We start from the raw sequence: 72,089 nt of genomic DNA on the forward strand, positions 1-72,089 counted from the left end.
TCAAAAGCTCGCTCATATGAAAAAGGAGCACACTTAGAATCAATAAAACAGAGGAGTCCAACAAGAAACAACAAGAGTTCCAAAAGGAATACGGAATAAGACCAATGCCCAAGAGTCACCAAGATATCAAGACAATAAGAAACGCGAGAGCATGATCTAGATAAGATTTTATAATTCATGTACCATAGTCTAGTTTAATTTTGTATTTCCTTTAAAGTAAGGTGTAATAAGGAGGTCAGCAAGCAGTAAAAAACAGCACGAAGCAGCAGTAACATCACAGTCCCACGGTAGTCCCAGCTACCCAAAACTTCCCGAACTACATTGACCTGATTCCTTTATAGCCAAGGATATGTAGGAAACCTTTGAAGCAGAGGTTCGGTCAAATCTTTCTAAAAATGCTTCCCACGGAGTATTCGAACGGGCAAAAATCGCTCGTGTCCGCTCACTTTATCTTTGTACGAAAACTCTTCGAGTTTCCGCACAAAGAGGGGCAGCTGTGAGCACGTGATTTTTGCCTTACGAAAAACTGCTCCAAAATAAATCAAAATAAATTTCTTTTACTGTGTAATTTCTGAATTTGCGTGGTGTTAAATATTTGTTTATGTCCGTAAAATGTTTGCTTTGTTATAATTAAACAAAATTAAAATAAAAATACATGTTTCATGCATATCTAGGATTTAAGTATGCATTTAATTAAGTTAATTTAAATAAAATTACAAAAATATGCGTTTGTTCTAATTTTAATGTTTCACTATGTGATTAATATTTTTGTCTATGTGTTAAATTGTTAAAGGTTGATTAATATTTTGAAGGAGTAATTTTTTTTATTTTAATAATTGAAGAATTAAATTGGAAATTAAAAAGGATGGAATTAAATGGGCAAAAACGGATATGGGCCAAAATTTCTAAACAAAATCAGGCCCAATCCAAATGACCATGTCCGGTCCAATTCAAAGCAGAAGCAAACGACGTCGTTTGTTCACCCCTCATCAAGGGTCGTTGGATCAAATCCAACCAACGGCCAAGATCTCATCACCCTAACCCAAGACCCTTACCCGACCCACTGCCCCGGTTCAACCCGTCCCCCTAACTTAAACCAAACGACACCGTTTGGTTAAGTGAATAGATCTCAGCCATCCATCCTGCCTAATCCAACGGTCCATACCCACCCACTATTCCCCTATATAAACCCATAATCCTTTACCCGGCCCCCTAACTAAACACCCCCCCTCTCCGCTCCTGTTCATCATCGTTCCAAACAGACCCCTAACCCTAGCCGCCCCTATTCCCCTTCGCCTGAAACCCGGCGGCATCAACGCCGCCGGTCACCAACTTAACACCCTAGGACCTCCTGAACCTCCCCTACACGAATCCGACCTTAGTTTCCTTCGAATCAGGCCCCAACTCTTCGAATCTTAAATCGAGGTTGGCCTGAAAACTTGATCTAAACCAATCAGCCCCAAATTAACACCATGGCTTCCCCTAACAACCCTTGTTATGGATCTGAAGTTAGTTTGGTTCGAATCAGCTTCTGAACTTCTCGAATCTTCTTTTGAAGATTCGGACCAAACAAGGACGAACTCAGATCCGTTTCAAACTAACACCAAATGACCCCTAGGCTACCCTCACCATTGTGTCATGTTTGGTTCTTCTCGAATCTGACCAGAAATGGTTAAATCCCAAATCGAGTTTTTAAGAACCCTAAAAATACCAAACTTCCGGATTCTGTTCAGATTATGATGAAGATTGAGGTTTAATCGACCTTAGTCGAAGTATTTTCAGTGGAAAATACTTCGACTAAGGTCAGTTTGATTTCAAACAAAAAATCCGAAATCCAAGTTGAGTTCGAGTCGGAATAAAATTAAAATTCAGAGGTATTTTTCTATTTATTTTGTGTATTCTACGTGTATTGTTGTCTGTATTAATAGCTTGTTAATTTTTCATATTTGTTTTGATCAATTCTGTCATTTCTGTCTCCTACCTATTTACTTGACCCGAATGTGAATTGTTTCTATTGGTTGTGATTGTTTACAATGTGTGTAATCGACTCGATTAAGTTCGTCGATTAGTTATATTACGAATTTTTCATTTCTGAAAATGTTGACTGAAACAGTCTGATTCTATTGTTTGGACTAATTATTGACAAATGTTGTAAATAGTCAATTGATTAGTATTCGTCAATTAAATCATGTTTGTTTATGAATTAGTGAATTCAAATGTATGCTGTATTGTTGTTTTCTAAACGGGACATTGTCAGTATATTGACAATGCTCCTGTATTTGTTTGCTTTTAATTCAGTTTTGAATTCCAGTTGAAATAATCCTGCATGTTCTGTATAATGTTAAGGTTGTTTTTATTCAGTTGAGAATTCCCTGTTTAAATTCAGTTTTTGTCAATCAGTTATTAGAAATGTAATATACTGTCTCAAAATCATAGGATTGGTTATAGCTGTAAATCAGAAAGATAGTTAAGTCTATACAGATTGTAGAATCTGTTTTACAGTGGGTTCTGATTTTTCAAGTAATAACAGTAGGTCAGGGGCATTTCTGAGAATGAAACAGTAAAAACAGGGTGTTAGTGCTAGTGTATTATAATGTAATGTTAATGGCTATATTTAAGTAATAAAGGGGGAACAAGGGATAATGGGGCTGCTGAAAATCATGTTAGGATCACATAAAGTATTAAAAAGAAGTTTCAATGGAAACTTTCTGGTTGTTAAAGGGATAAAGGGTCCCTCCAATACTAACTGGTATAGAACCAGCCCTGTATAAATACAGGAGCTGGACAGACCTTAAGGGGCAGTAGTCTTTATCAGTTTTTAAGACAAAGAGAGACCTTAAGGCAGACTGGAAGAGAGATTTTTAGAGGAGAAAAAATCTGAAAAGGGCAGATTTTGAGAGAAAAACAGAAATCTGAGAAGATAGAAAGAAAGGAAACAGAAAACAAAACACTCACATACACACTCTCACACAGATACAGCAGCAGAAACAGAAAAAAATCAGAAAAATAGGAATTTGAAACTGAAAAGAAACTGAAATCTGAAATGTTGTTCTTTTGTTGAATCTGTTCAACCTTACTTGGTTCCATTGATTCAATTAACATCTGAAGTGTCCAGTTTAAAAATAACTGTACTGTGCATCTGTTTTCTTCGGATCTTATTATTGCTCAAATCTGTGGGAATACTGGTATTTCGCTATTTTTGTTACTGCTGAAACTTACTTCTTCTACCTCCATTTCCAGGTACATGTCTTTTAAATTTTAAGTTGGAAAGAGATTCGACATGACTCATCAACGAAGTTTGAATTGAAATGCTATTTTCCAATTGTCCAAGTTCATTAGTTTTAATTTCACCTTTATGTTAGTTAATCAGTAGTGAATTCAATTTTGATAGCATGAGTTAAATTGTCTTATTTTGAAATTCATATAAAGCTTTGTAATAATGTTGGCCATTTCGAAATCTCATTGGTATAGGTATATGTGAATTTTCAAAACAGGGAGTAAGGTATAAAAATGGGCCATTGATTACATCCCATAATACCATTAGTTAAATGTGAAGATGAAGAAGTTACATTAGTAGAATATCTTGTAACAAATATGATTTTGTTTAGATTGATATAAGTTATTATATGGTATGATGACAGGTATAATCATATGAGTAAAGTAAGTTGGTATAGCTCGTCATGATGTTAAAACGTTATGAATGTTTACGCCAAACAGTTAGGTTGCATGTAAGGTAACTTTGTTGAATTAACTTGTATAATAATTCCCTTCCTATAAATTTGATGCTTATCTACCTTCATAAAACAAAGTGACCAAATAATTAGGCCTATTAGATTAAAAGCAAATATATGATAATGAAAGAGATGTACAAGCATAAATTGCCACACTTTACATCAATGATAATTAGAAATTAGAATTTGCATTAAGTAAATAATGAAAATTCTCGAAAAATATTTCCTTCCTTTATGAACCATTTATTTTCAGTATCATATGCAATTTATTCTTTGGCACATATATATATATATGTCATATTTGTTTAAAAATAGTATTAATCATATTTTTATTCTGTTCTTTGAATTTGAAAAGTTGGAATGAATATAACCTATATGCGGAAATCATAATCGACGAATAACCTTTAATAGATTGCAAATTCTTTTCAAAGAATTTATAGGCTTCTAAATAGGAGTTTTCTCATGATTTTTACATAAAAGAAATATATAGATATAATAAACAATTTGTGGAAAATCCCTAATATCATTACGAATATTTTGCACAATTAGGGATACGTTCGCGTACCCTGATTATATTTTTAAAAGCAAAAATTCGGATTATGCGTACGCGCAATTTCGAACGAATATTTAATAAAAGGATTTTTCCAAAAGGCGTTAAATCAATTTCATAAAAACCCGAGATGTACGGTTCATTATTCAAGAAAAACAAATATTCTTGATCCAACACAATTTCGAAAAATGATTGCTTAATAAATATATTATAAAAAGTTATTGTGTACACGTACGCGTGACACAAGTCCGCAATTTTTTTTAACACGAATATACGTACGCGTAATTCGATTCAAAGAAGGGTCATCAATAAGCGGTAGTAAAAACATGTAACATCAATGTATTTAATAAAATCAAGGTAATTAAGCCAATAATAAAAACAGTTAAGCGACCGTGCTAGAACCACGGAATCCGGAAATGCCTAACACCTTCTTCCGGATTAACAGAATTCCTTACTCAGGATTTCTGATTCGCAGAATAATAAACAGAGTCATATTCTCCTCGATTCAGGGATTATAATTGGTGACTTGGGACGCCTTAAAATTCCCAGGTGGCGACTCTAAAACAAATAAACAAATCCCATTTCGACTGTCCTTCAATTGGAGAAAACTCCCCACGCGCCCCGCGGGCGCGGCAAAAAGGAGGTGCGACACACATATGTAGCTCCAAATTGATCTCTTCACGGACTGAGAAAGGTTCATTTTGAATTGTGCTTATCCTGCACATTTATCAATGTGATTTTAATTTAAAAAAACTATGACTCATTTTGACTCAAGAAAAATGACCATTTTTTCAAAATTTTCACAAAAATATCCAGCTTTACCAATACGGCCTTTCAACACTCCAAAAACGAAGATTTTAAGGCTGTGTCGGCGAACCAGCCAAAACCTTTAAAAATGACTAAAGTGGTTGTTCTTGCAAAAACAGCCTTCCACCGCCCTTTTGAGGGACATTCGGCTATTTTTGACAAGAATGGCATCACCTTACTTATTTGCAATCAACATAAAAAATTTATTCTTTTTGGGTTATTTTTGCAAAAAAGGAAGTTGGACCCGATAGGGGTTGCCTACGTATCTCACATCTGGTGAGAATCAAACTGGCATAGTTCGGGAAGATCATGAATAAAGTAAATAAACTAACTTTTTTTTGGAATTTTTTATTTTATTTTTTCGAAAGAAAGACTTATAAAAAGGAAAGGGAATATTTTTGGGTTTTGATTTTTCTTCAGTATTTTTGCAAAGAAAAACTTCTAAAGAAGAAAGATTTTTTTTTGAATTTTTTTTTCTGGAATTTTGAAAGAAAAACTTCTAAAGAAGAAAGAAAATATTTTTGGAATTTTATTTTGAATTTATGAAAGAAATGCTTCTAAGAAAAGAAAATATTTTTGAATTTTTAATTTTCTTTTCAATTTTGAAAGAAGAATGAAAATATTTTTTGGATTTTTGGAAGAAATTAAAAGAAAATATTTTTGTATATTTTTTAAAAAACAATTAAGGTCTAAAAGAAAGGCTTTCTAAAGCAAGTAACGGAAAATATTTTTGGATTTTTTGAAAATTGAGGTCTCAAAAAAAAGACTTTTCTAGAGAGGAAATAAAGGAAAATATTTTGAATTTTTTGAAAATTATGGGCCGGAACCGATGAGGTTTGCTAACGTATCTCACATCCGGTGAGAATCAGACCCGCGTAGTTCGCCCTTTTTTGACGGAACAGAAATTGACTTATTTTGAAATGACTTTTCCTCTTTTTTCAAAATTTTGGTAGAGTTTCAGGATAATTCAAATAACTACTTCTCACTCTTGATTTTTTCTCTTTGATTTTCTTTTTTTTTTTGATTCCCTTTTTTTTATTTTCTTTCCCTATTCTAGAAGCCAGTCAACATGCAAGTCGAAACAGACAGATACGCAAGTAGCATGTAAGATGCATCAGGATGGTCTTTTAATTTGGGTACACCTGTCCTAAACGGACCCAACCCCTCTGTTGAGTCCCCAAAGTCAAATGCACGTGATGCAAACAAGCGTTCCTACTAGAGATCCGGCATGAGGCTATGTTATTCTAGGTTTAAAACCTAGGTGTATTGTTCTAGACCTGGCTTACCCGAGCAGACAGCTCGAGCCGAGGGGGGGCAGCGTACCGGGAATATAGAAGCTTCACCGGCTTTGCAACTTGTCCGAACCTCATTCTAAAATTGGGATATGACTCTAATAGAAAAGAAGTCACATGAAGTGCACACTTCTCAGATGATTTAGAAGACTCAGAGAGAAGAGGGTTTTCGTACCAGTTTATATACAGTTCAAGCAATATTAAAGCGGTAAAAAGCGGCATTTAGTACATTAGGCTCAAACACGCAAAAAATTAGATAATAGATAAAGGCCAAGTATAACAGTAATTCTAAGCTTGAATTCTGAACCCTGAACCAGAGATTCTGGGTTCTGTCCCCAACAGAGTCTCCAGAGCTGTCACACCTCCTTTTTACACCCCGAGGGGATATAAAGGGGGTTTTCCAATTAAAGTGACATTATTCGAAATGGGATTATTTATTCATTTATTCAGAGTCGCCACTTGGGGATAATTTATGGTGTCCCAAGTCACCGGTTTATTTTAAAATCCCAAATCGAGGAAAATTCGACTTTCTTTTTGAAGTGTGCGAACTAAAAATTCTGAATAAGGAATTCTGTTAACCTGAGGGAAGGTGTTAGGCACCCTCGGATTCCGTGGTTCTAGCATGGTCGCTTAAACTATCATAATTGGCCTATTATCTGATTTTAATACATGTTTTAGCCTATGGTTCAATTTTAACTTTATAACTGCTTTTATTTAATTATTGTTTTTAAAGAAAGATTCAATGTCATCTAAAACACGTCTTGAACCATGTCACATAAATGCACCCGCGGTCCACGACACATTTTATCCAACGTTATTGAGATTTGGATTTGGGTCACATAAATGCACACCCGAGTTTAGGAAAGTAATTTTTAAATAGCGCCCCTAAAGCAACTATGCTCTTTCAAGTTTGCAGGGACATGGAAAATTCAACTAAATGGCACACCTCAATTTCTAAAGGACTAAAATTAATTAAGCGAGGGCTATGGGTTTGGGGAATTTATTTGGCATGGCACGCCACAATTTTACAAGAGCTAACTAGTTTTATGAGTGTCATGGTCTTAGACATTTTATTTGGCATGGCACACCTCAAACCTTTTCTATGCAAATTTGTACTCAACTAAAGAATGATATGAACCCACAAAAATCACAAACGGGCAAAAGGACATCTTAAAGTGCAAATAGCCAAGCTAATTCAAATCCGTAGAAAGTAAAACTAAACGAACCCATTTTTCCATTTAAACATTTGCCAAACGAATCCAACAGATCAAGACCCAAAAACTTATCGATAACACATAAATGAGATTAAGCCATGGGAATTTTAAATAATGTAGTCAGATATGTAATATGCATGTGAAGCTAGCAAGAAAATGCTAACATAAAGATATCATCTGAATTGTTCTCAAACACACACACCCCATTTATCATTCTTGACAAAGTAAGGCCCAAAACTATGTGCAGTGAATCAAATGGGCCCATTTGACTTGATAAAATCCCTTAGAGCTTTCTCCTTCAGAACTTTTACAAATTAAACGAATATATGATGAAATAATACTTAACTCACAAGCACATGCTAAAAAGAGAAACACTGCAAATGCAATGATATGGATTTAACCGGTAAAAATTATCTAGCTGATCAATTTGTTAATTAGCATATGAAACCAATTTGTGATAATACCATGAAACGACTGAACCTTGCTCAAACTAACAGGAACCAAAAATGAAAGAATTAATTAAAGGAATAAAAGGGACCTTATGTGAAGCTTTTCAAACGTGTATTGATATGAAACTCAAATATACATCAAAGTTGAACCTCGATTGTCAAACTCGACCGGATAAAATGGATAGCAACACGACCTCGGGTCGGCGACGCAACCTCGAAAGGGTAATCGAAAATCGAATCGCCGGAAAATTGCCAGACCGGCCAAATCTGGTGGTTGCTGGTTTTAATGGAGAAATATGGATATGTTTTGGGTAGTTTTATTGCTGATTTTTGGGTGAAAAACATGGAGCTTTTGAGGCTCTTTCATGGTGAATTTTGGGGCTCTTTTAATGGAGATTCAAGGGTTGTATTGAGGTAGTTTTCATGGGAGATGGTGGTGCGATGGGTGGAAATTTTGTGGTGTTAAAGCTGGAGAAGGGAGCTGAGAGTTTCTAAATTTTTCCTATAGAGACGAGAGCTCCAACTGAGGAAGAAGGTTGTCCGTTTTTGCCTTTTTGTTTTCCAGATTCGTTCCTTTTTTTATTTTGTATTTTCATGAATCAAGCAAAATTAAACATGCATAAACAAATGCCAACAATTAACAAAATGCTACAAAAATTTGTAAATAATGTGAAAATTTATTTTTCTTGAATTTGTGGGAGTAATTCATATAGGGCAAAAATCGCGTGCTCACAGAATCGACGGTAATAGCCCGCAAAACCAAGGAAGTTGCGAATCACTATAGCTGAGGACGGTGTGGGCCAACTCTGAACCACCTCTATCTTCTTTGGATCAACCATAATACCCTCACTGGACACCACGTGCCCCAAGAAAACCATTGAACTAAGCCAAAACACACACTTGGAGAAATTTGCATAAAGCTTCTCCTCCCTCAATCTCTGCAACACAACTCTCAAATGCTCCACGTGCTCCTCCTGACTACGCGAGTATACCAGAATATCATCAATGAATACAATAACGAACGAGTTAAGATAAGGCTGAAATACGTTATTCATCAAATGCATGAACGTCGTTGAGGCATTGGTCAGTCCAAAAGACATTACTAGGAACTCATAATGACCATATCGGGTCCTAAAAATCGTCTTAAGAATGTCCGAGTACCTAATCTTCAACTAGTGATACCTTGAACGGAGATCAATCTCGGAGAACACTCTCGCTCCCTGAAGTTGGTCGAATAAATCATAAATACGAGGCAAAGAATACTTGTTCTTGATTGTGACCTTGTTCAACTGCCCGTAATCAATGCACATCCTCATAGTGCCTTCCTTCTTCTTCAAAAATAGAGCAGGCGCACCCCATAGAGACACATTGGGCCGAATAAACCCCTTATCCATGAGTTCCTGAAGCTACTCCTTCAACTCCGTCAGTGCCATACGATATGGTAGAATAGAAATGGGCTGAGTGCCCGACACAAAATCAATATCCCTGTCTAATGGCATGCCCGACAGGTCTGTAGGAAACACATCCGGAAAGTCCCACGCTACCGGGTTTAAATCAATGGTAGGAGTCTCTACACTAACATCTCTCACGAAGGCCAGATAAGAAGGACAACCCTTCCCAACCATCCGCTGGGCCATCAAAAATGAAATCACTCTACTGGGAACATAATCAGGCGAACCTCGCCACTCAATCCGTGGCAACCCCGGCATAGCCAATGTCACTATCTTAGCATGACAATCCAAGATAGCACGACACGGAGTTTACCAATCCATGCCCAATATTACATCAAAATCAACCATATTAAGTAACAAGAGATCCACTCGGGTATCTAAACCCCCAATAGTCACCACACACGGCCGATATACATGGTCTACAACAATAATATCACCTACCGAAGTAGATACATGAATAGATGAAACAAGAGACTCGTGGGACGTATCCAAATAGTGAGAAAAATATGATGACACATATTAAAAAGTGGAACTAGGATCAAATAATATAGAGGCATCTTTGTGGTAGACTTAGACAATACCTATAATCACGACATCTGAAGAAATAGCATCTGGTCTGGCTGGGAGGGCATAGAAACGGGCCTGACTACCACCTGATCGACCTATCCCTCTAGGGCGACACCTAGCTGACTGACCTCCACCTTGAGCTGACTGAGCGGGTGGGGAAGTAACTGGTGCTAAATTCGAAGGCTAACTCATCTGTTGAGATGAACCTCCCGTAATATGGGGACAAAACCTCTTAATATGACCCAAATCTCCACACTCGAAGCATCCTCTCTCGGAAAATAGAGGTGGGACTGAAGGGAGCCCCTAGAACCGAGATGCCCACTAGAAGAACCAGGCATAGATGAGCCCTGAACTGATGGTGCCTGAGTCGGACTCTAAGATGGAAGGGCACTGAGAGATGAGTGACCCTGATGTGAACTGTAAGAACTGTGGCCATATGATCCACCACGGTGACCCGAATGGGCCGACTAACCATGTCTGAATGGATGACCTCTGACATGCTGAAACTGAACTCCAGAAGGAACACCACCAAAACTACCAGATCCACGAGGCCTCTTGGCATCCCTCTCCTGGCGGTGAATTGACTATATCACTCTGGCAATGTCAACCACCTCCTCAAAAGAAGTGCCAGATACTCTCTCTGTCTCTGGTAAGACAAATTTGTAGCTGATAAGTAAGGCCATCCACGAACCTCCTAATCCTTTCCCTATCCGTGGGAACTAGCTAGATAGCATGACGGGCCAATTTGTAGAATCTCATCTCATATTGCGTAACGTCATATCCCCGTGACGCAGCTGCTCAAACTGCCTGCGTAGCTCTTCTCTGTGAAAGTGCGGTACATACTTCTCTAGAAAGAAAATGGAGAACTGATGCCAGGTAAGGGGCGATGCACCAACAGGCCTACGCCTATCATAAGCCTCCCACCAAGTGAAGGCAGCTCCAGAAAACTGAGAAGTAGTAAATAAGACCCCACTTGTCTCCAGAATACCCATTGTACGTAACATCCTCTGACACTTGTCCAAGAAACTCTAGGCATTCTCGCCCTCTACACCACTAAAAGTCGGAGGTTGAAGTATACCAAACCTCTCCAATCGACATTGCTCGTCATCAGGCATAACTGGAACCACATAATCCTAGGAAGGTGCAACCAGCTGGGCTAGTGGTGCCTCCGATATTTGCAGTCACTGAACAACTTGCTCGGGTGTACGAGCGGCGGGAGTCTGAGTGCCTCCCCCGGCCTAAGAAGTAGCTGCTATGGTAGAAACTGCGACCGCCTAAGCAAGGTTAGTGCACATGGTCAAGATCTGAGCCAAGATCTCCTAAAGACACGGAATAAGAATAGGCACAGTCTATGTCTGAGCTGGTACTGCTGGAGCATCTCCTGGTGGAGCCTGATCATGAACTGGGGCGGCTGGTGGATCTGAAGGTGATGCCCTAGCTGTTGTACGGGCTACACCCTTGCCCCTACATGGCCTTGACCGCGTCATCGGCCTCTAGTAGCCCCAACTGGTGGCCATCCGTCCTGACCGGTAGCATGTGTCCTCACCATCTGTGAGGGAATAGAATAACAGAAGTTTAGTTACCAGAATCAATGGATTCGCACGACAGGAATTCAAAAATGTGAAATTTTTCCTAAAGGTTCTGCAGCCTCTTGAAGATAAGTACAGACGTCTCAGTACCGATCCGCGAGAATCTACTAAACCTGCTCATGACTCGTGAGACCTATGTAACCTAGGATCTGATACCAACTTGTCACGACCCCAAACATACCCGGTCATGATGGCGCCTATCGTGAAATTAGGCCAGCCGACACATTTCCAATTTAATCCACATTTCATTTAAAAACTTAAGTAAAACCATTTTTTAGCTGAAATCCGATAAATATATAAAGTTTAAATCAACAAAGCGAAAAAATACAAGCCTGACCTCGGGTGTCACTAAGTCATGAGCGATGCTACAATAGTTCTGAAACAAAACAAGACCAAAATAGTCTGGAAATAACAACAAGTACTAATATGAAGATAGAGAAGGAGAAAAAGCGGAACTGCGGTCACTAGGCAGCTACCTCGCTATCTTCGTGAAGTCCGCGACTGGAATGGTCAACAACCGCTACCATGTCCTGAGATACCTAGATCTGCACACAAGGTGCAGGGGGTAACGTAAGTACACCAACTCAGTAAGTAACAAGTCCAAACAATAGACTGACAGGTAGTGACGAACCAAACCTCAACAGATAATACAATTAAATTGTACAGGAAAGTAGGCATGCTTGCAGTTCAAGTAAATACTCAACAGTAAATAAATATAGTATGAACAGTACGGGGTATGAAGCTCAGGAACCTCTAAGTACCAATGCACAAATAGCATGATCAATGTTCTGTATACCTCCACTCACAAGTGCTCAACCACTCGGTATTGTATATGGCCATCCGGCCCAGGGAAGATTCATCCCGGAATATATACACATCACTGACCGTAGCCATCTAGTACTGAGGAAGGCCATTCCAGCCCTATGGAGAAGATCCATCTCCAGGTATAAATACTTCGAACAAGATCCATGTCCAGGGAAAATTCATCCCTCAATGTCATCAACTGTGCTCACTGGGGGTGTAAAGACTCCGGAAGGGCTCCTTTCAGCCCAAGCGCTATAACAAGCCAACGAAGGCATAATCAATATCTCGCTGTGACGTGTAGCCCGATCTCATACTGTCACTCAATATCAGGCTCTCGGCCTCACTCAGTCATTACTCTCCAGTCTCACTCACACTGGATCAGAATGTTATGATACTAGCCCGAACAATGATATGATGTGTCACATAACAATAATCAAGACTAAGGCATGATATAATATGCATGAACAGGACAGAGTACAGAATATCAATGAAGATAATGATATGACAGCAAGAAAATGACCTCTTGGGCTTCAACAGTATTGGCGTGAAGCCTTAACATGATAATTAGCATGATTTATAGCCCATTAACTTAATCACATAACTACAACATGGATATCAGCAAGAAAGAGTCACTAAGCGGTGCCATGGAATGATCCAGGCCGCAATTCTCACGGTGCATGCCCACACGTCCATCACTTGGCATTTGCGTCACCTCAATAATAATCATAGAACATATAGTTCGGGGTTTCGAACCCTCAGAACCAAGTTTGGAAGCGTTACTTACCTCAAGCCAAGCCAAATTCTAGCCGGCGATGCCCTTGCCTCTCGGTTTGGCCTCCAAATGCCTCGAATCTAACCAAAATCAGTATATTATCATCAATATACGCTAAAGGAATGAAACCCATACGAAAATTATCAAATTAACTCAAAAATCGCAAAATTGGCCAAACCCGACCCCCGGTCCCACATCTCGAAATTCGATAAAATTACATCACAAGAATCATTATCCTCCCACAAGTCTATACATACCAAGAACATCAAAATCGGACCTCAGATGGCCCCTCAAATCCTCAATCAAAGCTATCCAATTACAAGCCCTAATTCCTCAATTTTAGCCTTTAAATCCTACTAATTTCAGGTCTAATTAGTTAGAAATCACCATAGAATCGAGTATTGAGTTTAAAAACCTTACCTCCAAGTATTTCCCTTCAAATCCCTCTTCAATCCCTCTCAAAAAGCTTCAAAGTAGTCTAAAAAATGGTGGAACAAAGCTGAAATTCGCGAAGGCAGGTTTATATTATTTCTGCCCAGGCATTTCCGCACCTGCGGACAAATTATCGCATCTGCGGTCCGCACCTGCAGACAAATCTCCGTTTCTGCGAATTTTCACTTAAAACCCCTTACCCGCACTTACGGCCAATCCACCACACGTGTGGGCTCGCAGGTGCGTCTCATCTTCCGCTTCTGCGTTGCCCAACCGCATCTGCGACCTTTCCTCGCTTTTGCGATCATCGCACCTGCGGTCCCCTAACCACAGGTGCGGTTATGACAGTACCAACAACTTCAGCTGTATTTTCCAATTTCCAAACTTTCCGATAACCATCTGAAATCATCCCGAGGCCCCCGAGACCTCATCCAAAAATACGAATAAGTCACATATCACTATTCAACCTTATTCCAACATTTGGAACACTCAAAACAACATCAAAACACCAAATTACCCTCGGATTCAAGCCTAAGGATTCTAAAACTCCCGAATTCCGCAAACAATCAAAACATCTATCAAACCTCACCCGAATAACCTGAAATTTTGCACGCACATCACAAATTACACAACGGACCTACTCTAATTTCCGGAATTCCATTCTGACCCCGATATCAAAATTTCCACCGCCGACCGGAAAATGCCAAAATTCCAATTTCACCAATTCAAGCCTAAATCTACCACGAACCTCCAAAATACATTCCGATCACGCTCCTAAGTCTCAAATCACCTAACAAAGCTATCCGAAACATCACAATTCACATCTAAGACCTTCTACACATAAGTCAACATCCAGTTGACTTTTCCAACTTAAGCTTACTCAAAAGAGACTAAGTGTCTCATTCCTCTACAAAACCACTCCGAACCCGAACCAACAAACATGATACCACATAATACAACTGAACAACACATAAAGAAGCAGAAATGGGGGAAACAGAATGGTAACTCAGGAAACAACCGGTCAGGCCGTTACACAAAATTTGATTTTCAAAGGCATAAATTCAAAAATTCAATTCTCTAGCAAATTAAAGTGTTGGTTTAGAAAAATTCAGAATATTCCAAAACCTAGAACACAACGACCTAAAATTGGATATGAACATGAAGAAAAATGCTCAATAACATATTAAAAAACTCTGCGTAAAAGAGAACATAATCACTTACCTAAAGTTTGTTTTGAGATGTTGGCTTCAAAAGACCCGAGAATATTGACTTGGTGACACGAATGTACAAATATGTGATAATAGTGGGCGACAAGTTATAAATATAGCAACATAAATAGAATTGCCAATACACTCATTATACTGTCCATGACTATTCCAAATTCCCGAACATTATCAACCAAAATCAATATCATTAAGTAATCAAACACATAACCCTAGTACTAAACCGAACTTGCTAAACATATGCGAACATATGGTAAAAGAAACTAAGAGATAAGAGGTTAAGAAGTAGAAACTAAAAATAAAATAAGAAAGGTAAATTACCATTATATCAAGGATTACTTGAAGAGATAAAGATCGGCAAGGGATTGCACCCCGGTCAACAGTAGCAACGGGTTGAAACCAAACTAAATGCAAAATAAAAAATGGCAGTTATATTAGTGACTAATTATTTGATGAACCACACCCCTTTAAATATATTTGATGGTTTTATTTATTTAGAAGGGATACAACACTTGTACTTACTCTATAAAAGAACACAACATTTGGAGGAGGCACTTTAAATTAGATTTTCTTCTCTTTATTAAAATCATTTTAATATGATATTTAGATATTTAGGTAATTTAGAAGGGTAATTTAGTAATTTAACTTTTAACTTTTAGAATTTTTACTTTTATAATAATATAAATTATTTAATTATTTTTCTAATATTTAGGACTCCAAAATCAACTAAATCTTAGGCATTAATGTTCCCTTATTTAAACTTTATAAAGTATCTATAATTCAATCAATCATTATTTGTGGATTACTTTTTCACAATAAGTCAAACCATATTAACGTGCATACTACTAAAACAAGTACTATTAACTTAAAGAGGCTTAGTCTACAGCAAACATAGGAGATATATTAAAAATAAAGGTAGATCCAATATTTAAAGTTTATGGGTTTCTATAGCAAATGGTTATATACTCATTGACAAATATAAGAAGTAAAAAAAATCAAGAAAATTAATTTAATAATTAATTTTATACTAGATAAAATAATCATTTAATTATTTTTCTAACTTTTAAGACTTTAAAATTAACTAAAACTTTACTTATTTTATTTTTTTTCTTTTTGAAATATGTAAAAAGTTTAAATACATAGAATTAACTGGCATATAATATATTAATTAAATCAAAACTAACGTGAGTATTTTACCATTCAAAGCAATCTAAACTTCCATTGTGATATCCTTCAGCAAACTTAAAAACGGAAAAAGAAAAAAAGTAAGAAAAAGAATTTGAATTGGATATTACTATTGTTTCAATTGTCGTCTCTCTTTTATTAATTCAAGGGTCCAACAAAAATAATTTTACCAACTAAATTATTAAATGTTTTTATAATAAAATAACAATAAGCACTAATGTTTTACCTAAAAAATTTATAACAATTATTTTATTTTACCATTCAATTAAAATATCCCTATGATATTAAACCTACAATATGAAGTTTCTTATTTGTTTTTCATATTTTTTTTATTTGAGTTCTAATAGGAATAAGAAGGAGTTCATATTAGGTACTTGAACAAATATAAATTATTTTTCTTCATAAAAAACAAATATAATTTATTTTTAATGCGTTATTGCATGATTTGAGTACAAGTCAATATACTATATATTCAACTTGCACGAGCTACTAAACCAAATGTACAACTCATATATATTGAAGTTATGATATGACATTAGAATACTGTTTCGTGATATAGTATTTTCTTTATTAAGTTGGGGGCTAACTATGATCAATATTAATTCTTTCCAAGAATTTGTGATTGTTAAAATTTTATTCTATGACTCAATTACATAGTTTTACCTTTTAAAGATAAATTTTATACTAGACAAAATAATCATTTTAATTATTTCTCTCATATTTAAAAATAATTAAATAATTATTTAATTATTTTCCTAATATTTAGGACTCCAAAGTCAACTAATTTTGGGCATTAATATTCCCTTATTTAAACTGTATAAAGTATCTATAATTCAATCAATTATTATTTTGTTTGGTTACGTATTCACAATAAGTCAAACCATATTAACGTGCATACAACTAAAACAAATACTTTTATAACTTAAAGAGGCTTAGTCTACAACAAACATAGGAGATATATTAAAAACAAAGGCGGATCCAGGATTTCAAGTTTATGGGTTTTTATAGAAAATAGTTAGATATTCTTTGACAAATACAAGAAGTAAAAAAAAGCAAGAAAGTTAATTTAATAATTAATTTTATCCTAGATAATATAGTCATTTAATTATTTTAACTTTTAAGATTTTAAAATTAACTAAAATTTTACTTATTTTTTTTCTTTTTGAACTATGTAAAAAGTCTAAATACATAGAATTAACTGGCATATAATATATTAATTAAATCAAAACTAACGTGAGTATTTTACCATTAAGCAAACTAAACTTCCATTGTGATATCCTTCAACAAACTTAAAAACTGAAAAAGAAAAAAAGCAAGAAAAAGAATTTGAATTGGAAATTACCATTGTTTCAATTGTCGTTTCTCTTTTATTAATTCAAGGGTCTAAGAAAAATAATTTTACCAACTAAATTATTGAATGTTTATAATAAAATAACAATAAGCACTAAAATTTTACCTAAATTTTTTATAACAATTATTTTATTTTTCAATTCAATTAAAATTTTCGTATGATAATTAAATCTACAGTATGAAGTCTCTTTTTTGTTTTTCATTTTTTTTTTTTTTGAGTTCTAATAGGAATAAGAAGGAGTTCATATTCTGTACTTGTACAAATATAATTTATTTTTCTTCATTAAAAAAAACAAATACAATATATTTCTTATGCATTATTGCATGATATTTGAGTACAAGTCAATGTACTATATATTCAACTTGCATGAGCTACTAAACCAAATGTACAACTCATATATATTGAAGTTATGATACGGCATTAGAATACAGTTTCGTGATATAGTATTTTCTTTATTAAGTTGGCGGCTATATATGATCAATATTAATTCTTTTCAAGAATTTGTGATTGTTAATTTATTCTATGACTCAATTACATAGTTTTACCTTTTAAAAATAAATTTTATACTAAACAAAATAATCATTTTAATTATTTCTCTCATATTTAAGAATAATTATTTAATTATTTTCCTAATATTTAGGACTCCAAAGTCAACTAAATTTTGGGTATTAATTTTCCCTTATTTAAACTGTATAAACTATCTATAATTCAATCAATCATTAAGTTGTTGGATTACTTTTTCACAATAAGTCAAACCATATTAACGTGCTTACAATTAAAACAAATACTTTTATAACTTCAAGAGGCTTAGTCTACAACAAACATAGGAGATATATTAAAAACAAAGACGGATCCAGAATTTGATGTTTATGGATTTTTCTAGTAATTACAAGTTAATATACAATAAAAACTTGGTTCAAAGTCAAATATTTATAAAAACTTAGTAAATTTCTTATACAAATACATAGTTTGCGTAAAACTATTCGGTTCCCATAAATCCATAAACTATACTCACTATTTTATAACTCAAACATGACTATCAATATAACATGGCGATCATTACATCTTATAAAGAAAATTAAGGAATTTCACCAATATAACTCTGCAGAGCTGTAGCTTTTAACCCAATATATTATTACTATCTTTACTTTCTAATCATTACCATATCACTAGATAATTATAACCAACATCTTTATAAGTATTAAAAACATCGCATGGCTCAAATTGAGCTATCATTACCCATCTTTTTCAAGAACACATTTGTTTATACTTATATTCCAAGTATAATGTTGTCCTAATCTCAAAAAAATAACCAGTGAAAGCTCATACAGTAATGGCTTCTTGCTCGCCGCCGTTAATGAATCCCGGACTGCTTCGCTTCTTCTTTTGTTCTGTTTCTTTAGGCCTTATGTTTCTTATCCTCCTCCTCCTCCTCCTTCTTCTTCTTTTTTTTTTTTTTCTTTCTAATCCCTAGGTTACTAAAACATAGCAACCACAAATGAATGGGCTTGGCCTACTCCTTATTTAATAATTAGCCAAAGTTGACTATTTAAGCCTAGTTAAAAAGTTAGTTACTAACCACTTATTAGTATAATATATCTTATATATTATAATAAAATTCCTTCACTAGTTTAATGTTCAACCCGATAGCTACAAATTAAATTAATTCTCTAATCTTCTAACTAATAAGTGTATAAATATTTTGGATTATTACACCAACTTCTCCTCAAGACTTTTGTATCGCACCGTTCTTTTTCTCTTTTTTAGCCACACATAATAAGAGGACTACTCTTTCTTGAAATGCAAGTTACAATTTTTTTTAATACGACTTAAAGTTATGTAGGATTTATTTTTGCTATTTCCAATGGAGTACACTATTTTTCCTTTATTCTATCCTCCCGATCGAGCGGCAAAAGTTAACAGACAAGTTCATGTTTCTCAAATTAATTATACTGCTACTCCCTCCGTTTCAATTTATGTGAACCCATTTGACTGGGCACGAAGTTTAAGAAAAGAGAGAAGACTTTTGATCTTATGGTGTAAAATGAGGCACATATATTTTGTGTGGCTATTGTGAGCACGTGATTTTCGCCCTATATGAGAATCACTCCCAAAAATTCAAAATAAAATAATTTTCCTTTGTGTACAATGTTTGTATTTTTGTGGTATTTTTGTATAATTATTTGTATTTTTGTCTGTGAATGTTTATTTGTTTAAATTAATAAAAATATAAAATATGTCGCATTTTCATTTAGTATTTATTTGAGTTTGTTTTACAAAATGAGAAAATCAGAAGAAAAAATAATAATAATGTACATTACATTTTTAGCATTTAACGTCTAAATTGTGAGATTTTATCGTTAATTGCTATTTAAATGTGCGATAATAGTTATTTGGAATTAATTAGTATTTTTTATAGGTTAATTTAGTTTATAAGTTATTTTAGAATTTTAGTTTTATTAATTAGGAAGTAAAAGAAAAGAGAGCAAGAATATAAAAGAAAATCAGAATTATGCCTCTTCTTCAATTTTGAACCACAGGCCCAAAAAGACCCAATCTTCCCAAACGACCCAGTCCATTTCGAACTGGGTCGACCCAGTCCATAACCGAAAAGACCCAAACCCCTTTTTCATTTTTTTCTTTCATTTCACAAAACAAAACAAATAAACAAAAACCCTAAACCTAAAACACTACCCCATCCGCCACCCCCATCCCCTTTTCTTCTTTCTTCTTCTTCAAGCTCCAAACAAGCCATCAATGGCTGCCCTAGCCAACCATGGCTGCTCACCTTCACACACGCGCACAACACCTCCATCGACCACCCTTCGCTAGTCGTCGAACAACCCATCGTCAACGAGCAACCACGAACAATCCCAGCTCGCCGCTGCGACTCCTACTTCTTCTACTTCACCATTGTTGCTTCTGCTGCGTCCAAACAGACCCCGTCACTGCTGCGTCGTCTTCTTCGTCTCTGTCGAGCTCGAGCCTAAGCTCCCATGGCTGCTGGTTGTTGTGTCTTCTGCTTCACGTCCAGCTGAGCTGCGACGTTGCTGCGTCTTCACGTTCATCGCCTTCAACCAAGCGACCACAGTCCTTCAACACCAAGCTCCACCACGACAATGCCCAGTCGACCTCCAGGCGACGCAGCAGCAGCAACCGCTGTTTCTCCGGGGTGCTGCTACCTTCTGCTCCGTCCATCTTCTTGTGACGGGCTGCCACTGCCTCGTTTTCGAACGATACCAAACGACTATCTTCTTTGGTCGTCCGTTCGTGGTCGTCTTCGGCGTCAAGATATTTTGGCGCGATAATTGTTTCCGGGCAGATTTGTTTTCGTTCGAGTTCGTCCTCGCTTCGGTCCGGTTAGTTGGCTTGAGTTTCATTTTGTCCGTATTTTTGTTTTGATATTCTCGGATTTAAAAATCGATAAATGTTTGATTCTTGTTTTGTTCGTGTTTATCGCTTAATTAATTAGTTTTTCAGTTTATTTCATGTGTTTTTATTTATTTTTGTAAAAGAAATTGTTAGTTTTATTTTAATGTTGTTAGATTCAAATTAAAATTGTTAGTTTAATTTGTAAAAGAAATTGTTAGTTTAATTTTAACGTTTGTTAGATTCGAATTGAAATTTAATTAATTATTTTTCAGTTCATTTCATGTGTTTTTATTTGTTTTTGTAAAAGAAATTGTTAGTTTAATTTTTAATGTTGTTAGAATCAAATTGAAATTTAATTAATTATTTTTCAGTTTGTTTCATGTTAATTTTATTGTTAGCTTAATTTTAATATTGTTAGAGTCAAATTGAAATTGTTAGTTTAATTTTAATGTAAAAAAATTGTTAGTTTAATTTTAGTTTAATTTGTAAAAGAAATTATTAGTTTAATTTTAATGTTGTTAGATTCAAATTGAATTTGTTAGTTTATTTTTAATGTAAAAGAAATTGTTAGTTTAATTTTAGTTTAAATTTTTAAAAAAGAAATGGTTAATTTAATTTTAATGTTGTTAGATTTAAGTTGAAATTCAAATAATTATTTCTTCTTCGGTTTGTTTTTATTCGTTTTAAAAGAATTTAGTTGTAATAAAGAAATATGTTAGTTTAATCGCTTGAATCATCCATCTTTGTTGATTAGTTTAGATTAAATTCGTGTTCATCTTTTGTTTGAAGTTCGTTCTTAATCCGGTGATTTAATGTGTATGTTTTAATTCTTGATTTAATTTGAATATTCATCTTGGTTGTAGTGTTGTTGGATTTAGTTTAAAGTTCAAATGATTATTGAATTTAGAAATTCAAATCTACTTATTTGTTATGTTCAATTTGTTAATATTATTGAATCTGAAAATATATGTGTTGTTAAAAATATCGTTAAGTCAAAATAATTCCGATTGTTGATTTGTTGTTCATCGTTTAAGTTTGAATTTATTGATTGAACTGGATTAGAGATTGGTTATAGCTAGTAATTTAATTTTAGGTTTTTAGATAATTCTGAAGTTTGAACAGATTTTGAATTAGGGCGTAACAGTAGTTTTAGGAATAAAACGGGAATTAACCAATTACGGATTATTTAATTATGGTGGGGGACAAGACATAATAATAAAAGAAAAAAAGGAAAAGGTTGATAATGATGTCTTCTTTTCAAAAAGAGGGAACATGGGGGGCCCACGTTGACTACTTTTACTAAAGTAAAAGTGTAGCTAATAATAAAAAGTTAAAGGGTGCACATAGTATAAAATATTGGGTTAAAAACGTAAAAGAGGTAAAAAGAAAAAGTAGTCTTGCTTGAGGTATAAGAGGACTCATTTGACACTTAAAAAAGGGGGGGGAGAATTTTGGGACAGATAAAAATTTCAGAACTAAAGAGGAGATAAGAACATACTTTTAATCATGAAGAAGAGGATTTTTAAAATATCCGAATACTATTTCCGTGTATTCCTGAGTGTGATCTCTGCCTACTGTTTGCTTCCGGGATTTTCAATTGGCTTCTTGAGTTAACTGTTGGTCCTTTGTTATTGTTTTATTGAGTGGTTGCTGGAATTTCTGTTTGGTTTTCAAGTCTACTGCTGGATTTTTCTGACTGCCGGTTGTTTGTTGTTGTTGCGCTGTTTCTACTGCTGCTGATCCTATTCTTCCTTTCCTTGTATTCAAATACCAGATACACGACTGTAATACTAGCTATTGCAAGTTGAAAAATGTGAAGCATGAATACATGAAGAATGGAACTTTGAAGTTTTAATTTCGCTTTTTTCTTCGTTTCTTTTACTGATTGTATTTAGGCTATTTCATGTATTACTGTTTAATAATTGGAATAAGAGAAAAATAACATAAGTTGGTCTTTAGTGAATCAGCTTGGCAAGATGGGTTAATTCACTAGCTATGAAAGTTTTAACATGGTCAACTGTAGGTCAATCATGAAGGGATAGTTAAATTTAGTTAAAGCCAAACAAGACTAGATAATGTTTAAGTTTAATAATCTTTCTAATACGCTATAGTAATTGTGGTTAAATCTAGTTTCAAATGGTTATGAATAATTAATTCCAATAGTTGTTTTTTTATATATAACAATGCGAGCTTCAATCTAGCTATATTTGATTTCTTTTGAATATTAGTTGTCGAATTTCTTATTTTATTTATAATTTCGATTTTTTTCTTTAAAATTCTTTCATTTAATATTGGTCCTAATCTAGCAATTAGTATGTTACATGTTCTTAATTTTTCTAACTCCTAATTAATTAAGATTTTCTTTCTTTATTTTAGAAACTAAACTTAATAGAAAAAATGTAGTCATTCTAAGATTATCTAAAAAAAAATAATGAGACGAGTCTCGCCAAATAAAAATGCAAATTGCGGGGCCCTCACAAAAATGTATGTGTTAATTACTTAGAACTCGGGATAGTCCGCTTAGTGAACTCCACGGCCTTACTCAAAATAACAACACGCTAGTTTCTTTAGGACGCGTCTTAATTAATCTTATTTTCTTAAACTCAGGTGCACATTTATGTGACCCAAATCCAAATCTCAGCGGAGTCGAAATGTGTCTCTAATCACGGGTACATTGATTGTGACGTGGTTCGAGATGCGTGTCCATGACGTTGCAAATTCCTTTTAAAAAATAAGAATGAGATGAGCCTCGCTGAATAAAAAATACAAAATTGCGGGGCTCTCAGTAAATATTTGCTTTAAAATTGCTTAGACTTCGAGATTGACCGTTTAGCAAAATTTCACGGCCCTACCCAAAGTAAATGATACGCTAGTCGCTTTATGCGCGCCTTTAATAATTTAATTTTCTTAAACTCGGGTGCACATTTATGTGACCCAAATCCAAATCTCAACGGAGTCAAAGTGTGTCGACGACCACGGGTACATTGATTGTGATGCGGTTCGAGATACATTTTCACAATGTTGCAATTCCCTGTAAAATAATAATAATAATAATAATGAAAGCGGTAAAGAGTTAAAACTTGCACATGAGCTCATAATTGTATAAAATCAGATAAACAAGCCGAATATGACAGTTGAGCGACCGTGCTAGAACCACGGAACTCGGGAATGCCTAATACCTTCTCCCGGGTTAACAGAATTCCTTATCCGGATTTTTGGTTCGCAGACTGTAATATGGAGTCATTCTTTTCCTCGATTCGGGATTAAATTGGTGACTTGGGACACCCTAAATCTCCCAAGTGGCGACTCTGAAATAAACAAACAAATCCCGTTTCGATTGTCCTTTAATTGGAAAAACTCCTTCATCCCTCGCGGGGGCGGAAAAAGGAGGTGTGACAGCTCTGGCGACTCCACTGGGGACGATAACCCAGAACCACTGGTTCAGGGTTAGAAATTCGAGCTTAGATAAATTGTTATATTTGGTTTTATCTGATTTTGTTACATGTTTGGGCTCAATGTGCTAAATGATGCTTTTACCGCTTTGATATTATTTGAACTATATATAAACTGTGCCGAAACCCTTCTCTTCTTACCTCCGGGGAGGAGCTCGCTGGTCGAGACTCCCTATTCTGTTAGTGTCAATACCTGAAATAAGAAAGAGGCCGGACAAGTTACAAAGCCGGATGATCCCGCGGGTCCCCGGTACGTAGCCCCCTCCTCGACTCGAGTTGTCCGCTCGGGTACACAGTCTAGAACAAATACCTAGATTATGAACCTAGAATAACTCAGCTTCATGCCGAATCCCTAGTAGGAGCGCTTATCTGCATCATGTTGCATTTGACTTAAGGGACTCAACACAGGGGTTGGGTCCGTCTAGGACTAGCAACCTGAAATGAAAAGACCATCCTGCTGCATCCTGTTTGCTTTATGCATTTATTTGCTTTAGACTTGCATGCTGACCGGCTTTGGAAAATCAGGAATATTGGAAAATTGTGGGGGAAAAAAGCGAAGTAACAGTGTAGAGAATTAATTGCCTATTTTAGAAAGAGAAAAAAAAACAATAGTTTGTATTGCCATGAAAAATGAAAAAAAAAAGTCTTGTTTTTAAAATGTTTTTTTTTATTTATTTATTTGTCTACAAAAATGCCAATAAATAAAAATAAAAAGAGTCGGGCGGTGAATGTGGTTTTATTATTTGTTACAAATATATATATAAATCCAAAAAGTATTTTTCTTTATTTCCTTTCTAGAAAAGTTTTTTTTAAGCCCCCAATTTTCAAAAAAAAAATCCAAAAATATTTTCCACTATTGATTTCTTTAGAAAGTCTTTTTAATTATTTTTTTAAATATAAAAAATAAAATAAAAATATTTTCTTTTAATTTCTTCCAAAAAAAAATCAAAAAAAAAAAATATTTTTATTCTTCTTTCAAAAAATTGAAAAGAAAGTTCAAAATTCCAAAAATAATTTTTTTGGAAGCATTTCTTTCATAAATTGAAAGTAAAATTCCAAAAAAAAAATATTTTCTTTCTTCTTTAGAAGTTTTTCTTTCAAAATTCAATTTTTTTTTAGAAATCCTTCTTTGCAAAAATGCTCTTTTTCTTCTTTATAAGTTTTTCCTTCAAAAAAATAAAATAATAAATAATAATAATGAAAAAAAAAGTTAGTTTATTTACTTTATTCATGATCACCCGAACTACGCCAGTTTGATTCTCACAGGGTGTGAGATACGTAGGCAACCCTCATCGGGTCCAACTTCCCATTTTGCAAAAACAACCAGAAAAGAAAAAATGACAAAATGTTGTCACTTTTATAAAAGAGTCAGGCAATGCCATGTTGCAAAAATAGCCGAACATTCCCTAAAGGGGCGCTGGAAGGCTGACTTTGCATAAGCAGCCACCTTTGGTCATTCTTTTACCTTTCGGCTGGTTAAATCCCTACAGCCTTAAAATCTTCATCCCTGAAGAGTCAAAAGGCCGTATTTGAAGAATCAGTTTTTCTTTTCCTCAAAATTAGGAAAAAATAGGAAAATTAGTTTATGAGTCAAATAAAGATTTTGCTTTTTGTCTAAATCCCCTTAATAAATGTGCAGAATGAGCACGAGTAGGAATTCATCTGAGGCCATTGTAAATGGGATCCCATTGGGCTTACGCATGTGGTGGAACAACTTAGAAGAATCAGGGCGAGATACAGTCAAGATGTACTTAGGAAACTTAGTTGGGTTACTGGACATTGTTCCGAGAGGGGACATTATAAGGGCGCTAATTTCATTCTGGGACCCAGCACACAATGTATTTCATTTCTCAGACTTTGAGCTCACACCGACACTGAAAGAACTGGCATGGTACATCGGGAGTCCCAAAGTCCCTATGAGAGAGCAATATCTTATTGCACCAAGGACCGTGACCATACACAAATTTTTAGACACCGTGAAGATCCGCAGAGTTATACACAACCCAGAATTATCAGAAGGTTTTTGTAGTTTGGCATTCCTGTACGACCAATACGGTCATTTTGAAGGGTTCAACAATCCCGAGGGAAAGATCTGCAGCGGGGAAAACCAGCTGAAATGGGAAAGACATAGGTGTATTACTTTCATGGTAGCCTTTCTGGGCCTTCTGGTATTCCCGAGAAAAGACGCGAAAATTAACATACAAGTTGATGGGGTCGTCAGCACTCTGCTCAAGCAAAACAACAGCACTCTGGCACTAATGATAATAGCAGACATCTTCCGCGCTCTCACTGTTTGCAAAACCGGAGGAGGTTTCTTTGAGGGTTGCAATGTACTACTGCAAATGTGGATGATAGAACACCTATGTCATCGCCCTCAGTTTCTGAAATATGAGTCGTCACAAAAGACTTGTATAGAAGAGTTTTCCACAAGGGTCAACGGGTTTAGCCTGCCAGAAGGGGTCGCTGAATGGGTCACTCTATTGCGTTCCGTCTCAGCAAACCAGATAGAATGGGCATTTGGGTGGCTACCCATAGATGAAATCATACACATGTCAGCCGCCGAATCTCATTTGTTGTTGATGGGTCTCCAAAGTATCCAGCCCTACGTGCTATACAGAGTGTTGAGACAGTTGGGGCGATACCAAATAGTCCCAAAGGAAGAGGATCTCAGTGGCCAGGTAGTCGAAATCGGGCCTGGTGGGCAGTTCCCTGAAGCAGTCGTTCGGAGAATCTGGAATGAATGTCAAACCCTAAAAGTAGATACTCGTGTACAAGATCGGGCCAAAGGCGAAGTGTCGCCAAAATACCTCACATGGTACAGAAGAGAGCTTGAGCACCAGAGACCAACTAAGAGAGCTCACGTCCAAGACTTCGTAGAATCATCGCAAGAACAATGGGGTTGGCTAGCAAAAGAGAAGGAATATCGGGTCGAGATTGGCAAGTTAAAACAGCAAATTGAGGGGCTAAAATACCAAAGCAGCTTGCAAATTGATGCTGATACAGGAGAGAAAAGCAAGTTGATTCAAGAGAACAAGGCCCTGAGAGCCCGAATCCGCCAAGACAGAAAGAATGTCGGTGACCAACAGAAAAGTCGGTCCATTGAGAGGTTGATAGCAGAGTTGAGGAGTTAGGTCAGCAAAAGCCGAGAGGATTTGGAGAGATCCGAGGCTTGCATAGTGAGAATGCGGGTCAAATGGGCAAAAGGTACAATGACACGGAGAAAACATCTACAACAAGTCATAAGGGATTCTGAAATAAGTATTGGACTATTAAGAGAAACAAACTCCACTCTTCAGGAGAGGGTCTTTAAACAAATCCGAGATGCCCAAGCAGACAGAAGGCGTTGTTATGATGTGATGGACAGAATGGAAGAACAAATGGAGAGGTTTCAGGATCGACTCGCCGACAATGCTCAAGTACTGGGACTAAAGAACCGGCGAATAGAGCAACTGTTAGGGGAAAGGGATAACATCCGGGGTAGGATTGATAAGATTGGGCACTACATCTACATGAGATGCCTAGCATGTGAGCAAATACCTCGGGATACCCTTCTTGCCTCCATCATGGGCTACGTCTACCGGATCATGGATGAGTTGAAAAGCTTACAAAGGGATCTTACACCAAAGCCCGCGGAAAGGCCGAACGATGCCTCGCGGGCACCAAAATTCAAGGCTTTAATGTATCCCTAGTTCAAGTTTGCACTTGTTTGTTTTTTTAGAGTCTGTTGTCTACCCCTATGTTCTCCTCAAACATTGTTAATAGTGTGGAGTCTGTATTTCGTTTGTTTTCTTTCAAATAACAGTTTGTAAGAGCATATTTGGGTAATAGAATGTAAATTTGGGTCTTTATTTTATGGATGCATGAACTACGCTTGGTCTGATTCGTGCGGGGTCACGATACATAGGCAATCTCTATAGGATTCGACCGTAATTAAAAAAAGGAAAAAGAGAGAGAGAAGAAGAAAAGAAAGGTCCCTGAAACACTCGAAAAAGGCACAAATAAAATAAGCCGGGATGATGCATGCGGTCGGAGCAAAAGCATGTTAGAAATGATTAACTGCCTAAGAACATTGCATCCCCCCAACGTGCAAATACAATATCTGTTAAGACTCTAACACTGACAAGTTTGTTGTTTTTCCAATCAATACCAGTTAGTTGTTAAAGCGTACTGGCGCCGTACCATTATCAAACAAGATCAAAAGGGCCCATACCAGAAAGCATGACTGGTTCAGACAACAATGTTGAGTCGGAAAAGACGGCAAATCAGATGCTGAAGGAAGCCATGGAAAAAATGGAAAAGATGAGGCTGGAAATGAATGAAATGCAGATAGCCTTAGCTAGAGCCCAAAAGGGACAGGAACTACCTATTACTCCTACTCTCCAACCAGGACACACGTCAGAATACCCCTCTCCCGGTCCTTCAACGAGTTTCCCAAGCCATCACTACTATCAGGGAAGAGAGGCCTATGATCCCCAAGCTCCACCACCCAATCAGAATCCTCCTCCACCAAATGTTCCCGTCTTTGTGGCGCCTCCCCCAGCCCCATTGCACAGATCATCTAGTGAGTCGTTGTTTCAGGCTCACAACACACAATATTACCCCCCTGAACTCACATTCAAAGCACCCGAGCCACATACCTATAATCCCCACTTTGAGGTCTCGGCGGAGATTGAAAAGCCGGCTAAGAGCCCAGAGCAGGACGAGGTGATGCATAAATTTAAAAGCCTGGAGTAGTCCTTCAGGAACATGCACGGGTTAGGCAACCAGGTCAGCGTGGCTTACAAGGATCTATGCCCTTTCCCTGACGTCCAATTACCAGCAGGGTTCAATATGCCCAAATTCGATTTATACGAAGGGCATGGCGATCCTATGGCACATCTACGTGGCTTTTGTAGCAAAATGAGGGGAGCGGGGGGCAAAGATGAGCTAATGATAGCTTACTTTGGCCAGAGTTTGAGCGGGTCGGCACTAGAGTGGTATACAAGACAAGATCCGAGCAGGTGGTACACCTGGGATGATATGGCACAGGCTTTCGCAGGACACTTCCAATACAACCTTGAGATAGTCCCAGACCGTCTCACATTGCTAAAGCTTGAAAAGAAACCCGGAGAGAGCTTCCGGGAATTTGGGTTCCGATGGAGAGAACAGGCAGCCAGAGTTGATCCTCCAATGAGAGAGGGAGAAATGGTAGATTACTTTCTACAAACTCTAGAGCCGACTTACTTCGGTCACTTGGTAACGTCAGTTGGCAAATCCTTCAATGAAGTGGTGAAAATGGGAGGTATAATAGAGGAGGGACTTAAGTCCAATAAGATCCTGAGTTACTCGGCCATTAAAGCAACAACTCAGGCCATTCAGAGCGGCACGGGAGGTGCGCTCGGAAAGAAAAGGAGAGAGGAGGTCACGACATTAGAGGTAGGCAATTGGTCCAGATCTAGAGGTCCTTCCCCTCATTACCAACCCAGACCCCATCATCTAAACTACCCACACATTCTAAATTACCCTCCACAACCCTACTACCCACCACAAGAACAACATTTTTCCGTCCATCACGCCCAAACTTACACCCAGCCTCCGGCTCGTCCGCAATGGCGTGCACCGGCTCCCCAACATACATATCTACCTCCACAAAACACATATCCACCTACACAAAACACATATCCACCTCCACAAAACACATATCCACCACCGAGGGCCTACAGGAATCCTTTAGGGCCAAGCTTCCGCGGAAATCAGGCTTTCAGGAACGAAAGGATGCAGAAGCCAAGAACATTCACTCCGTTGGGAGAAACCTATACTACTCTGTTTCACAAGTTGAACCAGATATGCCTACTAAGTCTTGTTGAAACCAAATTGCCAAATCCCCTTCCCAGAAATCTGGACCATTCAGTAAGCTGCAAATATTGTTCGGGTGCTCCCGGGCATGATACTGAGAAATGTTGGAAGTTGAAGACTGCCATACAAGATCTTATTGACACAAATAGGATCGAGGTTCAAGCACCAGAGGCACCCAACATCAATGAAAATCCGTTACCGGTGCACCATGAAGCCCATATGATCGAACTAGTGCACGAAGGAGGGAAACCAAAAACACCCTCACAAACGGTAATGATGATTCGCGCCAGTTCTAATGAAGAATCGACCAGTGAAAAGGCAGTGGTACAGTCGGGAAAGGTATATGACAGGCCATTTGTGGTAGCAGGGAAAGGATTATCTATTACTATGAAGAAGCCAGAGTCAGTCAGAGCAGTGTTGCAGGGAGTAGCAAACAAACCAATATTGGTAGTAAAAGGGGTCCACGTGGAACCAGTTGTTATCAAGCTGGTCATATAGTTGCCGATAACAAGTGAGAAAGTTGTGTCGTGGAGCTACAGTCAAGTGACAGTGACGCATAAGGGGAAGGAGGTTGTGGAAGACGTATGCGAGGCACAGAGGTTAACTCGATCGGGAAGGTGTTTTGCTCCCGCAGAATTGAGAAGGGTCAATCCTAAAACAATAAAGAAACCAGTGACAGAGGAAGAAGCAGAGGAATTTTTGAAGAAGATGAAGGCGCAGGATTACTCAATTATAGAGCAATTGAGAAAGACCCCAGCCCAGATTTCGTTTCTATCCTTATTAATCCATTCAAACGATCATTGTCAGGCCTTAATGAAGATTCTGAATGAGGCCTATGTCCCGGACAAGCTCTCAGTGAACCATTTGGAGAAAGTAGTGCACAAGATCTTTGAAGTAAACCGAGTGACATTCTCTGATGATGAGTCACCGGTAGAGGGTACTGAACACAACAGAGCACTCTACCTGACGGTAAAATGCGAAGAATCGGTGGTCACTCGAGCACTAATTGATAATGGGTCAAGTGCCAATATCTATCCTTTGGCCACTCTAAACAAGCTAAAGGTTGCTGATGATAGGATCCACAAAAACAGTGTCTGCGTCCGAGGTTTTGATAGGGGTGGCACTGACACAGTGGGTGATATCGTACTGGAATTAACCATTGGTCCGGTCGAGTTCACCATGGAATTTCAAGTAATAGATGTGGCGGTGTCGTACAATCTTTTGTTGGGACGACCCTGGATCCATGAAGCTAAAGCAGTGCCTTCTACACTACATCAAATGGTCAAGTTTGAATGGGATAGACAAGAGATTGTGGTACATGGGGATGACGGCACACATGCCGTCAGTGATGTTATTGTGCCCTTCATAGAAACCGACGATGATAAGGGCCCATGGGTTTATCAGGTTTTCGACGCAGTCTCAGTAGACAAAATTCCTGAGGGTGGGGGCCTTCCACTTCCCAGAATCACAGCTGAAACCTTCATGATAGCCTCAGAAATGTTGAATAATGGGTTTGTACCAGGGAAATGTCTGGGGGTTGATCTGCAAGGAATGATCCAGCCAGTTTCTTTTCCCAAGAACCTGGAAACTTTTGGGTTGGGATTCAAGTCTACCGCAGCGGATGTGAAACGGTCCCGCAAATTGAAGAAAAGAGTATGGGTCCTTCCTAAGCTAGTCTCACGCCTGTCCAGATCATTTGTCAAAGCAGGGTGTAGAGAGTTGCTGGTCCCGGAAGTTCTTGGACCTCTGATAGGGCCAGACGGAGATTTGAATGAAAGCTTTGGAAGAGTGTTTGCCGACGTCAACATGATAGAAACTGGAGAGGGTTCCAGTAAGGCAGACGTACAGTTTGTGGGTCCTAAAGTCAAGGTCAACAATTGGATAGGTACTCCTCCTCCTACTTGGAGGGAGTCCTGGTAGTTGGCTCTGATTTTCCTTTTCTGTTTTCTGGATTATTCTAGGGTTGTAATCCAGATTTCTTTTTATTGTGTTCAATACAGTGTGAAACCTTGTTATCCCATAATTCAATAAAACAAAAAGTTTCTTCTTTATTTCTTATCTTATATTTTATTATTTTTAATTTTGTTTCATTCATTTGTTTTTCTGAACAGTTCTTTTCATACTGGTTCTAATGATATGGCATGCACAACGGATCTTCAACCTAGTCTAAAATATCAATCTGATTCCGAGCTAACCATACAAGAGGTCGATTATGATAATGAATCGGAATACGATGAGGATGAAGCATTCGAAGAGATAAACAGGGAGTTAAGCCAGTTTGAAGAAAAATGCAAACCCAACTTAAATGACACAGAAGCCATCAATTTAGGGGATGCCGGCGATATCATAGAGACTAAAATAAGCATCCACATTGCACCAAACATCAGGGAGGAATTAATCAAAACACTTATTGAGTTCAAAGATATTTTTGCATGGTCATATGATGACATGCCGGGGTTAAGCACAGATTTAGTGGTTCATAAATTGCCCACTGACCCAGCATGCCCTCCCGTCAAGCAAAAATTGAGGAAGTTCAAAACGGATATGAGTGTGAAGATTAAAGAAGAAGTAACCAAGCAGCTGCAAGCAAAGGTTATTCGTGTCACTCGATATCCTGATTGGTTGGCTAATGTGGTGCCGGTACCAAATAAAGATGGAAAGATCAGGGTGTGTGTCGATTACCGCAATCTGAACAAGGCAAGCCCTAAAGACAACTTTCCTTTATCCAACATCCATATCTTGATCGACAATTGTGCCAGACGTGAAATCCGATCTTTTGTGGATTGCTATACTGGGTATCATCAGATTCTGATGGATGAGGAAGATGCGGAAAATACAGCCTTCATTACGCCGTGGGGAACTTATTACTACCGAGTAATGCCATTTGGTTTGAAGAAAGCTGGGGCAATGTACATGAGAGCAATGATCACTGTGTTTCATGACATGATCCACAAAGAAATTGAAGTGTACGTAGACGATGTGATCATAAAGTCCAAGCATCAGGAAGACCACGTAGAAGACCTAAGGAAGTTCTTTCAAAGGCTTCGAAGGTATGATATTAAGCTCAACCCGGCCAAATGTGCATTTGGTGTTCCATCGGGGAAGCTTTTGGGGTTCATTGTCAGTCGACGAGGTATTGAACTGGATCCGTCAAAGATCAAATCTATCCAAGAGTTGCCACCGCCGAAGAACAAGACAGAAGTAATGAGTCTATTGGGAAGGTTGAATTACATCAGCAGATTTATTGCTCAACTCACGGCAACCTGTGAACCCATTTTTCGGCTGTTGAAGAAGGATGCTGCAGTAGGATGGATGGCGGAATGCCATGAGGCATTCGACCAGATCAAAGAATATTTATCAAATCCACCTGTATTGGTTCCCCCTGAGCCGGGAAGGCCATTAATTCTTTATCTAACAGTCTTGGAGAATTCGTTTGGTTGCGTGTTGGGGCAACACGACATTACAGGAAGAAAAGAGCAAGCCATCTATTATCTCAGCAAGAAGTTTACAGTATATGAGGTTAAGTACACTCAACTCGAGAAGACATGTTGCGCCCTAACCTGGGTGGCCCAGAAATTGAAGCATTATTTATCCTTATATACTACTTATCTCATTTCTCGCTTGGATCCGCTAAAGTATATTTTCCAAAAACCTATGCCCACAGGAAGGTTAGCAAAATGGCAAATATTACTCACGGAGTTTGACATTGTCTATGTGACGAGGACAGCCATGAAGGCCCAAGCGTTGGCAGATCACTTGGCTGAGAATCCTGTTGATGAAGAATACGGGCCATTGAGGACGTATTTTCCTGATGAGGAAGTAATGCATATAGATGAGTTGGAGTTACCTGAGGAACCTGGTTGGAAGCTTTTCTTTGATGGAGCCGCAAATGCGAAGGGAGTTGGAATAGGAGCAGTGCTTATTTCTGAAACAGGACGTCATTATCCTGTTACAGCTCAACTGCGTTTCTATTGTACCAACAACATGGTTGAGTATGAAACATGCATTTTGGGTTTGCGATTAGCTGCAGACATGGATGTCCAGGACGTCTTGGTCTTGGGGGACTCGGACCTCCTGGTGCATCAAATTCAGGGTGAATGGGAAATACGAGATTTGAAGCTCATACCATATTGACAATGTTTGCATGATATGAGCAAGCGATTTCGATCAGTGGAGTTCAGACACATCCCAAGAGTTCACAATGAGGTTGCCGATGCATTGGCCACTTTAGCATCAATGTTGCATCACCCAGACAAAATTCATGTTGACCCGTTGCACATCCAGGTTCGTGATCAGCATGCCTATTGCAACATGATAGAGGAAGAAGTGGATGGCAAGCCATGGTTTTATGACGTCAAAGAGTACCTCAGGATGGGGATATACCCGGAGCAGGCCACCGGAGATCAAAAAAGAGCCATTCGGCGATTGTCAAATGGTTTTTTCCTCAGTGGGGGAGTGTTGTACAAAAGAACCCTAGATTTGGGATTGCTGAGATGTATAGATGCCAGTCAAGCCACGACTGTTATGACAGAGGTACATGTTGGAGTTTGTGGGCCACATATGAGCGGATATGTATTGGCAAAGAAGATTCTTCGAGCAGGATATTATTGGCTCACTATGGAGCATGATTGTATCAGTTTTGTACGAAAATGCCATCAGTGTCAGATACACGGAGATCTGATTCATTCTCCACCAACGGAATTGCACACAATGTCAACACCATGGCCATTTGTGGCATGGGGCATGGATGCCATTGGGCCTATTGAGCCGGCAGATCAAACGGTCATAGGTTCATTCTGGTAACCATCGATTATTTCACTAAGTGGGTTGAAGCCAAAACTTTCAAGTCAGTAACCAAGAAGGCAGTGGTGGATTTTGTCCATTCCCATATCATCTGTAGATTTGGAATCCTGAAAGTGATAATCACGGACAATGGTGCTAATCTTAATAGCAATTTGATGAGAGAAGTATGTGAACAGTTTAAGATTACACACCGTAACTCCACACCATATCGTCCCAAGGCGAATGGAGCTGTTGAAGCAGCCAACAAGAACATCAAGAAGATACTGAGGAAGATGGTAGAAGGATCCAGGCAATGGCATGAAAAATTACCATTTGCATTGTTGGATTATCGCACTACCGTCCGGACTTCAGTAGGTGCAACCCCTTATTTGTTGGTATATGGAACTGAAGCAGTAATACCGGTAGAAGTGGAAATTCCATCCCTTCGGATTGTCGCCGAGGCTGAGATTGATGATGATGAGTGGGTCAAAACCCGTTTGGAACAGTTGAGCTTGATTGATGAAAAGAGATTGGCAGTTGTGTGTCATGGCCAGTTATATCAAAGGAGAATGGCAAGAGACTACAACAAGAGGGTGCGTCCCAGAAAATTTGAAATGGGGCAACAAGTATTGAAACGAATCCTGCCACACCAAGCAGAAGCAAAGGGCAAGTTCGCCCCAAATTGGCAAGGACCATTCATTGTAACCAGAGTGTTGTCCGATGGTGCTTTATGTTTAACAGATATCGAAGGGAAATGCGTCGACATGGCTATCAATTTCGACGCAGTTAAGAGATATTATGTATGATCTCTTTTAGTTGTAATTGTCATTTGTTTGTGGTTGGCATTTATCGGAAAATGAAATGACGGAGGCAATTCTTTCTTCTATCCAAACACTTTAACCTTTGCTTACCCTTTTGAGCCTTATTTATTTTTTCATATCCCTCTTTTGGAGTTAGTAATTAAAAAAAAGGGAAAAAAGAGAGAAAAACAATAATAAAGACAAAAGAAAAATCATAAGAAAAACAAAGGAAGTGGGAACTACGTTTGACCTGATTCCTCAAAGAAGGATACGTAGGCGCCTCACGGCTCGGTCATAGTGTAACCAAAAAATAAATATCCCCAAGCAAGAAGAACTGGGGCAGAAGTTGTGAAAAGAAAGTTTGATTCCAAGAGTTGTACTGTTTCACCCCTCCAAATTATTTTAAACTTTGGATACCCCTTTTCTTTTTAGCCATACACAAAAAACCATATTGATGTCCAAAAAAGACCTCCCGATCAGTATCCAAGAAGTGCCAAGTTCATGCACGTGGAAGTCTGGAACAACACTCTGATCCCCAGCAGAGAAGAGGATCATAAACTGGAAATGAATTGATAGCCAAAAGAATCCCCAACAAAGAGCGTCATATCGACAACGCATCAATCCCCAGCTGAAAAATAAAATAAAATGAGAGAGTCTTATCAGTGAAAACCTTCACAGGCACCATGAGGCGACGAGAGTTGAGAGAAATGAGAGAGTTTTATTAGTGAAAACCCCTCGAAGGGCACTATGAGGCGACAAGGCAAGATTGGCGGAAAAGGTCCACATTTGGCAAAAGTTGAGTATTTATTTATCCCCAGCGAGATGAGGCCATACGAAAGATTGATTGGTACGAATAGACTGGGTTGATCAATCCGGAATGCACGACATGATCGTTGGGATTGGTTATATCATTCAGATAAGTTCTTTCCTTTCCTTTTTCCCAGCATTTGTTCAGAAAAACTTCTTCTTTTTATATCTTTTAAAATTATCACCTTTTCATTTCTTGGTTTAAAAGACTTTACTTCCCCAGTATTTTATTGTTGAAAAGGATTTTCAGAGCTTACTACCAGTTGCCAAAATGGTGCAAAGCAAAATCCAAAGATAAGGTGACAAAGCGAAAAGAAGTTTGTCACAAGACCAAATGATGAATGGGTTTAGATACTAAGAGGCCCAAATTTCCAAGGGAAGTTATGGATCAAAATTCCAAGATGATCCCCAGCAGATTTGCGAGATACAGGAACAACTCCGACAGATTTTCGACCAAGCTCCACAATGGTCGGACAACACGGAGCGGAGAAGGAAGAGAAACGAAAACCATCCCCAGCAGGAATACCAGCCCCAACAATCAATATTCTCCCCAGCAAGTTTATAGCAAAGCAGGTAAAAGAAAAGGGAAAAATCATCCCCAGCAGAAGTGGCATGACCACTCGCCCCGTTTTAAACTAACAAATTTTTCTTTGATTTGAAATAGGGCAAGGAAATATTATTGACCGCAGGAAGACAGGGTCACAAAGAAGATTATCAAACTGGGGCAGAATATTTTCTCTCATTACGAAAATTTTCTTAAAATCAGATAGTCATTTGGGAAAGAGAGAAGATAACACAAGTGTTGAAGGAAGAAAAATCCCCCAGCAGTATACGAGAAGGGAGAAACAAGTTTTAAGAAAAAAACAATCTTGGAAGAAGCAAGATAATCAGTATCATCCTCACCATTGTTAAAAGGAGAAAGATAATTCCCCAGCAGTGTTATTCCCGGCAGGTTTCAGGGAAGTGAAAGCACCAGCTTTAAAGGAAATAGTCTTTGAAGAAGGAAAATGACACATTGATGAAATAAAATATCGGTGTTATCCCCAGCAATTTTCAGAGGAATAAAACACCAGTTTTGAGAAAGTTGTTGAAGTTAGGAGCCCGCCTGGAGAATGGAGGCTGATTTATTTTTTGAAGTTGAAGAAGTCAGGAGCCCGCCTAGAGAATGGAGGCTGATTTATTTTTCAATGTTGAAGAAGTCAGGAGCCCGCCTGGAGAATGGAGGCTGATTTATTTTTTTCGAAGTTGTTGAAGTCAGGAGCCCACCTGGAGAATGGAGGCTGATTTAATTTTTCGAAGTTGAAGAAGTCAGGAGCCCGCCTGGAGAATGGAGGCTGAATTATTTTGAGAAAGTTGTTGAAGTCAGGAGCCCGCCTGGAGAATGGAGGCTGATTTATTTTTCGAAGTTGTTGAAGTCAGGAGCCCGCCTGGAGAATGGAGGCTGAATTATTTTGAGAAAGTTGTTGAAGTCAGGAGCCCGCCTGGAGAATGGAGGCTGATTTATTTTTTCGAAGTTGAAGAAGTCAGGAGCTCGCCTGGAGAATGGAGGCTGAATTATTTCAAAAAAGTTGTTGAAGTCAAGAGCCCGCCTGGAGAATGGAGGCTGATTTATTTTTCAAAGTTGAAGAAATCAGGAGTCCGCCTGGAGAATGGAGGCTGAATTATTTTGAAAATTGTTAAAGTCAGGAGCTCGCCTGGAGAATGGAGGCTGATTTATTTTTCGAAGTTGAAGAAGTCAGGAGCCCGCCTGAAGAATGGAGGCTGAATTATTTTGAGAAAGTTATTGAAGTCAGGAGCCCGCCTGGAGAATGGAGGCTGATTTATTTTTCGAAGTTGAAGAAGTCAGGAGCCCGCTTGGAAAATGGAAGCTGAATTATTTTGAAAGTTGGAGAAGTCAGGAGCCCGCCTGGAGAATGAAGGCTGGATTATTTTGAGAAAGTTGTTGAAGTCAGGAGCTCGCCTGGAGAATGGAGGCTGAATTATTTTGAGAAAGTTGTTAAAGTCAGGAGCCCGCCTGGAGAATGGAGGCTGATATATTTTTCGAAGTTGAAGAAGTCAGGAGCCCGCCTGGAGAATGGAGCTGAATTATTTTGAAAGTTGGAGAAGTCAGGAGCCTGCCTGGAGAATGGAGGCTGAATTATTTTGAGAAAGTTGTTGAAGTCAGGAGCCCGCCTGGAGAATGGAGGCTGAATAATTTTGAGGAAGTTGTTGAAGTCAGGAGCCCGCCTGCAGAACATAGGAGTACATTTCAAGATCAAATAGAAGTCAGTAATGAGGGGGAGTACAATAAAGATCCCCAGCATAACAAGCTTTAATGTAGGAAGCGGTGTCCCCAGCAGACAGAACAGAATAATAATATTTATGTTCAAAAAGGCAAAAGGCCAGTGTCATCCCCAGCAGTTTTCGAAAAAAGGCACCAGAGGAAACACAAGCCGACAAGAAAGTAAGGCAACCAGAGCAAGGGGAAGACAGATAAGATTTTGTAATTCCTAGCTTAGTGTAGCTTCTTATTTTCTTTTGGCACGGTGTAATAAGGAGATCGAAAAGCAGTAGCAACAACATGTAGCATCAGTAACATTGCAGTCCCATGGTAGTCCCAGCTACCAAAACTTCCCGAACTACATTGACCTGATTCCTGTTTAGCCCAGGATATGTAGGAAACCTCTAAAGCAAAGGTTCGGTCAAATCTTTCAAAAAATGCTTCACACGGAGTACTCAAACGGGCAAAAATCGCTCGTATCCGCTCACTTTATCTTTGCACGAAAACCCTTCGTGTTTTCGGACAAAGAGGGGCAGCTGTGAGCACGTGATTTTCGCCCTATATGAGAATCACTCCCAAAAATTCAAAATAAAACAATTTTCCTTTGTGTACAATGTTTGTATTTTTGTGGTATTTTTGTATAATTATTTGTATTTTTGTCTGTGAATGTTTATTTGTTTAAATTAATAAAAATATAAAATATGTCGCATTTTCATTTAGTATTTATTTGAGTTTGTTTTACAAAATGAGAAAATCAGAAGAAAAAATAATAATAATGTACATTGCATTTTTAGCATTTAACGTCTAAATTGTGAGATTTTATCGTTAATTGCTATTTAAATGTGCGATAATAGTTATTTGGAATTAATTAGTATTTTTTTATAGGTTAATTTAGTTTATAAGTTATTTTAGAATTTTAGTTTTATTAATTAGGAAGTAAAAGAAAAGAGAGCAAGAATATAAAAGAAAATCGGAATTAGGCCTCTTCTTCAATTTTAAACCACAGGCCCAAAAAGACCCAATCTTCCCAAACGACCCAGTCCATTTCGAACTGGGTCGACCCAGTCCATAACCCAAAAGACCCAAACCCCTTTTTCATTTCACAAAACAAAACAAACAAAAAAAACCCTAAACCTAAAACACTACCCCATCCGCCACCCCCTCTTCTTCTTTCTTCTTCTTCAAGCTCCAAACAAGCCATCAATGGCTGCCCTAGCCAACCATGGCTGCTCACCTTCACACACGCGCACAACACCTCCATCGACCACCCTTCGCTAGTCGTCGAACAACCCATCGTCAACGAGCAACCACGAAACAATCCCAGCTCGCCGCTGCGACTCCTACTTCTTCTACTTCACCATTGTTGCTTCTGCTGCGTCCAAACAGACCCCGTCACTGCTGCGTCGTCTTCTTCGTCTCTGTCGAGCTCGAGCCTAAGCTCCCATGGCTGCTGGTTGTTGTGTCTTCTGCTTCACGTCCAGCTGAGCTGCGGCGTTGCTGCGTCTTCACGTTTATCGCCTTCAACCAAGCGACCACAGTCCTTCAACACCAAGCTCCACCACGACAATGCCCAGTCGACCTCCAGGCGACGCAGCAGCAGCAACCGCTGTTTCTCCAGGGTGTTGCTACCTTCTGCTCCGTCCATCTTCTTGTGACGGGCTGCCACTGCCTCGTTTTCGAACGATACCAAATGACCATCTTCTTTGGTCGTCCGTTCGTGGTCGTCTTCGGCGTCAAGATATTTTGGCGCGATAATTGTTTCCGGGCAGATTTGTTTTCGTTCGAGTTCGTCCTCGCTTCGGTCCGGTTAGTTGGCTTGAGTTTCATTTTGTCCGTATTTTTGTTTTGATATTCTCGGATTTAAAAATCGATAAATGTTTGATTCTTGTTTTGTTCGTGTTTATCGCTTAATTAATTAGTTTTTCAGTTTATTTCATGTGTTTTTATTTATTTTTGTAAAAGAAATTGTTAGTTTTATTTTAATGTTGTTAGATTCAAATTGAAATTGTTAGTTTAATTTGTAAAAGAAATTGTTAGTTTAATTTTAACGTTTGTTAGATTCGAATTGAAATTTAATTAATTGTTTTTCAGTTCATTTCATGTGTTTTTATTTGTTTTTGTAAAAGAAATTGTTAGTTTAATTTTTAATGTTGTTAGAATCAAATTGAAATTTAATTAATTATTTTTCAGTTTGTTTCATGTTAATTTTATTGTTAGCTTAATTTTAATATTGTTAGAGTCAAATTGAAATTGTTAGTTTAATTTTAATGTAAAAGAAATTGTTAGTTTAATTTTAGTTTAATTTGTAAAAGAAATTGTTAGTTTAATTTTAATGTTGTTAGATTCAAATTGAAATTGTTAGTTTATTTTTAATGTAAAAGAAATTGTTAGTTTAATTTTAGTTTAATTTAAAAAAAAAAAAGAAATGGTTAATTTAATTTTAATGTTGTTAGATTTAAGTTGAAATTGAAATAATTATTTCTTCTTCGGTTTGTTTTTATTCGTTTTAAAAGAATTTAGTTGTAATATAGAAATATGTTAGTTTAATCGCTTGAATCATCCATCTTTGTTGATTAGTTTAGATTAAATTCGTGTTCATCTTTTGTTTGAAGTTCATTCTTAATCCGGTGATTTAATGTGTATGTTTTAATTCTTGATTTAATTTGAATATTCATCTTGGTTGTAGTGTTGTTGGATTTAGTTTAAAGTTCAAATGATTATTGAATTTAGAAATTCAAATCTACTTATTTGTTATGTTCAATTTGTTAATATTATTGAATCTGAAAATATATGTGTTGTTAAAAATATCGTTCAGTCAAAATAATTCCGATTGTTGATTTGTTGTTCATCGTTTAAGTTTGAATTAATTGATTGAACTAGATTAGAGATTGGTTATAGCTGATAATTTAATTTTAGGTTCTTAGATAATTCTGAAGTTTGAACAGATTTTGAATTAGGGCGTAACAGTAGTTTTAGGAATAAAACGGGAATTAACCAATTACGGATTATTTAATTATGGTGGAGGACAAGACATAATAATAAAAGCAAAAAGGAAAAGGTTGATAATGATGTCTTCTTTTCAAAAAGAGGGAACATGGGGGCCCCACGTTGACTACTTTTACTAAAGTAAAAGTGTAGCTAATAATAAAAAGTTAAAGGGTGCACATAGTAAAGAATATTGGGTTAAAAAAGTAAAAGAGGTAAAAAGAAAAGGTAGTCTTGCTTGAGGTATAAGAGGACTCATTTGACACTTAAAAAAAAGGGGGGAGAATTTTGGGAGAGATAAAAATTTCAGAACTAAAGAGGAGATAAGAACATACTTTTAATCTTGAAGAAGAAGATTTTTAAAATATCTGAATACTATTTCCGTGTATTCCTGAGTGTGATCTCTGCCTACTGTTTGCTTCCGGGATTTTCAATTGGCTTCTTGAGTTAACTGTTGGTCCTTTGTTATTGTTTTATTGAGTGGTTGCTGGAATTTCTGTTTGGTTTTCAAGTCTACTGCTGGGTTTTTCTGACTGCTGGTTGTTTGTTGTTGCTGCGTTGTTTCTACTACTGCTGATCCTATTCTTCCTTTCCTTGTATTCAAATACCAGGTACATGACTGTAATACTAGCTATTGCAAGCTGAAAAATGTGAAGCATGAATACATGAAGAATGGAACTTTGAAGTTTTAATTTCGCTTTTTTCTTCGTTTCTTTTACTGATTGTATTTAGGCTATTTCATGTATTACTGTTTAATAATTGGAATAAGAGAAAAATAACATAAGTTGGTCTTTAGTGAATCAGCTTGGCAAAATGGGTTAATTCACTAGCTATGAAAGTTTTAATATGGTCAACAGTAGGTCAATTATGAAGGGATAGTTAAATTTAGTTAAAGCCAAACAAGACTAGATAATGTTTAAGTTTAATAATCTTTCTAATACACTTTAGTAATTGTGGTTAAATCTAGTTTCAAATGGTTATGAATAATTAATTCCAATAGTTGTTTTTTATATATAACAATGCGAGCTTCAATCTAGCTATATTTGATTTCTTTTGAATATTAGTTGTCGAATTTCTTATTTTATTTATAATTTCGATTTTTTTCTTTAAAATTCTTTCATTTAATATTGGTCCTAATCTAGCAATTAGTATGTTACATGTTCTTAATTTTTCTAACTCCTAATTAATTAGGATTTTCTTTCTTTATTTTAGAGACTAAACTTAATAGAAAAAATGTAGTCATTCTAAGATTATCTAAAAAAAATAAAAAATGAGACGAGCCTCGCCAAATAAAAATGCAAATTGCGGGGCCCTCACAAAAATGTATGTGTTAATTACTTAGAACTCGGGATAGTCCGCTTAGCGAACTCCGCGACCTTACTCAAAATAACAACACGCTAGTTTCTTTAGGACGCGTCTTAATTAATCTTACTTTCTTAAACTCGGGTGCACATTTATGTGATACAAATCCAAATCTCAGCGGAGTCGAAATGTGTCTCTAATCACGGGTACATTGATTGTGACGTGGTTCGAGATGCGTGTCCATGACGTTGCAAATTCCTTTTAAAAAAATAAGAATGAGATGAGCCTCGCCGAATAAAAAATACAAAATTGCGGGGCCCTCAGTAAATATTTGCTTTAAAATTGCTTAGACTTCGGGATGGACCGTTTAGCAAAATTTCACGGCCCTACCCAAAGTAAATGATACGCTAGTCGCTTTAGGCGCGCCTTTAATAATTTAATTTTCTTAAACTCGGGTGCACATTTATGTGACCCAAATCCAAATCTCAACGGAGTCAAAGTGTGTCGACGACCACGGGTACATTGATTGTGACGCGGTTCGAGATACATTTTCACAATGTTGCAATATGTTCACATTCTTTTAAAATATAATAATAAAAGCGGTAAAGAGTTAAAACTTGCACATGAGCTCATAATTGTATAAAATCAGATAAACAAGCCGAATATGACAGTTGAGCGACCGTGCTAGAACCACGGAACTTGAGAATGCCTAATACCTTCTCCCGGGTTAACAGAATTACTTATCCGGATTTCTGGTTCGCAGACTGTAATATGGAGTCATTTTTTTCCTCGATTCAGGATTCAATTGGTGACTTGGGACACCCTAAATCTCCCAAGTGGCGACTCTGAAATAAACAAACAAATCCCGTTTCGATTGTCCTTTAATTGGAAAAACTCTTTCATCCCTCGCGGGGGCGGAAAAAGGAGGTGTGACAGCTATAAATCATTGTGTAAAGGTAAATTGTTTCCAAATAAGGAAAGGGGTTATTCTTTTTGGCACGGACTAAAAATGAAATAGATTCACATAAATTGAAACGGATAGAGTATTATATTAAGAGCATCTTTAGCTTTTCTGGTATTTTAATTGTGTGACCTACCAAGTGATGGAAGAAGACGGAATATTAGCATTAGGATGCCAACTATTAAGGATTCAATATCGTACAATTCTACCAAAAGCATTGACTTCTTTGTGGTATAGTAACTTGCTCTAGAAACTCTCAACCACCCTTTGTCCTCAGTTCTATTAGTACAACCTCATAGAAACTTTACAATATACTACAAGAGAACAGGACATTAGCTACGGAATTTAGCTTGGATACACATATCCCTAGCTAATATACACCTTTAGCTAGGGATTTAGCTAGAAAAGTTACATTTCTTCGCAAAATTTTTCGATTAAAAATCTAGTCATAATATAGATAGGAATTAGCTAGGGATCATTTCTTGCTAAAACATAGCTAGAGATTTTTCCAAGCCAAATTTATAGCTAATTTTTAGCGAGAATCCCAATTTGGCGCTAAATTTAATTTTCCAAAAAATCATAGGTTAGATAGGAACACAATTTATTGCAAATCCCTAGCAATGTGTTAGCAAGGAAAGCCTCCTAGCTAATCTATAGCTAAATTTTAGCGGGAAACTTATTCTGGCACTAATTATTTTTTTCGAAAATTTGTCTTTTTGCTAGGAATATATGCGGTTGCTAATCTCTAGCTAAAAAGTAGCTAAGGATGTTTCCTTGCCAAAACTGTAGCTAATCTTTTAGGGGATTCAGAAATAAAAGAAAATTGTATAAAAAATCCAGCTTAGCTAGCGTGAAAGGCTTAGCTAATTTGTAGCAAATTAAAATTAAGCCCTAATCTATCTATAATTAAAAGCATAAGACAAAAGCACATCATGAAGTCAAATGGCAGAACAATAGAATGACACATGGCATAATTAGTTACATATTAGTTGTTTAGTTAATAATTAGTTATTGATTGTTATTTTTGAATTTAAATATCTATAAATAACGGAAAAAACTACCATATATATATATATATATATATATATATATATATATATATATATATATATATATATATATATATATATATATATGTTACTTTATTTGAATTAATAAATATCGATATCTTATAATTATCTATAATTAAAAAATAAAAATATATAAGAAAATATCTACCTATTCAAATTGGGTGAGAGTAGTTTCAAGACTGCCCATATCAAGTGTCGTAAACCAATCTCAGGAAATAATACCTTTGGCGAATACAATAAACAACTTTTAGTTTGCACCCATTTTCAGCAACAAGTTTACAACACTCTGCCACTACCCCCATGATTTCCCACTCCCACACAAAACTCCTCACATCCAACCATTTCATACACGTCCAGTCGTCCACCTTCAACTTCCTATGTTTTCAACCCTTTACTTCACATATCCCTTAACAAATCCTCCCCACTTACCCACTATAACCACTTACCCACTATACTAATCACATGATATTATAAAAGGACATAATAAGGGAGATGTTAATACAAGAAAATTCAGAGAACAACGAAGAACAGAGGAGAGTCCGACAATATTACGCAAACAAAAATATTCTGCAAATTCAACATAGCCTCAATTCTGCCGGAAAAGTGAGTGCTTTTCGGATTCTTCGTTTCCAATATTGTTTGTCACAAGTTATTTTCGCTTGATTTTGGTTAACTTTTACAGTAAAATTTAATTTGAATAAATTTATAATTTGAAGAAATAATATCTATAATTAAAAGTAGAAGACAAAAGCACCTCATGAAGCCAAATGACAGAACAATAGAATGACACATGGCATAATTAGTTACTAATTAGTTGTTTAGTTAATAATTAGTTATTGATTATTATTTTTGAATTTAAATATCTATAAATAACGGAAAAAACTACCATATATATATATAAAAACTACCATATATATATATATATATATATGTTACTTTATTTGAATTAATAAATATCGATATCTTATAATTATCTATAATTAAAAAATATAAATATAAATATATAAGAAAATATCTACCTATTCAAATTGGGTGAGAGTAGTTTCAAGACTGCCCATATCAAGTGTCGTAAACCAATCTCAGGAAATAATACCTTTGGCGAATACAGTAAACAACTTTTAGTTTGCACCCATTTTCAGCAACAAGTTTACAACACTCTGCCACTACCCCCATGATTTCCCACTCCCACACAAAACTCCTCACATCCAACCATTTCATACACGTCCAGTCGTCCACCTTCAACTTCCCCATGTTTTCAACCCTCTACTTCACATATCCCTTCACAAATCCTCCCCACTTACCCACTATAACCACTTCCCCACTATACTAATCACATGATATTATAAAAGGACATAATAAGGGAGGTGTTAATACAAAAAAATTCAGAGAACAATGAAGAACAGAGGAGAGTTCGACAATATTACGCAAACAAAAATATTCTGCAAATTCAACATAGCCTCAATTCTGCCGGAAAAGTGGGTGCTTTTCGGATTCTTCGTTTCCAATATTGTTTGTCACAAGTTATTTTCGCTTGATTTTGGTTAACTTTTACAGTAAAATTTAATTTGAATAAATTTATAATTTGAAGAAATAATAAGATATTGATTTGAATAATTTTGATTACTCTCAAAATTAATAATACTTCATCAATCTGGAAAATTGGTTCTCAAAGGCAGACTTCGTTTGGTTTTTCCTGCTTTCTTTAGCTTTCTAGCTATTCAGGGCAATTGGTTCTCAAAGGCTCACGTAATTCCAATGGAATAGTTTATAAATTAAGCAATCAAAATCAACACTATTTTTTCGCTTTCATTACTGTTTTTTTGCAATATAGTATAGTATCACCGACAAGAATATACTAAATTTTATGTGATCTATTGAAATTTAGTATGTACAAGTCTATTGGTGTTGTCAACTTATTTGTATATTAACTGAAATTAGGATGTGTTTCTAAATACTCATATTGGAATTAATTTAAATAGTAGTATCATCTATTCATTATTCTATCCAATTCAACAATTAAATGTTTCTATTAGCATTCACTATCCTTTTAGCAATCCTCTCAAGAAATAACATCACTGTCTTTCAAATTTGTGAGTGCTTTAATGACATATCCAATGTCTTAAAAGAGGAAAAACATGAATACACACATTACTTTACGCTCTTTGCTTGATTATATGTAATTCTGATGTATAGTAATACTTTACAATTGTTTTGCCTCTTTTCCAATCAAAAATTAATGAGGAATCTATATTAATGAGGATTTAAAAAATTAATGAGGAATCGATCAAAGGGTTTAAATTTTACGATTGATCAAGTTATAAAAACATGAGATGGTTAAGCAACTAAGTTAATTAACTAATTAAATCCCAAGTCACCCCTTTTTCTTAAATTTCTAGGGTTGGCCATTGGCTCTTAAAATCTTTAGTAATATCCTTAAAGCCCGCTAAACAGCCGCGCGCTCTTCCACGTCTCTTCATTCCTTTAAACCCTCAACTATCATCTTCTAATCTAGTGAAAGGAGACAACTTGTTATCACTGCCGCTTGTAAGCTTCCGGTAAGAATTTCTCCTGAAGCATCTCTGCAAATAGGTCTTTTTGTGAGTGTTTAATTTATCGTGAGTTATCAATACCTTCCTCGCACCAGAAATTCTTGTCGTCGTTTAATTTAGTATTAACTATGAAAAACCGAGGCAACCTCTCATAGTTGTCTTCTCTGTACTTTTCCAGATTTGGTGTTGTCTTGTGCTTAAATTGGTGAACTAATTAATATATTATTAAGTACTAAAATAGTGTCTGTGTTTTTCATTGTTTGTTAGATAGCAAGCATGAGTTCCTTTATAGCTGATCGTATATGGATGTATAATAGACTAGTGCCTAGTCGAAAAGGAGTCACCACTGAGTTTATAGAGGGTGTGCAGGGATTTGTAGAGTTTGCATTAATGCAATATGACTTCGTTTCTAATGGGAGTATAAGGTGTCCATGTTCAAGATGTAGAAATATTAGTCTTGAACCTCATGATGTTAGAGCACATCTGTACAAGCATGGTTTTATGCCTAATTATTATCAATGGGAATCACATGGGGAGCCTTTTGTACCAATTTCTAAACCTCAACCTTGTAGCAATACAGGAAATGAAATAGGTCCTGACATAACAACAGTAAATCCGTATCACACTATGGTCTTGGATGCAATTGGTCCTAGTTTCAACTTTGAAAGTGATGAATTTAATCTGGATGGTGAAGAAGAACAACCACCTAATCGAAATGCTCAAGATTTTTTGATATGCTAAAAGCTTCAGAAGAACCATTGTTTAATGGATGTACTAATCATTCTACGTTGTCAGTGGTCTGCAAGCTACTGAACATTAAGTCTGAGTTCAACATGAGTGAAAATTGCTATAACCAAATTATTCTTTTTCTGAAGGAGCTCTTACCTGAAGATGCTAAATTACCCGACGATTACTATAGGACTAAGCAAATGGTTGCAAAACTTGGGTTAGGATATGAAAAGATAGATGTATGCAACGCAGGTTGTATCTTGTATTACAAGGATAATGAAGATAAATTAGAATGTCCAAAGTGTGGTCAACCACGCTATAAGCCTAAGAAAGAAGGCAATGGAAGGCAAAAAGATGTTGCATATAAAGTACTACGTTACTTTCCTATAACTCCGAGATTACAGAGGTTATATATGTCAACAAAGGCTGCTGAACATATGATATGGCACTGGAAATCTCGTCGAGAACATGGGGTAATGAGTCATCCAAGTGATGGCGAGGCATGGAAAAAGTTTGATCAATGCCATCCTGGCTTTGCAGCTGAGCCTCGAAATATTAGGCTTGGACTTGCAGCTGATGGGTTTAGTCCATATGGGCAGATGGCTCATCCTTATTCTTGTTGGTCTGTAATCATCACACCATACAATCTTCCACCCGGAATGTGTATGAGTAGCCCGTACATGTTTTTAAGTCTTCTCATTCCAAGTCCAAAAAGCCCCGGAAATAATATAGACTTATACTTACAACCTCTTATTGATGAATTGAAGCAATTATGGGTTGATGGGGTTGAGACTTATGACTCTTATAAGAAACAAAATTTTCAAATGCGAGCTGCACTTATGTGGACTATCAACGATTTTCCAGCTTATGGAATGTTGTCTGGCTGGAGCACCATGGCCATTTGGCATGCCCTTGTTGTATGGGAAAAAGTAAGGCGTTTCACTTAAAAAATGGAAGAAATGCTTCATTCTTTGATTGTCATCGTCAATTTTTGCCAATAGGCCATACATTTCGCAGGGATAAAAAATCATTTTTAAAAGGAAGAGTTGAGCACTCTGCTCCTTCTCCTTGGTTGTCTAGTGAAGAAGTTTGGAACAAAGTGCGTGACTTACCAAAGGTTTTCGATGATCGCGCCTCTGATAAGTTGCCAGGATTTGGGGATCAACATAATTGGACAAAACAAAGCATTTTCTGGGAATTGCCATATTGGCGCACAAATATTATTCGGCATAATGATGCATAAGTCAGAAAGGATGTGGGTATGTTTTTATCTTATTTCTTCGGTAAAACACCTGTTGAGTCTTTATCTGCTTCACACTAATGCAGTAGATAAGCTTTCTTTATAGATTAGCTCTACCCATATAATATGATTATTAAGATGCACTGACGAAAAAAGACAAGGAGTTGTGTCCAATGAGATGTGCCGGGTTTACTCTGTTCAAACTCTGCTTCATATGTGGATGACTAGCAGTTTTGAGACTACTCTCATTATCATACAGACCAACTCGTCCCGCTTGCCTCTTCAACCTGAAAGTACTGCCCGCATAAATTTCTATCACATCCTTGGAAATTCACTGGCCTCATGTCTACTTAATTTAGTCATAATAGTATAGGGTGCAGCTTATAGTTACAAGGAAAATTAAGGTATACGTACAATTTATAAAGCTCTATCTATAAGGAGTAATATTTACAGTTGGAGAAAGACTTCCATTAAGGTGCATCATCATATATAGGGAAAATACACAGTTGCACCCTTTACTTCCATTAAGGCGGCCTAACTATTATTCCCTTATTCTTATATTTAGTGGGACTGGAACTTATATACCACCCTGGAATTTATATTTAGTGGAACAGCCCATCTCAGATAAAGGCTGCTAAAGAAAATGAATATATTACAGAAATATAAGACAATGATAAAGTTGTGTTGTTCTTGTAGATTGTTGACAAACTATCTGATGCTTCAATTTTTGTCCATGATCTGACTAGATTATAGAAATTACCAAATTGTACCTTCCTGTTTTTTTTTTCTAACGATTGTCAAGAAGATGGTGCACTACTGCATAATGGAACAATATCAAACAAAAGACTTAAATGGAGAGGATAGAATCCAAAGCTCTACGAATAGCGAGTACTCACCCTCTTAAAATGGACTAATTGAGAAGCATTTCCCCTGCTCTCTGAAGTATTTGAAATAGGAGTTAGAGAAGATAAGCCTTTTTTAAGAGAATAATAGTCTTGACTTTCTATGCTTGTTGACAACCTGAAAGAAGTAAGGGAAAAATTTACTTTTCTTCTCAGTTTAATATTTTTAAAAAGCATCTCAAGTTGTTGGAACCTAAAATATCAAAAACTTGTTTATATATTTGTTAATTTTACGCTTTTGAAATTGAGAAAGTGGTTTAACTAAAAGTGAATGGTAAATAATTTGTCTATTTTGTATTCTTATTGTTTTCTCTTTAGTTTGATGAGGATCTGTTCTTTATCCTGATTCAGCTAGAGTTCTTTTCTATATATCTGTATGTTATTGTGTGATTCATCACATTGGACAACGGTTGTTCAATGATTGGAAAGTTTGACTTGTTGTTTTTCTTTCTGTGTATTAACTAAATATACACGCCCGTTACCATGTTACGTTGTTGCTAATATTCGTTGCTACTTGGTTGCTTTATCTTCATTGTTCTTTGAGCCGAGGGTCCGTCGGAAACAACTTCTCTATCTCTATAAGGTTTGCGTAGGCACTACCCTCCTGTGTTTGTTGTTGTTGTATTCTTATTATTTGCATTACTATTATGTTGTTGCCGACATGCTATTGCAGCTCTTCTTTTCTGTCCCATGAATGTATCTCCAGGACTAGTGTAAGAATTATTGTTCATGGACACTATTGTAGTAGAATATCATAAGTACTTTTTTTTTTAAATCTTACCCTGCTGTTTTTTTGTCTATCATGTCTAAGAAAAACTTTTAAGTCTTTGCACATTCTAAATTTGAGAAACATTCAACAATTTTATAGCACGTTCTCTGGTGTACCTCAAGAAATATGATTGATCAGATGGCCATCTACAATTAAACGAACAGTAATACATGTATTTTTAATTGTCTACTTCTTCAATTAGAGAAGTCTATTTCTTCATCTAATTCTTTAGTTACAGAAGACTATTTTTCCATTGTTTGTTTCCTTCATTACAGAACAAATGTAATTGCTCTATTGATATTCTATGTGATAACTAACAATTATATTTTTTTTTCAGAATACATTTACAAAGATTACTAAGGAGAAGGTAGGTGAAACTTCAACATCAAGGAATGAAGAAGGTTGGAGGCGCAAAAAAAAGGAAGAATATATGTTGTTGGTCCCAAAAATTCTCTTATGGCAGATTCTTTGGACACTAATTGTGCATCATCTAGTGCTCCTAATCCTCCAAATGTTCCTACCCAACAAGTTTTTGAAACACCCGAATTTCAGCAACTTCTTGATTGTGCAATGGAGCAACGGATGGAGAACATGCTGGCACGAGTGGAAGCGGGTATTCGAGAGGATATGAAAGAAGAGGTAAAAGTTGCGGCTCGTGCTATTGTGCGTGAGATGCTTGGTTTAACTTCTCAACCCCCATCAAATGGCTCTGGTTGTCCCCCAAACATATCTTAGAATAGTATAGTTTATTTATTAATTATTTAATTTAAGATACGTTTTATTTTTCAATAGACATATATATACTCTATTGTTTTAGGATTAATGGTACACTGATTATGCTTACGTGCAAATTAATGGATTTAATTACTTTCGTCTTATGTTGAATTATGTAGAAAATTATATTTGTATTTCATCATATATAATATAGGAATTATTCCTAGCTAGATTTAGCCTGGAAAATATCCCAAGCCAAACCAAATATAGGCTAGGATATTTATCAAATTAGCTATAGAATGACCTTGACAAAAATTCCTACTACTAATTTAGCTAGGGAAACATTCCGGGCAAACATCGAAAAAGGCTAGAATGCTTGCAAGTTTAGCTAGGGATATTCCTACTATGTTTTAATGTAATCAATGCTGACCAGATAAAATTTGCTTGGAATTTAGCTAGCCTAGACGTAGCAAATATTAGCATGGAATAAATCCCTAGCTAATAGCCTAGCTACGTTTCAACAAAATCAACAATGACCAACCAACGTTTGCTTGGAATTTAGCTACCACATGCCCTAGCTACTGACTGCTAGGGATTAGTGCCAAGCAAATATCCCTAGCTATATTAGCAACGGATAACATATTTGTCTAGCTAAAGTTTAGCTAAGAGCATATTAGCTACGGTATTTAGCTAAGGTCATTTTCCTAGCTAAAATGAAATTAGCTAGGAATCTTAGGTAAGTTAGCTAGGATTTTGGTTTCTAGCTAATGGCCTGTTCTCTGTAGTATCTCCCACCTACGTTTGAACGTTATAAATACAACTGTCCCATGCATGTATTATTCCATCCATCACTTACCTCTAATGCACACACTCACCATTGTAAGGATTAGTCCTCAAAAGCATATTTTCAACGAGTTCTGTGAGTTCAAAATGAAACATGTTAGAATTGAGATGGGTACCAAAAGGGGCTTCAATGTGAAGGTGATCAAAACTGAGGTGGTGGCAGCATCGTTGCCAATGCAAGAGCATTGGCTACCACAGTCAAATCTTGATTTGCTCTTGCCTCCAATGGACGTTGGGGTTTTCTTTTGTTACCAGAACCCCATTATTTCTGGGATGCCAAAGTATTCATTTGGGTCAATGGTCAAAGTTCTAAAGGTTTCTTTGGCTGAAACCTTGGTTTCCTATTATGCATTTGCAGGGGAGTTAGTTCAGAACCTTGCTGGAGAGCCTGAAATTCTCTGCAACAATGCCGGAGTCAATTTCACAGAAGCTTGGGCTGATATAGAGCTCAAAGAAATTAACTTGTATAATCCAGATGAAAGCATAGAGGGTAAGCTTGTACCAAAGAAGAATCACGGTGTACTAGCCGTTCAGGTACTGTTTCTTTGTTGTGAAATTTCTCCTATTTTACAGGTAGCATGTGTCCTATCACCTGTGCATAATTGCATGTACAAAGTTTAATTTTTAACTCATATAACTTGTGTAATTCTTCAGGTTTTAATTCTATATTTTGTAGACGAATTTCTGTGATTATGTTTTCATTGACTTAAGAATGTACTTTTTTGTTTATACTTTCAGTATATGTTAATCTCTTAATCACTAGTCCTATAAAGGACACTTTTGCCGTCCCAAAATATCTGGAGACCTAAATTTGAAAGCCCTTTCTCGGTTTCTCAGCTCAATTCACAAATATATAAAAATGTATAAACACATACATGTAGCGTTCTTTTGTAGGTTGTGTAATAAATTTCCAATTGCCGCACAGGCTGTAGGATTAATATATATAGTCGTCTACAGCCATTTTCATTCAAAAGCTGACATGCATGACAGAAACGTCGTACTCGGTACTCCCTTTATTTGAAATTGAATGTTTTAATAGAAATGCTTTTAAGAGAAGAATCACAAATCTGAATTATTTACTGTTTGTTTGTAGATGAAGCGGCGCCTTTCTGTAGGTTTTTTCATTCTTTGTAGTTCATTTATTACTTTAAGAAACAGAAAGTAAATGAAGAATAGTTAAATAAGTCCATATAACTTTGTTATGATTTCTGAGTCCCTGTCACAAAGAATGACCTCTTTCCTTATTTGGAAATCATTTACCTTTATGCAAAGATTTATAGTCACACAAAATATATGTACCTCATTCTACACTACAAGTTTAAAAGTCTTATTTTTTTCTTAAATTCCGTGCCCAGTCAAATGAGTTCACATAAATTGAAACGGTGGGAGTAGTATTCAAAACCAAAGACATTATATTGGTAGTACACACTAAAACCAGAAAGTGTACATTCAATTTAAAATACTGAGCAAACGTTGTCTTCAATGGAAAAGTCTTCCCCGATTAAATCGAACTTTAGGTATACTTTTTTACCTGCTATTCTTTGTGTTTTTTTTAATAGCAAAAAACATAAAGGTGATAAAAATTAACATGAGAGAGACCTAATTTTTTATGACCTCCATTTCAAATCTATCGAGGGATATGTGGAGTAATATTGTTGTTTCATTTCTAGATAAAATAGAGAAGATACTATAGAACAAAGTAAAAGTGGATCGCATGTAATTTTTTGCATGGATGATATGTCTAAATTCTATTTATCACAATATGTAGGTAGAAAGAAATTTGAACATTCAATTTAGAACGTGCATATAGTAATCAATCTAAACTTAAAACATCCATATATAAAAAATCGATTAATTATCTCCTATACTATAAACCATTGTAGCATATATTTGTACCATATTTTTCAGGTTACTAATGCCACTTTTTATGAACCGTGCTTAGCTTATAATTATCTTTTAGATGACTTAATGAAGTAAAAATTCTTTGATAATTAATTTTCATCTCTACCGACTTGACACAAATTTATAATTTATGCAGGCTACACAACTCAAATGTGGAGGAATAGTGGTGGCTTGTACATTTGATCATAGAGTTGCTGATGCTTATTCAACCAACATGTTTCTCGTATCATGGGCTGAAATAGCTCAGTCCAAACCACTCTCTCAGCTCCCATCTTTCCGACGTTCCTTTCTTTCTCCACGGCGTCCCTCCCACTACGATCCCTTGGTAATAGACAGCATGTACATACCTATCTCTGCCCTGAAACAAGAGACACGTGCTGTCACAAATATTGATGATGATGAACAAGTTATAAGTAGAATTTACTATGTCAAGGCTGAAGAAATCAGCCGCCTCCAATCATTGGCAAATAATTGTAATAACGACATGATTAGCACAAAATTCCACAGGTTTACTAAGCTTGAAACATTCAGTGCTTTCCTATGGAAAACTATAGCCAATGGGATGGGGGAAAATAGTACTCGTAATTACGAGAACTTCAGGTTTGGGATTGTGGTTAATGGCAGGAGTAGATTGAGCGACGGAGTAGAAGAACAAGCCAAGGTACTAAAAGGGTATTTTGGGAATGTTCTTTCCACCCCATTTGGGGAGAAGAAAGTGGAGAAACTAAAGGAGAAACCTTTAAGTTGGGTAGCAAATGCAGTTCATGAGTTTCTTGAACCTGCAAAAACTAAAGAACATTTTCTTGGGTTAATAAATTGGGTGGAGGATCATCGTCCAGAACCAGCTTTAGCAAGAATCTACGCCACAAATGAAGATGCAGTGGCGGTGGTGGTGTCGTCGGGGCAGCAGTTTCCGGTGGGGAAGATTGAATTTGGGTGGGGAGAGCCAGTGTTTGGGTCGTATCATTTTCCATGGGAAGGGAAAGCAGGATATGTGATGCCAATGCCGAGTCCTAAAGGAAATGGAGATTGGGTTGTTTATATGCACATGTTGAAATGGCAGTTGGAATTGGTTGACGCTTCTGCGGCCAATATGTTCAAGCCCCTGACTGCAGATTATCTCAACTTGAAGTAATGTGGTTATGTAAATATTGAGCTCGTTATATAATGTGTGTGTGAAAAGGAGAAACAAGCTATCTTATATGTTAATGTGAGCTGCAAATGTGTATCTTTTCAATTTATCCAATACAAAGAAAATTTGGTCATGATAATAAACGGGTACACTCTAAGAGAAAACTATTAAGCGTGTCTTGATATAAAGAATTGTCACGACCATTCTCCCTTCGTGAACTGTCGTGACAGCATCTAGTCTCTACGACTAGGTAAGCCTAACAATTTGCAGAAAGAAACAAAGATACGAAAACTAACAATTTAATAGGTAAATATAATAAAGAAGTTTAAAATGCCGCTGTGATGACCCAAAAGGCCATCTCGTGTTTTAGAACCCGATTCGGGGTTCCGAGGCCTTCTAGACCTTATTTTCTTTCTTCTTGATTTGTGCGCGCAGTCCGGGCGCGCTTCCGGAAAGCCTTTATGTGAAAATTTAAGAAAATGCTAATTTTTGCCTTTAAAAATTAATTTAAGTTGATTTCGGTCAATATTTTGAGTAAACGGACTCGGGCCCATGTTTTGACGGTCCCGGAGGGTCCGTAGAAAAATATGGGACTTGGGCGTATGCCTGGAATCGAATTCCGAGGTCCTTAGCTCGAGAAATAAATTTTTGAAGGAAATTGTTAAACTGAAAATATAATATTTTTTAGAAATTGAATAATGTTTGATCTTGTTGGTATCGGGCCTGTATTTTGGTCCCGAATTCCGGTACAGGTTTACTATGGTATTTAAGTCATGTCTGTGGAATTTGGTGAGAAACAGAGTTTATATGACGTGATTTGGACCCTCGGTCGTGAAAATAGAAACTTTAAGTGTTCTTGGGGATTTCATTGATTTTGGTGCTAAATCCGTAGTTTTCGGTGTTATTTTAGCGATTTGATCGCACGAGCAAGTTCGTATGATGTTTTTAGACTTGTGTGCATGTTTGGTTTAGATCTCTAAGGGCTCGGGTGAGTTTCGGATAGGCTACGGGATGTTTTGAACTTAGAAGAACCTGTTGTATTGCTGCTTCTGGTATGCTGGTACCTTGTGCTTCGCGTTTGCAAAGCAACTCTCGCGAACGCGAAGTACAACTTGGGCTGGGGACGGGATTTTTCTTCGCGAACGCGAAGCCATGGTCGCGAACGGGGAGCACTGGGGGGCTGCTCTTCGCAAACGCAATCGGCTTCTAGCGAACGCGTAGAGTAAAAAGGAGGTGGGCTGGGAATCTCTGAGTTGTTCTTCGTGAACGCGGTCCAAGGCCCGCAAACGCGATGGTTAGGGGGGAAAGACCATCGCGAACGCGAAGGCCCTTCTGGCCGCAATGCTTCGCGAACGCGATGAAGGCCTGTCCAGTGTTTTAAAAATAGAATCAAAAACGAGAATTGGCCGTTCTTTCATATTTTCAAAACCAAGGAAGCTTAGAGGGGATTTTCAAGAGACAAGTTCTTCCCCAAAGTGTTGGTATATGATTCTAAACCACTTTATTTCAATTACCCATTGTATTTCATCAATATTCATCCCAAAATTTTGTTCTTTAAGGGTAGAAATTAGGGATTTTAGGAGAATTGAGGATTTTACAAATTTGGGAATTTAGACCTAGATTTGGGGTCAAATTCTGAAACTAATTATATATTTGGGCTTGTGGGCGAATGAGTGAATGAGTTTTGGTCCGAACATCGAGTTTTGACCAAGCAGGCCCGGGGTCTGTTTTTGACTTTTGGGGGAAAAATTTGGGAAAACTAAATTTATGCATTGCAATTGATTACCTTAGAAATAATTGTTGATATTGAATTAATTGTGACTAGATACGAGTGGATTGGAGGTGGAATCTAAAAGAAAAGCGGTATTTGAGGCTTGAGTTTGGCCGTGGAATCGAGGTAAGTGTCATGACTAGCCTTAGCTTGAGGGATTAAGTGTTGTTGCCTTATTTGCTATGTGTTTAGTTGTTGAGTATGATGTATATGTGAGGTGACAAATATCTATACGTTGTTGTTGGGTCATAGCATGCGAGTGAGTCTTATACTTGTGACTGTTGTATTCCTTTATACGTACTATTCATGCTTTAACTGGTTAATTCTTCATGTTAAACGAGTTTTACTATGTTTTTCCCCGTTTTGGATATTGGTTGAGTATTGACTCAAGTTGAGATTTATATTGTGAAGTTAAATGTTGAAACGAGGTTGGTTATTGCTGATTCCCTTACCAGGATGTTATTGTTTCTATTGTTTGGGTGAGGAAGAGTGTAAAACACGAAGGGTGATGCCGTGCACGATATTGTGAGTGAGTGTTAATGCACGAAAGGTGATGTCGTGTCATATTCTGTGAGTGTTAATGCACGAAGGATGATGTCGTGCCATGATTATGAGAGAGTTAATGCGCGAAGGGTGATGCCGTGTCGTTTAAGTTGTTTCTTATGGTAAGGACGAGAGTAAAAACACGAAGAGTGATGTCGTGCACGTGATTGTTGTGTAATTTCTTCCGTTGGTTCAAGCATGATATCTACTGTGTTTCTGTACTATATTATTTTCAGAATTTGATATTCCCCTCAGCATGTTCCCCCTTCCCGTTATTATCTGTTAAACTTCTGTTATTATTATTATCTTCTCGTATATGATTTAATTGCACAGGTTTATATTGTTGTCATGTCCTAGCCTCGTCACTACTTTACTAAGGTTAGGCTCGGCACTTACCAGTACATGGAGCCGGTTGTACTAATACCGCACTCTGCACTTTCTGTGCAAATTTCGGTGTTGGACCTCATGATTAGAGTTGGGTTGCTGGCTTTAGTCCACCAAGAGACCCATGGTAGATCTGCCGGCGTTCGCAGACCCTGGAGTCCCCTTCTCTCTATTTTCCTGTCTGTTTTCATTTCGAGAACGGATGTATTTCTTTTAAACCAGTATATAGAAAATTCTTAGAAGTTCGTGGATTGTGACACCAGATCTTTTGGGTAGCCGTGTATTAGTTTTTTAAACTGTTATAAAATTTCCGTACTTCACATTTGTTTAACTTAAATTATTGTCAATTATTGTTTTAGTTAATGATTAATACATTAGAATTGTATTTGTTGGCTTGCCTAGCATTCTAAGAGTTAGGCGCCATCACGACCCCTATGGTGGAAAATCCGGGTCGTGACAGCCGCTTGGCATATACAATAAAACACTTTCAAACTGAACATAAGCACTCCCAAAACCCGGAATTTCATGAATCACAAGCTACAGAAGTACATAGTATTTCTAACTCCATAAATCTATCAACGAAGAAAATATAGGAAGTCTATAACTAAAGGAGGAGAGAGGGACTTCTAGGTCTGCGGACGCGGCAGATATACCTCGAAGTCTCTAAGATCGCCTTGCCTTACTGGAAGTGTGGCTGAGAAGAAGTACCTGGATCTGTACATGAAAATATGTGCAGGATAGGGCATGAGTACACCACAGCGGTACCCAGTAAGTGCCAAGCCTAACCTCGGTCGAGTAGTAACGAGATCAGGTCAGGGCCCTACTAGTTATATATATATATATATATATATATATATATATATATATATCACAGTAAGTAGAATGAAATATCACAGTAAGATAAATGCTAACAGTTACTGAAAATGACATCACAAAAAACAACAATTCAGTACACAGAGATAGCAACAAGGGATCTCTCGGGATACTGTCCCTTAGTCCCAAACGTAAATGTACAAAGGATCTCCCACGATATCGTCCTGTAGTCCAAATCGTAAATGTGCAGGGTGATCTCCCGGAATATCATTCTGTAGTCCTAAAATAAATATCCAGTACAGGGGGGATCTCCAGGGATACCGTTCCATAGTCCCAAACATAAACATGCAGGGGGATCTCCCAGAATATCGTTTCGTCGTCCCAAAGTAAATACACAACTCATTCAATGTAAACAACAATTTCAACAAGGAAAATCTACAGTTATAATTAGGTTTGTATCAAAGAAGGCAGATAATTCCTACTCTAAACATGCTACACAGAGTCCAAATAGGTAGTTAAAGCAGTTAAGACAGTTAAGGCATGTAAGCATGCTTTCCTAGCTAAACAGGATAAATATATGTGCTAGCATTGCTCAATTAAAGGAAAAATAGATATTTACTTAATGAAAATGGTGTTTTCCAACAATTAGCACGTGCATGCACTCATCACCTCACGTACACGACATTAATATAACAACAGTACCAAATCCTAAGGGGTGTTCCCCCACACAAGGTTAGGCAAGTCACTTACATCGAACCAAGCTCAAAATCAATATGAAATCACGCTCTTGCCACGAGTATCCAACTCCGAGTGGCCCAAATCTAATCTAATCAATTACATAATATAAATATAGCTGCAAGCAACTAATTTAGCTAATGAATTCAAATCTAAGGCAAGAAAATAGGAAAACACCCAAAAATCCTCCCCAGGCTTATGTCTCAGAATCGGTTAAAAGTCACAAATTACGAACACCCATTCACTCATGAGTTCACTCGTACAAAAATCATCCCAATCCGACGTCAAATTCCTATTCAAACCTCAAATTTTCAATTGGGAAACTTTCCCCCCCATTTTCAAACTTCCACCCTCAAATTCCTTAATTAGATGAGGAAAACAACAATAGATTAATGTATTAGGATCAAATTAGAGTTAGAATTCGTTACCCAATAGTTCTCTTTCAAAATCCTTCAAGAAATCGCCTCCCGCCGAGCTCCAAATCAAATTTTGTGTTATAAAATTTCAAACCCTCGAAATCCTCTTTTTTGCCTAGCAATTTCTGCATCTGCGCTCATGGGGTCGCATCTACGGTCCCGCACCTGCGAAAAAATCATCGCAGGTACAAAGGTCAATTATTCGAGCTGGGGCCGCATCTGCGGTCCACCAGCCACACCTGCGGTTCTTGATGCCCAAGCCAAATTCTGCATCTGCGACTTCCTAGCCGCTTCTGTGGCTCCGCATCTGCGGCTCCGCATCTGCGGCTCCGCATCTGCATTCCCACATCTGCAGGTGCGATTATATTAGGTGCATCAAATCTTCAGCAATGCCTAAGTTCCAAACAAAATTCGTAAAGCATCCGAAACTCACCCGAGTCTCCTGGGACCTCAACCAAATTTACCAACCAATCCTAAAACATCATACGAGCTTAGTTGAGCCCTCAAATCACATCAAACAACGCTAAAACCACGAATCACTCTCCAATCATACGGTCCGCGCTCGCTTTTGCGCGGCTGTGGTAGTTATAGCGCTGCAACGGTCCATTTTCCGCTGTCAGCAGTACCTCCGTAGGGGCATTTTTGTCCGAAAAATTTAGTTGTGTATAAATAGTTCCTTTTCAGATTTTTAGGTCATATGTTGTTTAGCTGAGCACGTGAACCACCTCTTTTTACCTTTTTGAGTAATTTTAGAATATATTTAGCAATTAATCGTAGATTTTAATCTTGTAATTACTTTTTATGGCTTATATTTCATCTCAATCTTTTTCTTCTTCTTTGATTATGAGTAGCTAAACTCATTAGCTAGGGTTATGGCTCAACACTAGTATGGGTATTTAATGAGTCTTCAATTTTAAGGCTTAAATGTTTATGGGTGAATGATATTTGGCTTGATTTATGCTTTAAATGTTGAATTGGTGGTTGTAAACACTGATTTGTGCCTTTTTGACTTAGGCTCTTCTTGAGAAAGAGAGACTAAGTCTAGGAAGTTCAGGCCAACAAGGAATTGGGGTGCATTCAAGAGATTGATAGCCACAATTAAAGGGTTAAACCTAGAGATAGTAATACCCGACTTGAGCCACTTTTGCTTGCATTGTTTTAACACCCAATTTGGCTTGAGAAAGCCAATTAAGGCAAAGTCACTCAAATTACCAAGAGGTATAGAGTGAGTAGTTATGTGCAATGGCTATATCATGATCCCAATTATGACAAGTTTTCCCTAAGTTTTAGATCCCGTTAGATACTCACCTAGGTGCAAGTCACTTTCCTAGTGCCTTTAGACCAATTAAGAAAATCTTACAAAAATATCATATTTAGCTTATTTTCCTGCATCATTAGTATTAAAGTAGAATAGTAAACAAACAAAGAATGATTGGAAGTACAATTAAGAACATTGTACATTGCTAGATTAGATGGGAATCCAATTCCAAACATATCTTAGCTCTCTGTGGATTTGATCCCGACCTTTTTGGTAAAAGCTGCATCAACCACTCTTGCCACTCTATAGTGGTGTAGGGTTGGACCCGATCAGGGCCAATAAACCTTGGGCTCAACTTTCCCCTCTTTTCGAACCTTATAACGCCTTTCATAGGCGAAACTCGAAGCAAGACCCGCTCTCCCACTATAAATGAAACATAGCGAACCTTCCGGTCCGCATAACTCTTTTGTCTGGACTGGGCTATGTGGAGTCTATCCTGAATCACCTTAACCTTATCCAAGGCGTCTTAAACCAAGTTTGTGCCCAATAATCTAGCCTCGCCCTGCTCGAACCAACCTACCGGGGATCTACACCGCCTACCATACAGAGCCTCATACGGTGCCATCTGAATGTTGGACTGATAACTGTTGTTATAGGCAAACTCTGCAAGTGGTAAGAACTGATCCCAAGAACCTCCAAACTCCATCACACACACACGGAGCATATCCTCAAGAATATGAATAGTGCGCTTGGACTGTCCATCCATCTGGGAGTGAAATGTTGTGCTCAGCTCTACCCGAGTACCCAACTCATGTTGTACGGATCTCCAGAACCGTGATGTAAAATGAGTACCTCTATTAAAAATGATGGAAACTGGAATACCATGTAGGCGAAAAATCTCCCGGATATAAATCTCAACCAACCGCTCTGAAGAATAGGTAGTACACATAGGAATAAAATGCGCGAACTTGGTCAGCCAATCCATAATCACCCAAATTTCATCGAACTTCCTCAAAGTCCGTGGGAGTCCAACTATAAAATCCATGGTGATCCGCTTCCACTTCCATTATGGAATCTTTATCTACTGAAGCAAGCCACCCGGTCTTTGATGTTCATACTTCACCTGCTAACAATTGAGGTACCGAGCTACAAACCCAACTATATCTTTCTTCATCCGCCTCCACCAATAGTACTGCCTCAAATCCTGATACATCTTTACGACATCCAGATGGATGGAATACCGCAAACTGTGGGCCTCCTCCAGAATCAACTCCCGAAGCCCATCAACATTGGGTTCACATATCCGACCCTGCATCCTCAATACCTCATCATCACTAATGATCACATATTTGGCATCATCATGTGGAACCTTGTCCTTGAGGACAAGCAAATAAGGGTCATTATACTGTGCTCTCTGATACGATCAAACAAGGAAGACCGAGAAACCATACAAGCTATGACCCGACTGGGCTATGAAGTATCCAATCTCAGAAACTGACTGGCTAAGGCCTAAACATCCATCGTCATGGGCCTCTTTGCTGCTGGTAGGTAAGCCAAACTCCTCAAACTCTCCGCCCGGTGACTCAAGGTATCGACCACCACATTGGCCTTCCCTGGGTGGTATAAAATAATGATATTATAATCCTTAAGCAGCTCTAACCACCTACTCTGACACAAATTAAGGTCCTTCTGCTTGAACATATGCTGCAAACTTTAGTGATCAGTATAGATCTCACAAGGAACACTGTACAAATAATGACGCCAGATCTTCAAGGTGTGAATGATAGCAGCTAACTCGAGATCATGGACATGATAATTTTTCTCATGCACCTTCAGCTATCTGGACGTGTAGGCAATCACCCTACCATTCTACATCAATACCGCTCCAAGGCCAATCCTCGAGGCATCACAATAGGTAGTATAAGACCTCGAACTTGTAGGCAATATCAATACTGGGGTTGTAGCCAAAGCTGTCTTAAGATTCTGAAAGCTCTCCTCACACTCTTCCGTCCACCTAAACGGAGCACCCTTCTGGGTCAGCCTGGTCATAGGTGTTGCAATAGATGAGAATCCCTCAACAAATCGATGGCAATAACCCGCCAAACCAAGAAAACTACAGATCTCTATAGCCGAGGATGGTCTGGGCCAACTCTACACTGCTTTCACTTTCTTCGGATCTACCTTGATCCTTTCACTCGATACTACGTGACCCAAGAATGCCACAGAATCTAACAAGAACTCACATTTCGAGAACTTCGCATATAATTTCCTTTCTCTCAAGGCCTGAAGCATTGTCCTCAGGTGTTGGTCATAATCTTCCCGACTCCGGGAGTATATCAGAATGTCATCAATAAAGACAATAACGAACGAGTCAAGATATGGCCAGAATACACTGTGCATCAAATGCATAAATGCTGCTGGGGCATTGGTCAGCCCAAATGACATAACAAGGAACTCATTATGACCATACCGAGTTCTCAAAGCAGTCTTCGGGACATCTGGCTCCCGAATCTTCAACAGATGATAACCTGAACGCAAGTCAATCTTAGAAAACACTCGGGCACTCTGCAGCTAATCAAAGAGGTCATTAATACAAGGCAAATGATATCAGTTCTTCATTGTAACTTTGTTCAACTGGAGATAATCAATGCACATACGCATAGAACCATCATTTTTCTTTATAAACAAGACAGGAGCACCCCAAGGTGACACACTAGGCCGAATAAAGCCCTTATCAAGCAATTCCTGTAACTGTTCCTTCAACTCATTCAACTCAAGAGGAGCCATACGATAAGGTGGAATAGAGATGGGCTGAGAGCCCGACAATAAATCAATGCCAAAATCAACATCTCTGTCAGGCGGCATGCTCAGAAGATCATCTGGAAACACATCAGGGAAATCCCACACTACTGGGAATGAATCAATTGTAGGGGTATCAATACTGACATCTCTCAAATAAGCTAGATACTCGTCACACCCCTTCTCAACCATTCACTGAGTTTTAAGAAATGAAATAACTCTACTGGGAGTGTAATCTAAACTAACCCTCCACTCTAATTGCGGTACACCTGGCATAGCCAGTTTCTTGGCATGACAATCAAGAATAGCATAATGGGACGACAATCAATCCATGCCCAAGATAACATCAAAATCTACCATGCTGAGTAATAATAAATCGGCTATGGTCTCAAAAATACTAAGAGCAATCAAATACAACAGATAAACGCGATCCACAACATGAGAATCTCCCATGTGAGTAGAAACATAAATATGGGAACTCAAAGAATCCCGAGATATGCCCAAATGCGGGGCAAAATAAGAGGACACATAGGAATAAGTGGAGCGTGGATCGAATAGAACCGATGCATCTTTATGACAGATCGAAACAATACCTGTGATGACATAATCGGAAGCAACAACCTCTGCATGGGCAGGAAGGGCATAATATCTGGCTTGGCCTCCCTCTTTCGGACGACCTCTACCTCCCCGACCTCCAACTCTAACTGGCTGAGCAGGTAGGGTAGCAACTAGTGCTTTAATCATAGCCTGAAAAATCTGTAAAACATGTTGTGATTGAGAAGTCTGTGGAGGTGCACCCCTCCTAAGCCTAGGGCAATCCCTCACCACGTGTCGAGTGTCACCACACTCAAAATAAGCTCTGGGAGGACGTGACCAAATACATACGTACTTTTCCATGTCAGCAAAATGTGTCTAATTAATATATTTTTAGAGGACTTTAGGTGTTCAATAGGTACTAGTCCGAGTTCAAGTGTCTAAATAAAAAATTCGGACAAATTTAGGTATCCACGTATATATTTGGCCAAAATAAATAAAGTAGGCATATAAGATGAAAGGATTTGGTCACAAGACCTAACTAATATTATGAACCCGCTTGACCATTTTTTGCAAGAACAAAGATTTTGTCAAGTGTGCTCAAATATAATCTTTATACATAATTTACGCTGCTTTAGTTATATACATTATTTTATAAAGCGGGTTCAGTTGAAACCGCTTAGCACCACGTGAGTCTGCCTCTGGTCATGATATAAAGAATAGTACTCCCTCTGTTTCATTTTTGTGAAGCTTGGCTGAGTACTAAGTTTTAAAAAGAATGACACTTTTTGACACATATCAAAAGTAGTACTCACAGAACTTGTGAACATAAACATTTGATCGTGACATTTTTATTACAATAACAGTGTGTCATTAAGGATAAAACGACAAGTTTAAAGTGAATTTTTTTTCAAATATAAGAATATATGTATCATTTTTTTAAAACATACTAAAAATCAAAAAACACATTTGGAATAGTTTAGATTTTACACTAGTTGATTTTTGGAGAAAAGAAAGGAAGAATTAACCTAAATAGCCGCACACCCAGCCGCTTAAACTTAAAATAACAGTGAATATATAACTGTATATAATTAGTGCATAATCTATATATACTAGCTAGGAAAAACAAATAATGAATTTGTTCGGCTATTTGTGTAAAGATACCAAAAGTCGAGACACCCATATTGTAGGGAAACTACCAAATATGTCCACTTATAAGTAGATTGTTGCAAAAATTGGCTAATTTATTAAATATTACTACGGCCTAATGGCTTCTTGGCCACTTAAACTTGTAGGGCTTTTGAAAGCTGATGCAGGAACTTTGGATTTTCCCATTTGAACATTCGAACTCATGATTCCCTTAACTAATAAACACATCTGACCCTTGAGCCTATGCACGTGTATTACACATACACAGATGTGTCCATCCAGTCAACAAATGACTAATGGAATTTTTACATGTCAAGGGCGCGAAAACAAAGCCCAACTGATTGGGGTCCCCCCCACTTTTAGTCAATAGACCGACCAAAATCGGCCATGAACTTCCATAAAATCCACCATTTTCACTTCTAACAAAATTCATAAATTCCATACCCCAATTACAATTCAAAGAATCGATGAGCCACCTTCTAAAATTCCGTTTAGGCAAAAAAGAGCCGGCGAAGCTATGTCAAAGAAGAACACGAATGGTGAAATCCAAAAGAGAGAAGAAGTCGGACTGTGTAATTAGAAATTTTCACCCAAAATTCGTCAATTTTTTTTATGGTTTTTCTCTTTTCTCTATCTGTCTTCCAGTTTGAGATGGATACAGAAAGAAGAGAGGGAATTAATGTGAGAGAAAAGATTGATAGAAAAATTTTGATAAAATTTATTGTTTTTCTTTGTTTTTCACCACTGTTGCCTGGGTTTGGAACAACAGATGAAGAAGGGGAGAAAGAAAAAAAGGGGAGGGAGGGGAGGAGGGGAGGGGAGGGCAGACGATGATGGAGAACAAGGAAAAGAAACATAAAGGGGTGAGGGGAATATGGGTTTAATGATTTTGGAGCAGGGGCTTATTTTCTTTCTTTTTCTTTGTATTTTTTTTAGATTTTTTAAAATCAAAATTATGGTAGTGACACGCTTAGTTTAGGTGATTTGCATACACTTTGTCCATATCACCTCTGTCACTGCCACATGTGCATGGTCAACGGTCAAATATGTTTATTAGTTATCAAATATTCGAGTTTGAGTGTTCAAATGGGAACTATGTAAGCTTATATATCGGCTTTGAAATCTCGTACAAGTTTAAGTGTCCACGAGGCCATTTCGCCTATTACTAATATTAGTCAAATGTTACCAATATTAGTTAATTAGCTATTTGTAGCCAAAAAAATATTAAATTTTTACTTTCTTTTGAGTGGGTATTATGAGAATAGATAGGGTATATCTTAAGGAGTTTGAATCTCACTTTTGAGATGATTTGACAGAGTTTTGAGATGGTTTGAATTGAAAATTCGCAGTAGAAAAAAAATGTGTGTATCACACTATGTATTATATGTGTATCACAAATGTATAATATTTATATCAAATGTGTATCACAAATGTGTATCCATGTATACCTTTTTGTGTGATACATGCGCGATACATGTTTGATACTTGCGTTGCAGAAGAATTTTTTGAACTCGATTTTAACTACGAATTTTGATACCAAATCAGTCCAAATCACCTCCAGTTTTCCTCAAAATTTGTATATTGATTTATATATATGTTTTCAATGAATTTCAACCATACCCATTGAAAAATATCTTTTTTTACTTACACCTTTATGTGTGATTCTTGGAGAGAAAAAACCTTATTTATTTGGATTTTCAGTTTTTATATGTGCTTGGCTAGTTTTAATAAGTCTATGTGATTAATGGCTAGAGGTTGGTAAGTTGTATCTTATTTGGGATATTTATGTAAGATTCCCTAACTCATATTGTATAACTTCATCAGCTTCATGACCAAACTGAAAATAGGCCCAACACAAATGTCTCCTCCTTAAGCTAAGCAATGAAATTGACCTTCCAAAGCACAAAGGCCCACCTTATTTCCTAGGCCTGCTAGATTCTGATGTTCAGTCGCAGTCTCTCAAGGCAATAACCATTCATTGGCTGTAGACCAAGAAGTTTTTTTTTCTTTGGTCAAAAAGGATACTTATATTAATAAATTAAGTCACATTATAGGAAGTGGCGGACCTTGATGGCTCCACGGTACCAAAAAGTGCTAAAACTGGCAGGCAGTATTGTGTCGAACTAGTACAAGTATTTGGTGGTAAATTTAATTCAAAAAAAGTTTTAGTATTGTCCATATGAGTTGAAGAGCGCCGCAACTGCCGAGTGCCCATATGGTCAGTCATCAGGTCTGCCCTCAAGAAGGTGGGAGGATTCAAAAATATCGTGGTAGTATTCTCCATAGCTAAAGTTGTTCCATGCTTTGCGAGTTTGTCTGCCACCTAATTAAGCTCCTTGTATGTGTGTGAAACTCATGGATTACCCAGCTTGTGGAGGAGAGACCTGGATTCATGAAGAATAGATAAGTAATGAAGATTATGGTTATGCAGCATACTAATTACCTCTGTGCAGTCCACTTGTATTTCAAGTGGCATCAAGCGATGTTGTAAAGCGATACGCAGTCCTTCAAGTAAGGCATGCAATTCCATTGATGTAGGAGTGCCGTCATTGCGTCGAGCTGCATAGCCCATTAGCCAGTGTCCATCGCAGTTTCTCAAGACGCCTCCTAGGTCATGCTTTGTTATAGATGGTGTGTAGGCACGGTTGATTCCCAATTTTCCCTCATATTTTAAATATATATACATATACTTTCAAAACAGTGCATATGCATCATCATTTGATTTATAAGCATACACAAATATTTTTTATAATTTTTCATAATTTTTAAGGGGCTTTAAATCGATTTATTCCTGCATTTTATTATATATAAATATCCAATAATTATTTTCCAAATTACTTTATAATTATTTAATTATCTAAACTCATCATTTATACTAGCATAATATTTAAATATTTTTCAGTGTATTTTTATAATTACATTTGCATGTTAAGGCTAAATTGCACATTTTTGCAATAATAGCCCATATACATACATAATTACATTATTTTTTGCAAAATTAACTTTTTGTATTTTTATAATGTTAGGTAATTGATTTTAATCATTTTAGGCACAGATGATATTTTTTTTATTTATTTATCACTTTTATAAATTATTTATTTGATTAAAATCGGGTATTTTAAAATTTATTCCTCCTATTTTTCGGACTTAAAACTACCTGATACACTAGCCCAACACCCTTACACTAACCCAATTACCCCTGTACCAAGACCAATTAGCCTAACCCCATACCCGTTTAAACCACCCGACCTAGAACTCTTATAAATCGTGGTCGCTGATCTCTGAGATCAACGATCCACGTTACACCCTCCTATTTAACTAAACCCAAACCCTAACCCTAATTATTCTTCACCATCCTGCCGCCCTTGAACCCTCTCGTCTCTTATCTCTCACGAACCCTAGCTGCCGTCTCTCTTAACCCCTCAAAATCCGGCTCCAAAATGGAATCCACCATGGATTCTCTTGCCTTATTTACCTCCCCTCACTACGGGTGACTCGTTTATGATTGCCTAGTTGTTTGCCTAACATGGAAAGCAAATCTCGCCAAAATCAAACCAAATTGGTTCACATCTCTGATTTCTATGACTATTCTGTCTATGTTCATCATTTATTCTTTGTAAGTACGAATATTTTCATATCAGTTGATGATTCTTACCTACTCTAAATTAGGGTTTTCAAACTTCTTTCAATTTAACCAAAATAGGTTCGATTTTTCTAATTTTTAACAATATTCCGCCTCTATTCATCCTATTCTATGTGATGTTTACTTTATTTGTATATCCCGCCGATTTTACACTTTTCCTAAAACTAGGGTTTGAGACCTTTCCTTTTTCCTTATTGCTTCTTATGAATTTTTTCTTTTCTGTGTTCGATTATTCTCTTTCCTTGTGTTTCCCTAATTTTTACTTTAGTATTTGTTTTAAATATTTTGAACGATTTGTGTTTTGGTATTTTTTGTGTATTTGCCTTAAATATTCTGAACGATTTTTGTGTGTTTCCCTAATTTTTACTTTTAGTATTTGCCTTAAATATTCTGAATAATTTTGTGTATTTCCCTAATTTACTGAATCCTTGATTTGTGCCCTAAATTACCTCTAATTGATTCCGGATATTTTCTTTCTAACCTACTTGCATCTGAATGATTTATTTCTATGATTATGTGTTAATTTCTACCACTATATAAACCCCTCCCTATTCTCCTTTAAGAGAAGACTTGAATAATTAACATTCACTACAAAAATGAAGTTACTATTCTTGTTCTCTCATATTCTGATTCCTGGCCGGCTGAAAGCCAAGGATTCTGGGTTTTGCTACTGTGAACTTTGCTCTTTCTTGTTTTCGCTTAACTGATGAGTTATTGAACCTTTTGCAATTCCATCCTTATGTATTTGTAGCTCGCATGTGCTTTCACTTCTGAAGTTCATAGCTTAATGCGTTTTCTGGGCTGTTCTCGTATGCAATTCTTATTTTGTTACTCAATGTTAGGCCTTTCTAATCTAAAATCCATTATGTTTGTAGTTTGAAACATGCATGGACCTGAGTTAATTAAGTTTTCTCTAAGTTTGCCTAGCTTATGTGTTACTGATGGTTAGAACATTTGCATTTTAGCCTCTCTTTATATGTTTGATTGTGGTAGCAATCCTGTCACTTAAGCATGCCTTACTTTCATTATGCTTGCAATGACCAGCTTTCATCCTGCTTGATTTCTACTGCCAACCAATATGATTCTCACTAGCATCTACACTTAACATAATCTGAATCTTTTCTTTATCATAAATATGTGTATACCAAACCTGCAAACTTGTTTTATTAATGTGTAGTCGTTTATGCATTAGTTGTTGTTCTCCTGAATCTTTGTTGAGTCTGCTTTCAAAACCTAAATTCTGTCTGATTATTTGCTCTATGGGCTCAACTTGTACTCTTCAGTTCTATCCCACAACTGTTGTCCAGTCCCTCTCATTAGCACTTATGTTATTCTGACCTCCCTAGTATGAGCACTGCTCGGGGTCCGATTGAGACTCTTGTGAACTCTGACACAGTAGGACTTGGTCCTCAGTCTATCCCTGAATCTCCTTTGTTAACCTCCCTAGTGTGAGCACTGCTTCCAAGTTTCTTTGCCATACTTGTCTTAATTGCTCAGTTCTATCCCATTTCATTTGCTGAATAAGCCAATGGGCTTGTGTACATGGCTGTATTTCTGATGGTTACTAGGTTTTGGCTATGCAATCTGTCTTCTGAGCTGTTGTGAGCTATGTGAAGGCCTGGATAGGATGGGTGTATCTTTGGGTCTGCTGTAGGATCTTTATAGTTATTTATCATTGTAATTTATTCCTATTCATTCGGGTCTGTAATAATTGATGTTATAACATTTGGGGTATTAGTAAAATTGGGAAACTGAGCTTATTTAATATTGCATGAAACAGGTAGAAATCCTGCCTATAGGTGTTAATTTGCTCGAATATATTCTGCCCCTACGTGTTTGATAGATGACCTGCCTACAGGTGTTTTAATATTTTTTAATACATTCTGCTTCCACCTGCTTGTTAGAAACCATGTCAGTAAGAAATAAAAATGATCAATCCTTTAATTGAAGCATGTTTACATAGACACCATGCCTATATGAGTGCATTTATTCACAAATACTTGTTCTTTGCATGTTCACATAGAAATCATGCCTATAGGATTTCATTTCTTCATAAATACATGTTCTTTGCAATGTTCACTTAGATACCACGCCTATAGGAGCATAATCAGATGCCATTTCTGTCATTCTACTATACTGTCACCCGCCTAGAAAGCATGCCTATAAGGATAAAAATGTTAATGTTAATCAATATAATTGTCAACTGCTAAAAATCCTGCCT

The 72,089-nt window shown here is 37.1% G+C and overlaps 1 protein-coding gene across 3 annotated transcripts; it reads left to right on the forward strand.

The window, feature by feature from the left end:
- Positions 1-47,392: 47,392 nt before the first annotated feature.
- On the forward strand, positions 47,393-55,966 carry LOC104245147 (coniferyl alcohol acyltransferase-like). 3 transcript variants are annotated; one of them, XM_070167797.1, is made up of 4 exons: positions 47,393-47,598; positions 51,570-51,944; positions 53,148-53,323; positions 54,828-55,966. In XM_070167797.1, the coding sequence occupies exons 2-4, from the start codon at positions 51,689-51,691 to the stop codon at positions 55,824-55,826; spliced, it is 1,431 nt and encodes a 476-aa protein (XP_070023898.1). In that variant the 5' UTR covers positions 47,393-47,598; positions 51,570-51,688; the 3' UTR covers positions 55,827-55,966. The 3 variants fall into 3 exon arrangements, with proteins under 3 accessions (XP_070023898.1, XP_070023899.1, XP_009799016.1); XM_070167798.1 differs by lacking the exon at positions 47,393-47,598 and adding an exon at positions 47,854-49,580; XM_009800714.2 differs by lacking the exons at positions 47,393-47,598; positions 51,570-51,944 and having other exon boundaries at positions 52,654-53,323.
- Positions 55,967-72,089: the final 16,123 nt, after the last annotated feature.

This window comes from Nicotiana sylvestris, chromosome 2 (assembly GCF_000393655.2).
Source record: "Nicotiana sylvestris chromosome 2, ASM39365v2, whole genome shotgun sequence".
NCBI lineage: Eukaryota > Viridiplantae > Streptophyta > Magnoliopsida > Solanales > Solanaceae > Nicotiana > Nicotiana sylvestris.

Coding starts and splice junctions, on each gene's coding strand:
- LOC104245147 (XM_009800714.2), top strand. CDS start 52,778: ATGTATTATTCCATCCATCACTTACCTCTAATGCACACACTCACCATT. Junction 53,324..54,827: donor ACGGTGTACTAGCCGTTCAG/GTACTGTTTCTT, acceptor TAATTTATGCAG/GCTACACAACTCAAATGTGG.